We start from the raw sequence: 72,089 nt of genomic DNA, 5'->3' as shown, positions 1-72,089 counted from the left end.
TGGTTTCAATTTTCCAAGCGGTTGGTTTGATATAAAACCCACCACGATTTGTTCGTCTCTCTCTATCACCACGCCTAGACTGCCGGAGCGATCGCAGCTTACCCAGAAAATGAAGATGCGTGAAGTTTTCACGGTTGTGTTCGTGGGGTTAGTAATCCTTCTTTGTCCGTCGATATCTAGAGCCGACCATGCTTCGACGAGGGCGTCTGAAGCAACTCATGTAGTGGTGGACCAGTCGGGAATGGAGATTTTAGGAGGATACAGGATGCAATCGATGCCGTTCCTTCCAAAAATGATCGACAGGTCTTCATATCGATCAAGCCCGGGACATACAGGTAAGTTCAATGCTTGCCTTAAAGGTGATCCGTATTAGTATTTCAGGGACATCCGCACTTTCTCATGTTAATGTGATTCTCGTACTCATCCATTATCTGATAATACCTTTAGCATCCATTAATGGAAAAAATTATGATTTACCCATCATATGGACGAAAAAATAATAATTTTAGATTAGTTTAGTTAATCCTTTCCAGCTAATGAGATTTGTACTGTTATTATACAGTCACAACACAAATTAGAAATATCAAACAAAGCGGAATAATTTATCTCTAATCTTGCGCTCTTTTCGACGTAATGCACTGAGACACATTCATATGCAGTCGACATATCATGTGTACATGAGGAAAAATAGAAAAGTTAAAGCATCTTGAGTTTGAGGTTTAGGTAACAACGCACGTTCATCTCTACTGGCAAGATCACAGACAAATAATTCTAGTTTTTCAAAGAAAAAGAATAAAAATGAAAAGATTTCTATATCTTGCATGGCATCGAATGGAAAATTTGTTCCTAATGAGAGTTTGCTTGACACACTCATTTTTCCGGATTCTTAAAATTCATCTTCACGAGTACGATGTTGCAGAGAGAAGATAGTCGTGCCCAGTGAACAAGCGCTTCATTACATTAAGTGGCACGAAAGCTTCGAATACCATTATCACATGGAGCGACAGCGGAGATATATTCTACTCCCCCACGGTTTCGATCTTGGCTTCTAATTTCGTTGGAACAGATCTCACCATTCAGGTACATTGACATCTATACTTTTCCATTTAAGGCTTTAAAAGATGACATAGACATTGATTTGATATTATCTTCCTCGTTATATTATTTTGTAATTTTAATCAGTGCTGCAAATTATTACCATCATTCAATGTGATTTGAGAATTTCAGACGCGACAACAAAAAGTGAATGTCCGATTTCTTGTAATAAAGTGAACTATTCGTTCAAGCTGGGCTCATGAATTTGTCGACCCATACAGAACACATTCGGGAGGGTGAAAGAGCAGTTGCGCTGGTGGCCGGAGACCAGGCGGCGTTCTACAGGTGCAAGATCCTGTCTTACCAGGACACTCTCCTGGATGACGCCGGAGCGACACTACTACAAGAACTGCTACATTGAGGGCGGGACGGACTTCATCTGCGGAACGCGGCTTCACTATTTGAAGTGAGTGCAATTTAACTAAGCGCAGTTACTAATCACTAGCGTGCCATTGTGTGGATTTGAAATTGATGATGGATGATCATACGTGGTTGATCACATAGAAATGCCACGTGCACTCAATTTCAAGGAGAATGGGCCGATCACGGCACAGCACAGGCAATCAGGGACGGATAACACAGGCTACGTGTTCCTGGATTGCAAGATCACAGCAGCGAACGGTGCATTTCTGGGAAGGCCGTGGGGTGAATATTCAAGGTTGTGTTTGCCCTCTCTTACTTGTCCGCTACCATATTGCCCCAAGGCTGGGAGGATTGGGACGACCAGAAATCGCACAGGTTCCTACTTTACTTCTGCATATACATATCCCTTTACAGTGCATATTATGAAATTTCTGGGTTGTGATTTTTGATGTCATGCAACCCAAATCGATTAAATTAGTGGTCTCGGTAATAGGTGGAAAATTCGATGCCTGCCATGATTTCAACTTATGGTATGCTGAGGGATCGATGGCACGAGAGCAGTTTTATCGTTTTGACGTATGCAGATAATTCCGGCTGGGAGTGATGAACCTCGTTAGGTTTTTGTGAAAATTTGTCCTTGGAGCAAGGGCCTTTTCTCTTATATAAATGAACAGTGCCGGGCGACATAGATGAGTCTGTCTTTGGCTTGATGAAAAATCAAACAGAAATGTTTTAAATCTTACAATTTAGCACTTCTTTTCCAGCCCCAGACTCATTTTCGCATGTCTAATTACCTCCTTGCTGTTGTGTTGGGTGACCGTTACATTTCAGCACTGTACTATGGAGAATACAAGTGTTCTGGTCCGGGAGCTAATAGGTCGGAGAGAGTTGATTGGTCAAGAAGCTTAACAGACAGCGAAGCAGCTCCTTATTTGACGAAGGCCTTGATTGGAGGACAAGACTGGCTGGCAAGAAAACCTACTCCCCTCAGGAGACGCTCCCCCTAATTGAACCTCATTCATTTATGGCGTTCTCTTTATTGGTCAAATTACAAGTGCTGGATTTCAATGTCTTAATGCCCTCTAACTAGTATACTCATACTACATAGGTCTCCGATTTGGATCTTAGAATTCTTGAAGATGTATCATATACGAAAATAGATGTGTCACTATTTTGATCAGATGATGGCTATGTAACTTTGCTCTCTGATCATGCCCAATCGAAATCAATAGAATTGACGTGGATGATTGAAGAACCATATATTTTATAGGACGATGTTGGCTCTTAATCTATATTGCATTTGTTAATACTTCAAGTCAATTATTGGACGCTGAATGTTGGTTAGTATTGTCTTATAGCTTATCAAAATTGCCTTATTTTTTCTTCAATGAGTCAAAACACATACCATTTATTTGATATTTCTTAACGAATCAACACATATAACGAAAAATTAATTATATGAAATCTTAGTAAATCATACCGAATATTGCTAGGTTGATTAGATGACAATCTAATATTATTTTATCATATTTTTCTAGGAGAAGTAGCAGCCGGGCACATATTTTCCTTTTACAACATTTTTGAATCTCATTGGTAATCTTTCTTTATGATTTGCCGATACATTTTTACCGCATCATAATAATTATTTATTTGTTGAAGATGTGCTATGACGGATAACATTTTTATGATACTTTAGTATCATGTATGTGGATTATATTTTTATGACAATTTCTTTAAGACTTATGATTCGTGAAGTATACTTCATTTTGAGAATTTCTACAAGACTAGTCAAAATTAATATAGTATTGAAACTCCTTCAAAAAGTTCATTGAAAAAACTTACTGTGGTCCTTAATTCAAAGTTTATTCTCATAAATTATAAAAGGATAAGAACCATCTTTTTATAATTTATTTAGAGAATCACGCTTTTTTCACTTTTCTTTCTACACACATTTTTTTTTTTAACCATACTATCCCTTATGGGGCAGCTCACTAGTTAGTACAACTCTACAAAAGTTATCATTTTTTTAATTAATATTGGTCAATTCTTTTATTTTGTTTCATATGCTTTTTCCTTACGGGTCCCACTTCCTTATTTTATTTTTTTCTTGCATCTTATTTCTCCACTTTTGCAAATTGTCTCTCTATTTTCTCTCTTGCAAGCAATTCTTCTTTTTATGCCTCGTACTCCCGCTCCTTCTTCTTTTACTTCCACAAACCCCGTCGTCCTCCACATTTTCACCGGCACTAACATTGGGCTCTCCAGTAACCTCCCATTTGATAGTTAATCCCTCACCATCTTCCTCTCCATTTTCACTTTCCTTCTCTATTGGTTATGGTCCCTTCCACTTGTTTCTCATTTACTAGCCCTTTATATTGCTCGAAGTGTCCTCATCTTTGTCTTTCTCATGATCCTTCCCTTTTCCCTCTCTATAGCTTTGTTCTTTGTCATTCCAAGGACTCTCCTTTTTCTCTTCCATTTGTGTCACAACCCTCTCGAAGGTGTCGCGGGTTTAAAGGTTTTGTTGAATTGGATCAAGGGTCCTCAATTGACTCAGATTCTCCCAAACCCTTATTTTGAGGATTTGAGGTGTTTCTTTTTTCTAGAAGATTTTCCACAAGAACCATCACAGTCTTTCTTGGAGCATTTGATCTTTAGCCTCTAGCGAGAACAAGCTACGTCAAGTTCTCTATTGTTGTTGACATAAGTCTAGATCATTTGGCGTTTGATACACAATTTTCAAGGCACAAATGAATTTCTTGTTGGATTTCTCCCAATGGAACATCTGGATCATTCTCTATTTAGACGAAAGGTTCTCTCTCTTACTGTTTGAGATAATTATTTGGGGATGGTGGTTAGGAAAACATGCTTCAAATTTGCATCAGCTCAATTTGATAGAAGAGCTTAAGCATTTCACGATAATGCTTATTGAGATGTTTTTCTGAAGAGAGCAGCATATTCTTTCGAAAAATTCTCTTCTTTTGAGTTCTATGAGATCAAATGGTTTCCCCACAAAGAAATGATATAAAAGATTAATGGCATGGCCAAAGTTTGGTGAGAGTAAAAAGTGAAGCTGATCTTGTTACAGCGCAAATTGCCACCAAAGTTTGAGGCTACCTATGAATCTTGTGACAAAGTTGAAAGAATATCATACTTATCATGGTTGGTAATGGCTTGGGTATTTAGCCAAGTATGAAATTCTTCAAGTCATTCTGGCCATTTGTGATAAGGGATGTCATCAATAGTAAACAATTGTTTTGATGAAGTGGACACATTTTGAAAAGAATTGTTTGGCTGGACAACCTACGGTTCGAAGGGTTTGATTCCATGTTGTGGTACGGAGGATCGGCCATGAATATTGATGAAGTTATTGGTGCTATGGGAAAGGAATCAATAGTAGGGATTGAGAAAGATGATGAAGACGAAAGAGATACCGAATCTAATTCAGTATCAAAGATATTTGGAAAGGCTGATTCTATTGGAAATAGTACCTGATTTGTCGGAATGACGGGATCAATCTATAATGGAGGCTACGGAGTAGCGGGGATCGGTGTGGTTCCACGATTACCGAAGTCTCTTAGAAAAGATTCCAACGGGTTTGACAACATCATTTGGTTTGGCTCCCTTATAATAAGAGAGGATTCTTTGGGCATCTTCTCTTTTCCCTTTTCTTTCCTTAAGCGATCCGAGTTCTTTGGCGATTTCGCATCTCGGCCACATTTGTCTTGTCTTGTACGATAGGAACATATATAATAGCAACAAAAATAGATGTCGAGGTGGTGGATGAGGAGAGGCTACTTGTTCGCAAAGTAGTCGAAGTGGATTGAGTCTTCCTTCCTCAATGATCTGGATTTGCTTTTTAAGCTTTTCTATTTTCGCTCTAGGACTTTCAAGATGATGATACCCTATAAGTTGTCCAGATTCCAAGGCATGAAGCCTCTTTTGGAAATGCGAAAGCATCTTTTAGTGGTTTCATCATATCTTCATAAGTCTTGTTGCACATTCCAATCTTGGAATCAATTGCTTTAGAAAGCATTATTATGTGCTAAAAGAGTCTCGATTGCCAATTTAAGACAGCTTCGACAATAGGTTTTCTTTTTGTCTTCCATGCCCATCCACATCGGTGGGGGTAGATATCTTAGGGACATGCCTATATACGCCTTATGGATCAATAAACTCTTACGGAGCGGGAAATGAGAGTTTGGAATTTTCCCGAACAAGAGGAGGAAAGTCTGTTTCTTGGAACATGGCGATGGAAGAACTAAGTGGTGTTTATACTAGAACTTCAAGTGGTAGGAATGTTTCTTTGCCCACTTTACAATTTATAATAAAAACGGAGAAATGACTAGTTTCTTTTTAGGAGGAGATGGAGGAGGTCATGGTGGTGGATGCGGTGATACTAATGGAGAAGCGTAAACCCCGGTGGTGGAGTTGGTGCATATGAAACCATGAACTGAAATTTATTACACTCACCAAGAGTATCAACAAAGGAATCTCCGTTTAAGTACCTTTGGTACATAATATCTTTGGCTTCTTATGCTTCCTCCAAGATGGAGGTTTTGCAAATGGATCTACCTCATCGGGGAGAATTTGTACAATAAGAACATCGGCAAAAAGGATCCCGAAAACAATGACCATACTAGTCTTTGTAGTAATGAACAGGATGTCCATCACTTTTGAAATATTTGACAAGCTTTTTTGGATCTGGCTCAGAAATTGACTCAAGGACATATGGTTCAATCATAAAGAGAGTCTGGAAGATAGAAGTACTTTCTTCTTTTTCCTTGCCAAATTTGATGGAACGGTTCCATCCTTCTTTCTAACAAACTCGAGAATCTATTTGGAAAGGTTTATTGTTACGATGCAACTTTTCATAGTTGGTGATCCAAGTTTCTAAAGAAGCAGCCCTTTTCCTTCGGGATTTGTCTAGGAACATGAATGCAGGATGCTTGGTCATTATGCATGAAAATGAATAGAGTATCTTCATTTCCATTGTGGAAATTTAGGTCAAGAGCATGATTCTGTACTCAGTAAACCATTTGATAGTGCGGTGTTGCTACTCAAGTCGCGGTTTGAGGAGCTCCGGTGGTGAACTTGGACTTTTAGAAAAGAGAGTAACTAAGGGTCATAAAGAGTAATATTGAAGTTTGGATACGAGAGTCACAAAGGCATTCCGGCATTCAAAGTGGTTTGAGCGATGCCGATGCAAGCATCTGGTATTCTAAAAACCTGGTATCAATAGAGCAATTCTTGCCACAGTGGCAAGTCTTTACGACCATGAAAAGTAAGAGCAAGACAAACAGCTCCGTAATGCACATGAGAATATCCTTGTTGAATCCACTATCTAGGAAACTCTAGAGGGATGCGGAGGTAACAAAGTACTCATTTTCAGTGGCGGGAATAGGATGTTGATCAAACTTGGAGGACTGGACATATTCTTTTACTTCCTTCAGAGTCTAGGCGAATGAGTTATCGAGATAGAGCGAATGGGTGAAAATGACGAAGTGGGTTTAGCAAAAAGTAGAATATGGGTTCATGAGGGGAAGGCTTGGGTTTCGGAGATCTTAGTTTCGTCACTAAGAGACTTCATAAAGGTAGTCTATCTTAGAAGCATTTGAAACACGAAAATCGAAGGAGCAAAGAAGATGGAGTTGCAACAATGGAAATAGGTGCTTCTAATATTTCAATGATTTGCCATAATGTGAAAGATTCCTCTTACCTTGGATTCACCTACTAAGCGCATGAAACAGATATCATTATAAATGAAACCAGGCTCGATACCATTGAATGGACCTAGGCTTAGAACTAAGGAGGACAAAGTTAGTTTTATGCAGGTAGTGTTATTCACAATATCAGTATCGACATATATGATAATAAGAGAGGAAAGGAGCAATCTCGGAGACAGAGATAAAACATTATGATGTTGTGGAGACAATCAATCATAGTATAGAGTGTAGCAGGTTTGGTCTATGACCTAATTGATAGGATATTTAAATATTTTACCACACATTCATCTAATAATATAAGCTTTTAGAAAAATAATTTTTAAAATGTGAATTTTCCTCAAAATAAACAGATCGTGAAATAGTATTATGAGCCAAAGTTGAGTGCTATTCACAATATCAAAGTTGAGATAACCTTTAGAGTAAAAAGAGAGGCCTAAGATCACCCAACATGATATCAAAGGTCTTGAATTGGAATCTTTTAAAGCCCTTATTTGCCTCTCCAATGAAATAATTCCAAGCTTAGTATTAGACAAAAGACCTCACTAAGCATGAGGGGGATTAATATAATATTTAAATATTAAATCACATTTTTATTTAATAACTTAATTTTTAAAAATAGTTAGCAGTAACACTATAAAATCTCACACTAATCTCATTGCAGTGGAGTAGATCAGACACAAAGTTTTCTTCCTCATTCTCTTGCTACTAGTACTACCTGCTTTCCAACATTGCAGCCGCTAAAGAGTCCGACCAGTGCAAATGGTCCACTCTCAAGCCCTCGGCAATGTCTTCGACGTATACTATCTTCCCTTCCCTGATGTGTGGCAGCATAAAGTCCAGGAACTTGGGTATTGGTCGACGTAATCTGAAACCGAAAATCCCTCAATCCGGACCCTGCCATAAACGATCTGCATCAAGTTGGTGATGCCGTCGGGCGGGTCAAGGTTGTACTGCGATATCATACCGCACACAGCTATCCGGCCCCGAACTCTCATGTTGAGGAGCACCGCATCGAGTGTTTTCCCTCCAACATTCTCAAAATAGATATCAATACCTTGAGGAAAATATCTGCCAACAGGTTAAAATATACAAATTATTAGGGCAACTCTGCAATCTTATCTATGTTCTCTTTAAAATGCATCTACTTACAACAACCCTAGCGTCAGATCTTGCTATTAAGGACATGCTTCTACATAAAGTGTTTGGACATTTTTGGACATGTCTCGTGCCTACTAACCTCTTCAAAGCTGCATTGAGATCGCATTCCTCTTTGTAGTTGAATGCGTCATCGAAACCAAACTTGCTCTTCAACAAATCAACCTGTGTGTGGGACCAAAAATAGAGCAGTATGAGTGAGAAATACACAACTTGCTTATAGCGAGACTCACCTCTATAGCTTGGAAGTAAAGAATATAAAACAGCTATTAACAAATTTTTAGATTTAGCCCCGGCAAACTCATGAGGATCATTCACAGTTTGAAACACGATAAAATCAGCAAACCTTCTCTTTGCTCCCAGCGCTACCAACAACATAACATCCCATCAACTTTGCGAACTGTCCCACAAGCTGTCCAACTGCACCGGACGCCGCCGATACAAAGACGTACTCTCCTTTCTTAGGGAACACACCTCGTAGAAGCCAGCATAGGCGGTCAGTCCTGGCATACCTAATAAAGAGATGCACAACGAAATCAGCCGATTGATGCAAACTGATATGCATGATTCTTGCCAACAAACAAATAGAGACTCGAATTAATTAACGTATTACCAAGAATGCCCGTGTAGTAAGAGAGAGGCACATCTGTGTGCTGGATTTTGAAGAGGCCTTGAGGATTGGTGATGAGGCTGTACTCTTCCCATCCTGTCGTGCCATAAACTATGTCGCCCACTTTGAATTCTGGGTTGCCCGAGTCCACAATTTTGGCCACCCCGGACCCAGTTATAGGCTGCATTCAAACATCATCCCAAGACGAACTATGAATATGTTCGAGTGTTAGCTTTAATTTCTACATGAGCTGCAAACCCATTAATAGGTGCTCACTAGTTTTTACCGTTTTATGGACTCACTAATCTATTGTAGTTAAATGTGCTTAGCTCATGTTAATTAACACAAAAAGGTGGAGTTCTGAGTAAGATCAATGAGTCTTTTAGAGTATATCTCTCTTTGATTAGGTTTTTCTCTCTCAATGTTCTTTGAAACTTGTAAGCGATTTTCTTGGTTTGGCTCTGGAGCAGGGGCACCCACTTAAGAGTGAAAGCGAGTCCAGCTAGGTACTCATAAGCTATTCAAGTTTGACTCGCAGGATATTGAAACTCGGCTTGATTCGTTAGAGTTGAGTTCAAGAGCAGTTCTTAATCGGGACAAGCTTGAGTTTGGATATACTTGACTCAAGCAACTGGCAAGCCTAATCAAATATACTTTAATCAAGTATATGCGTATGTGTATAAATGTGACTAATAGATGAAAAGTTACTGAACTTTCCAAGTTTAATTTGAATTTCTTGTATAATTTGAGTCAAGGTTGAGCTCGACTGAATTGAGTCTTTGAAGAATATTTTGAGTCGAGGATATTGACGCAGTCCAACCAACTACACGTCACGTGGGAACCACGTGATCCGGCAGGTGTAATGAACATGGCTCATAGGACCAGATTCATCCGAGGGTAGCTCTTCCAGAAAAGATGGGCCAAGTTGAGTATTATAAGCCAGACATTCCTTAGCCAGAGAGTGTAAGATTGAGCTCGCTTACAGAGTCCGGAGTGTATGAAGGAGCAATCTGTTGAGGAGGTTTGGCGTCATCAGGAGGCGCATGTAAGGATCGCAGGACAAGTAGAGGTTCTTCACCACCACTGCGTTCGATCCTTGAGGAACTCCGAGCTTCATCTCCTTCCTTCTCACTTCCATGTTATCTTCTCTCGGAAACCCATTCACGTAGTCTCTCAGGACCACTTGCTTGTTGCTCACAGTCTCCCCCTCTCCTGCTTCAACGCTACGCTCCTCCATTCTCTCTCTGTCTCTCTCTCTCTGTCTCTCTGTCTCTCTCTGTCTCTCTCTCTCTCTCTCTCTCTGTGCTGGCTCTGTAGGAGTTTTTAATAACTGTGTGTTAGGATTGGGTTGCGAGATATGTGAGGACTAATGAATGTGTGGTCTCTGTTAGCGTTTTGCTCGAAACATCCTTCTGTGCGCAATGTGTGGCCAGCACAACATCCCATGTCACGGCACTAGCAAACTCTATTTGACAATTGATGAATTTGACTTTCCTAGTTTCTCTAATTGCATCTTTTGTTGGTAATCATGCATGAGCTGAAAAATACGATTGTCGATGCCTCAGGACAAGCATTGCCTGACGACAGTGCTCCATTTGGCAAGTTAAATTTCATTTGCTAGTAGAGAGATTTGGGATGTTTTTGTTGGGGTTTCTGAATCATGTATAAGAAATATTAACATAAAGTACGCAGCGGAAACAAATATATATTTTACACATGATTCTCCTAAGGCGTTGTTCGTGCGTTTTAATCAAAAATCTAAACATAAAAAGGGAGTTAAACGAATTACCTCTCGAAGCGCGCTTTGAAACGAGTCGGTTCGGATGTTTACGGTCGAGTCCACAAGCGTGGACCTCTAGTTCAGACACACCAACAACGAACGTCGAACGGAAAGAGAGAACCCGGATATTCTCCACTTCGATTGTGCTAGCAATCACGTGGAAATGATCCACCGTATCCTCGATGTATTATAGTCACGGCCCGAATGAGAAAACACTATACTTCTCGTCTCTCGAAGAATACAAGAACACACACGTTTCTCTTGATTTTAACAACCCATTTTCTCTAAAAACCAAACAGCGCACACCCACCTTTCTCTGTATTTCAACCCCTTGAAGTGTCGCCAAAAACAAGACGCACACCCACAGAAAATCTCTCTTAGTTGCAACCTTTTTGCAGCCTTTCTTTTAATATTTATACATGAATCAGCAACGATTGCCGATCGTGGGATCAGCAACCGTTGCTGATCCTCGTTCTCATGCACGATCGAGCACGATCGTGCATGAATGGAACGGTCAGCAACCGCTAACCGTTTATGCACGATTTCGTGCACGATGGTCAGCAACCGCTGACCATCATGCACGAAGTCGTGCGAAGTGTCAGCAAAAATTTGCTGACCATTTCCCACATTAATTAATCAATTAATCAATTAATCAATTAATAATTAATCAATTTCCTTAAAAAATAACAATAATAACATAATCCTTATATGTACAAATGGAATCCCTAGTATGTACATATTACATAGCAGCTTTAGGGCATATATCTAACAATCTCCCACTTGCACTAAAGCCAACTTGTTTGGTATGTTAACATATATCCACTTTGGGCATGCGTGTGCATCATATGCAAGTAGGCTCGTGACTATGATACAAATTAAATTAAATCTCATTTAATTTAATTTCAAATCGACTCAATTCGATTGTAGTAATTGCAAACACATTTGCAATAATATTTCTCTCTTGTTCCACGTCATCCTAGTTGTTTATGGTGTGTGACATCCCTAGGTTCATCACTAAGCTGGTAGTAAGACTTGTACTAACACATTAGTACTTCCAAAATAATTAATTGTCCCGATTAATCTTTTAGGTCCTACAAGCCACGATTGACATCTAGCAATATGTCATGGCTACCCAGATAGTGTGAATGCTTTAAGAACATAATGAACCTGTCGGCTTTAGCTACGGTGTAATTCAATCCCTCCGTCTTACTATGTCCCGATCAAACAAAGACCATGGAATATTTGTCAAGTCATTAATTCGATCATATGCACAAATCTAATTGACATGCATTTTATTCGAGACATAAACAATTTATTCTCGATTACAACCCCGGCCGAGGATTTCAATGCAGTGTCACAATTAGATTGTATAGGACATCATTATCATACCTTGCATATAACAAGGAGACAGATTCCATATTGCGCACACGTGTAACTTCGTATATGAACAAACTATGACCATCAAGTATAAAGACGGATCGACGACCCGGCATTATGTGCACCCGTGAACCATAGTTGTTCGATACACAAGTTAACACTGTGCCTCAGGTCTAAGGATTATTTACACAAGACCAAAGCATGAACAATTAGACATTGACCACGCTAAAAGCTTCCATGTCGCTAATCGTTCCATATGCGTCACGTTCAGTGAATTTGTCTAATACAAACACCTGTGTTCTAACTCAGGCATCATAATACCCAATGACATGTGACTCATCATTCCCTTAAATATCCAATACTTAATGGCGAAGTTAAGAACACACCAGTCTCAACGGGATTATTAATATTCACTCAATAATCCATCAACCATGAACGATTTTAAGATTCAGTCTAACTATGAACCCGTCACATATATATTCTTAATGTATCAAGAATAGGTCTAGTTGCAATTGATCTTATAGAATTATTCATAAATACAAAAATAATTGGACAAATGAATGAATACATCATTACTATTAATTAAATAATAATAATGAAAGTACAATTGAAATCCCTAATATGTAACTATTACATAGCAACTTTAAGGCATACATCTAACAATTTCTCACTTGCACTAAAGCCAACTTGTCTGGTACCTCAAACCCATTTTGTCAATATGTCTTTCAAAAGAAGATTGAGGTAAGGCCTTAGTGAAGGGATCTCGCCACGTTTTCTACCGAGGCAATTTTCTGCAAGGCGATATCACCTCTCCCAACAATTTCTCCGATGAGATGGAAGCGTCTCTCAATATGCTTGGACTTGGTGAGACCTTGGTTCCTTAGCTTGAGCTATCGCCCCATTGTTGTCACAAAACAATGTGATCGGTTGCTCAATTGAAGGAACGACTCCCAGTTCATAAATAAACTTTTTCATCCAAGCGGCTTCCTTTGCTACTTCAGAAGCAGCTACATACTCTGCCTCAGTGGTGGAATCAGCAGTTATACTTTGTTTGGAACTTTTCCAACTAACTGCACCACCATTGAATGTAAAGACAAACCCAGATGTAGACTTATAATCATTAGGATCCGATTGAAAATCGGAATCGATTATAAGCTACAACTTTAAATTCTCCTTCTCCATATATCAAGAATAAATCTTTAGTCCTTCGCAAGTACTTAAGAATATTCTTGATTGTTATCCAATGCTCTTCTCCTGGATCAGACTGATATCTCCTGGTAATACTTACAGCATGCGCAATATCAGGTCTAGTACATAGCATAGCATACATTATGCTTCCAATAGCGGATGCATATGGTATCTTTGCCATTCGCTCTCTTTCTTGAGTGTTGGGACACATCTCCTTAGAAAGATGGATCCCTTGCCTAAAAGGCAATAATCCTCTCTTGGAACATTGCATGTTAAACCGTGTTAACACTTTGTCTATGTATGTAGATTGTGAGAGGCCAATCAATCGTCTTGATCTATCTCTATAGATCTTGATACCTAAAATGTAGGTTGCCTCTCCTAAATCTTTCATGGAGAATTTCAGTGACAAGAATAGTTTTATGGATGATATCATTGGTACATCATTTCCAATCAAAAGTATATCATCGACATACAAAACTAGAAATGCAATTGCACTCTCCGATCTTCTTGTATACACAAGGTTCATCCGGATTTTTATGAAGCCAAACGATTTGACTACCTCATCAAAACAGATGTTCCAACTTCGGAGGCTTGTTTGAGTCCATAAATGGATCTCTTAAACTTACACACCTTCTGTTTTTACTATTGGATTCAAAACCCTGTGGCTATTCCATATAGATGTCCCCATCGAGAAAACCATTTAGAAAAGCCGTTTTGACATCCATTTGAAATATCTCATAATCAAGGTGTGCAGCTATAGCCAACATAATCCGAATGGATTTTAGCATGGCCATAGGTGAGAAAGTTTCGTCATAATCAATTCCTTCTTTTTGACGATATCCTTTCGCCACCAGCCGTGCTTTGTAAATTCCAATTTGACTTTCAACGTTCATCTTCCTCTTGAAGATCCATTTACAGCCAATTGGTACAATACCATCAGGCAGGTCAGTCAAGGTCCAAACCTCATTGGAATACATTGAATCCATTTCGGATTTCATGGCTTCTAGCCATTTTCCAGAATCGATGTCCAACATCGCCTCCTCATAGGTTTTAGGATCACCAGGTTGATCACTGTCATTCACAATGAATAATGGTTCAATATGATCAACTGAGTGTCTATAACGAGCAGGTGGGCGAGACGTTCTCACACTTCTCCTAAGAGGTTGTGTATCAGAAGCTCCCACTGAATCAGAGATTGGTATCTGAACTCGGTTGTTTGGCACTTCATTATTTTCTTCTTGTAAGACTATTTTCCGCCCACACCACTTTCTTGGATGAACTGATTCTCCAAAAAGAAGCGTGCTTGCATACCAAAATTCTTTGGTTTGAATGAAAATAGAAATAATATCCAAGAGTTTCCTTTGGATATCCAATGAAGCGACCTTGTTCAGATCTTGCCTCCAATTTTTCCATTTTTAGCTTTTTCACGAAAGCTTGGACAACCCCAAATCTTAATATAATTAAGACTGGGTTTCCTACTATGCCATATCTCATAGGGCGTAGTTGGAACAGATTTGGACGGCACTCTATTCAGTATATATACAGCTGTCTCAAGGGCATATCCCCAAAGGGATATTGACAATGTGTAACTCATCATAGACCGTACCATATCTAATAAAGTACGATTTCTTCGTTCAGATACACCATTATGTTCTGGAGTTCCAGGAGGTGTCCATTGTGATAAAATGCCATTCTCTTTAAGAAAATCCAGGAATTCAGTACTAAGGTATTCACCTCCTCGATCCGATCGAAGAGCCTTAATACATTTTCTGTTTGTTTCTCAACTTCAGCCTTGAATTCCTTGAACTTTTCAAAGGATTCAGATTTATACTTCATGAGGTATAAATAACCATACCGTGATCGATCATCGGTGAAGGTAATGAAGTAATTATAACCACCTCTAGCGGTTTCATTAATTGGTCCACATACATCTGTATGTATTAATTCTAATATGTCGCAGCTCGTGCACTTTGTCCCACAAAAGGCGCTTTGGTCATTTTCCTAGAAGACATGCCTCACAAGTCGAGTATGACTCAAAATTTGAATGATCAATGTATCCATCATTACTCAACTTGTTAATTCTGTCTTCTCCAATATGACCTAATCGGAGATGCCAAACATACTTTTTATTTGGACCGTCTCTAGGGCGTTTATTAGTTATGGCATTTATATCAATTCTATTTTGCTTATTGACATTGGTAATCGCATTACCGGACATTGCAATGGCATAAAGATTGTTGGTTAATAAGCTAGAACCAACACAAATTCTATTATGATAAATAGAACATACATCATCAGCAAAGAAAATTCATAATTCTCTTTACCCAAACGAGGTACAGAGATTATGTTCCTAACACATTCTTATAATGCAAACAGTTCTTTAAAACCATTACATGTCCAGAAGGAAACATAAACGAAAAGTCCCTATAGCTAATGCAGCAACTCTTGCTCCATTGGCAAACGTCATGACAATCTCATTTCGCCCTAGCATCCGCTTATTTCCAGATTCTGCAAAGACATACAAATATGTGAAGTTGCAGCAGAATCTAGAACCCATGAGCTGGATTCGGTACTAACCATAAGATTGGTTTCAATAAGCATAGACACCATACCTTCATAAGGTCGATTCTTGGGCTTGACCTTCAAGCTCGCGAGGTACCTTTTACGGTTCCTCCTCCAAAGTGCCCTTTGACACCACAAGAATGACATTTCCCTTTATCAATCATGGGTTTTGGTTGCACAATAGGTTTGGCAGGCCTCTTCCATTTATTCTTCTTTAAAACGATCTTACCCTTTGAAGAAGAAGCCTTAGCCATAGCCACTACATTTGGCCTCGTGTTATGCATTTCCTTCTCATAAACTACCAACATGCTATGTAACTCAGCAAGAGTTTTCTCCATCTTATGCATGTGGAAGTTTTGGACAAAACCAGAGAAGGAATCGGGTAAAGATTGGAGGATCAAATCCACAGCTAACTCATTGTCCATAACGAGATTCAGCCTAGCCAATTCTTCAATGTGCCGAGATCATTTTCAAAGCATGATCATTAACAGATGATCCTTCAGCCATCCTCATACGGTACAATGCCTTAGATATCTCATATCTAGAGGTTCGACCATTCTCATCAAAGTATTCCTTTAAGTGCAAAATGATCGACCCAAAGATCTTCCATAGATTCATACTTCTTCTGTAATTCATTGTTCATAGAAGCAAGCATATATGACCTAACTTTTAAGTCATCATCACGCCACTTATCATAAGTGACACGCTCCTCTTGGGTCCCACCCTCAGGAAAAGAGGCTGGCATCTTTTCATCAAGCACATACCCAATTTTTTCTGAATTGAGAACAATTCTCAAATTCCTCACATAGTCAATGAAATTGGGTCCAGTCAAACAATTCTTGTCAAGTATAGAAGCGAGTGGGTTTGTGGTCACCATTTTTCAGAGTAATAATATATCTGTTGCAGAAAATAAATTGTTAGCCATTGTATCTTTCAAAGTAACTATTTCATTTTGGCCTTTAAATGAAATAGATCCTCCCACTAAATTTATATTCGAATCCCATACTCTTTAAGATGGGAAGCGGTAATCTTTGTTGGGTAAAGATTACTAGTGGGGATTTGAGTCCCACTAGCCCAAAGTCCACCTCACCCTAACAGTTATTGGTGTCCTATGAACTTAGTGAGTGAACCAGCTTGTTCAACACATCATATGCGAGTCCCAATCATAACTTTGGCCTCTAGACCATGAAAGCCTCACCTAATAGTTATTGGCATCATGATCATAGTTAAGTCTAGCCCATCGTCTCATGCAAGTATTGAAAACACAAATAATTCCCTCACCTAACAGTTATTGGAAATCATTTGGCTCCAACCCCACAACATCATATGCATAATGGAGTGGTCCAATATTATAAATGGTAATTAACCCCTATGTATCCATAACCGGTTAATTAACCACTATAATATTGGATCAAACCACGACGATGGAAGGCCACGAGTCCAAACCCATTTCGACTTAATATTCTTTGTAAGGAGATTTGGGTCGTTATTAACGGTCTCATTTTGCACATTAACCGGTTTAACATGCACGATACCATAAACATAATAAATAAATAGATATCACATAATATCTATCCTATGTGGTGATCATGGAATTATGGTTCAATGGGTCTCAAGCCAAAGAGACCCATTTAGCCATTTTAATATTTTAATAATATGGACCTGCTCTTCACTTTTTCTTCAATCTTTGAACTCTTCAAAGACCGGGCCCGGAAGAGCTCACCGGTTTAATGGCTCCTCCAATGGCTCCTCCTCTCTTGTAGTATTTACATCAATAATTGAAATACTACACTATACTTAAATTACATTTCATAAAAATAAATATAAAAGAAGGACGCAGCCTCCATTTAATAATTACATCCCCAAAAAGAATACTGTAATCATCATACATTCATCCATACAATAATCACAACAATTAGGGATTTTTCCATGATCACCACCCTTCCTTACGAGCCATAAATTCAAAATTTAAAGCTCTGGAAGGCATGCATAAAATTCTGCATATCATTTGTAGAATATAAACACAAAGTATAACAAGTTACGGATTTTTGATTCAAAATTGATTTAGTTCTAATTTTTGCTTTGTTGATTAAATTTATCACATAAATCAATCAACTTCTATAGGCCACATAAGAGCAAGAGAACCAATTCTCTTAACAAAAGTAAATTGGCCATTAGAATGCAAAAATATATTTGAACTATAAATCAATTAAACGCACGAAAACGCCTAAGGTTGGCTCTGATACCACTGTTGGGGTTTCTGAATCATGTATAAGAAATATTAACATAAAGTACGCAGCGGAAACAAATATATATTTTACACATGATTCTCCTAAGGCGTTGTTCGTGCGTTTTAATCAAAAATCTAAATATAAAAAGGGAGTTAAACGAATTACCTCTCGAAACGCGCTTTGAAATGAGTCGGTTCGGATGTTCTACAATTCGAGTCCCACAAGCGTCGGACCTCTAGTTCAGACACACCAACAACGAACGTCGAACGGAAGAGAGAACCTTCGGATATTCTCCACTTCGATTGTGCTAGCAATCACGTGGAAATGATCCACCGTATCCTCGATGTATTATAGTCACGGCCCGAATGAGAAAACACTATACTTTCTCGTCTCTCGAAGAATACAAGAACACACACGTTTCTCTTGATTTTAACAACCCATTTTCTCTAAAAACCAAACAGCGCACACCCACCTTTCTCTGTATTTCAACCCTTGAAGTGTCGCCAAAAACAAGACGCACACCCACAGAAAATCTCTCTTAGTTGCAACCTTTTTGCAGCCTTTCTTTTTAATATTTATACATGAATCAGCAACGGTTGCCGATCGTGGGATCAGCAACCGTTGCTGATCCTCGTTCTCATGCACGATCGAGCACGATCGTGCATGAATGGAACGGTCAGCAACCGCTAACCGTTTATGCACGATTTCGCGCACGATGGTCAGCGGTTGCTAACCATCCATGCACGAACAAAATGCGTGCACGATGGTCAGCAACCGCTGACCATCATGCACGAGTCGTGCGAAGTGGTCAGCAAAAATTTGCTGACCATTTCCACATTAATTAATCAATTAATTAATTAATAATTAATCAATTTCCTTAAAAATAACAATAATAACATAATCCTTATATGTACAAATGGAATCTCTAGTATGTACATATTACATAGCAGCTTTAGGGCATATATCTAACAGATTTTGAGGTCAATTCGTCCTTTGGAAGACACAATTACAATTCAAGACCCTACTTTGTTAGATAATAACTAGTGCTTCCTCATGACAAAGCTAGTAGGCTTTTTTAGGACTACTAGTAAATTTCCATTATGACAGAAAGCAAAAAAAAAAAAAAAGCTTCCAAGCCTAGCAAAACCTTTTAACTCCTTCACACGTTTAGTTACTTACATTACCGTATATGCTTGTTTGACCTTAGGCCGGGGCAGCACCACCTACCTTTCTCTCAGGTGAGGATCCGTGACCCCGTTTTGACCACTAAATTAGGGCCAATAAATCCTTGCCTGAGGCCAATTAGGGTTATTGACCCTCAAGTAGGGTCATACTCAAGCTCATGAAATTGAATAGTGGCCTCAATGCAAGTGACCCTAAAAGATGAAAAATACAAGAACAAATATTAGTAAAAAAATTGGAGATAATGACACCACAAATGTTATAATTTTATCACGGCATTCACTTAAGTATTATATTTTTTTTTTTTGACAACATGAGTGTCATAACTTCAAAAACACAATTACTTAAGTGCCATAACTTTTAATTTATCACTTAAGTGCTAAAACCTTTTTAAAACTTTCACTCAAGCATCGCAAATCCGACGTGATTTAGCACTTGTAGTGATTGTTTTAAAAAAGTTATGAAAAATAATTTATTGATTGAAAAATTACATAGCACTTAAGTGATCGAAAAAAAAAAATTATGGCATTCAAATAAATGTTGCATGAAAGTTAGACACTACGTCCTTTTCCCAAACATATTGACTAAATAACAATTTTTTTTTTCAAAATATGGTGTCTGAGTAGTATTTTTGGATTTACAAGTTTTAGGACTTTTAATGCACTTATCCTTTTAATTTATAGCCTCGTATTTTTAATCGTAAAAGCTACATAGAAGATTAGAAATTTCTCTCTATTGTGGTTTATGAATATACAATTAATTACCTATTATTTTATCAAACAGTTTGAGGCTATATTTCAGAGTTGAAAATTAATATTTAATCTAATATCTAGTTGATCTTGATTTTTTTTAAAAAAAGGAAAATAAAAATTGATCAAAATATGGAAAAGGTTAATTTGTTAGAAGCATGATCTAATGTTAAACATAAACATATCTAAATATTAACAAAAGATAAGTACAAAAGGAAGAGAAAAAAAAAGGACCTCCTTGCTATATAATATGCTTAACTTTAGAAAGTAAATATCAATTGTAGATTCAATCTCATAGCAAGTGGATCAAAACTTTAGAATATGCTTAAAACTTTCCATAATTTGATATAAGTTTGAAAGAGAAGAATATGTAACAAGATTTTCAATCCCAGCTTGCAATTCAAATTAAAATGTGAAAAACTCCAAAGAAAGTACAAAATATGCTATGCTTAACTTTAAAAACCTAAAAACTTATTCTGTAAAACACCCACAAGATCAAGATCTGCTAGATAAATAGATTGAATTTTAATTTTCAAATTTGAAATAAAGTTTTGCTCAAACTATTTGATAAAACATAGATAGTTATTCGTGTGTTCATAACCCGTCATAAATAGAAATTTGTAAATATTTTACGTGGCTTTTATCATTAAAAATATGAAACCATAAATTAAGATTTAACAACTTTCTCCAAGCAAAGTGGTAACTAGGGGTGTCAATGGGTTGGGTCGAGTTGGGTGGGGTTTTCGTGATACCTTACCCAACCCATTGACAACCCTAGTTACCCCGACCCGACCCGACCGAAACCATACAAAGTGCACTTTAACCCAGCCCAATACCCAAATATCACATAACCTAAGAGAATGGGCCAGGTCGGGTCGGGCCGATGCTGGCGTTGGCATCGATCAGCTAGGTGTTTCATCCTCGTTGCACAAGCACAGAGAGAGAGAAAAACCCAACATTGGCTCAACCCTAATCCAAACAATACCAACACCTCAAAAAGCCTGACCCCAACATACCCTAATTTTAGGGTTGGGTTGGGCCGATGTGGGTTTTTTTTAACATAACAGCATGCAAGATAAGTTGATATTTTATTGAGTATAATAGAGCATTGTATTATGGAAGGATAGAAATAAATACAGTTTTATTAATTAAACCAAAAAAAAAAACAATAAATTGAAGAGAGAGAAGAGGGTATTTCAGTCATTTAACTAAAAAAAAAGAAGTATCTTAAATGTTGTCATTTTTATAAATTATATTTGTACAGAAAAAAAAAATCTCAGGCCAAGAAAAATAGAAATATCACAATAGAAGATCTTTGAGCAAAATTGTTGCCAATCTTTCCTACAAGTATATTGGAACCAGTCGACACCATAAGATAGTGGAGAAATTCTTGTCATTTACAACTTGGTGCATGATGATTCTTGCTCAGTAAAATAACATTAAGCAGACCATCAATTTACATTCCTTATGGCAAGATTTGAGATTTCACTCATAAAGTCCTTTTGGTATGATAACAAGTATAAATCAACCCTAAATTCTGCGGTTGAGAAAATAACTTATTCGGATACGTTACAATTTAGGAGAACACAACGAATACAAACATGTACATATTTTACAACAAGTTATGGTTTCGTACGCAGATGCCACAAATATTCACTTTGAGGATGAATGTTTCTCGTGCCTCATTCTACAATCTGAAGTTGGACTTGCGCATCATCTAAAAGTTCTGTACAATAATCCAGGCATGTTGCGCGATCCGGAGGCAAGGGTACCCCACTACATTGAGAAGTAATAGTCACGTTGTCGTCGTGCACAACTCTCCCAGAACTGATTCTAAGTTGAGATGGAAATCGTTCTCGTGGCACTTTTGTCCATTGCAAGTAATGTTCACAATTCTCACGTCAGGATCAGCTCGTGCAGTGCTACTAAAGTGAAATAAACTAGAAGTGAGTAATCAGGCTGATTCAATCCGAAATCAAAACCTTACTCGGCTTGCTCACAAGGAGACCGTCCGATTCTCAATATAAAAAACTAGGAATTGACCTTGACTAGTTTGGCTTCCGGTTCTCACCCTGAATCCCAGGACCTAACTGATTTTGAACCGGTTTATCTCTAAGTCTAAGTAGCTTATTTTACTCATTTTCTTAAGCAGAAACATTTGTTAAAATTGACTATGTTCGACTTATTATCCTCAAGCAAACAAATTTGTATTCATGTTTGACACTATACATATTGTATAAATAACAAAATGAAATACAAAAAGAAAAGGAAAAAAAGTCTCAACAACTAGTTATGAGATTGACCTTGAACCAACTGGTTCAGCTTTAGGTCGGTTCCAAGATCAACAGGATCAGTTCTTAGTTTTTATCGACCCTGGTGGAATACATTCCAAATTCCAAGTATGAAACTTACTCAAGAATCAATCATCCCCAAAACAAACTGATTGCAACAATGGATATTCTTAGGGAATCAACCATTGACAGCTTTTGCTGTCGCTATTTTTATCTATGGATGACTTGGGAATTGGTTCTTCAATCATTTATGGAAAAACCCTTTGATGGGCTAGCTAGTTTCAACTTGCACGAGCTACTTCACGAACTAGCGCAAAATGCATGTCTCAAAATTATCTAATACAACCTCTTATCGTCCTTTTTTCGGATTAATCAAGGCTTTGGCATCTTATACTAGACTTATGCCATTACGGTTCGGTCTGTTTTTTGTGTCAAAGGCTTTGAACTTTGATCATATAATATGTAGGACTATTATTATTTGTTTTTCTTGCCTTAGTTTCTATAATGAAGTTAAAAATATATTGAGAATGTCTGAGATCGTCTCCACATGACCAAATCTAACAACTAACAAAGATAACATGCCAAAATCTCTACCTCCAATGTAGTGGAAAGTCCTATCATATGTTTAGAAATTTCACTTGAAAATTTGTATTGCAATATAGACAATGACACTTTGGGATGCAACCGGATGGTACTTTTGATATATGATGGTACTACACGTCTGTCTTTAAAAATAAGCCACCCAGTATTGATAGCCAAATTGACTTGAATTATATTAACGATCTTCTTCTCCTTTTCGGTCGAAAAAAGATGGCATTCATGTATCAGATTAATACTCAAGAGGTATGTCGAAGGCTTTCGAAATTAGCAAATCCCAAATAACTATAGAACAAATCAAAAACCAGAAAACAAATAACAAAGCATAGTTTACAGTTAGGAGCACAATCTCATCCTTCAAGATCAAATCTGACACCATAAACAATCGACGGCCAATAACCAAATTTAGTGATGAGCACACGCCAACATCTCCTGCTCCATTTGCAACAACTTCCAGTACTTGTCTAGGTTCAATGTCCTCATTACCATCGCTGTGCAGAGACACCAATATCAAAATGTTGAAAGAACACAATCAAATATATGTAAGGAGATCCCAAATCTATATCTACATCTAGTTCAAGAGAGTAAAACTCCCAAAACTTGACCTAACTCTCAATTGAGAGGGGGGAGCAGCCCAATCTCGAATTGATGCAGAAGCATCCAACTTATCTTCATCAACAGACTCAGCACTATTGATGATGATTCAAGAAGCCAAGGTAGAACTTGGGTATAACGTGCTTCGATGGGTCAAGAAAATGGAGTTATCAAAAAGATGACTCTACCGAGAAGGCAGCTGTATCGAGTAAAGAGTTATCGAGGAATATAGAGTTATCGACAATTAAAGAGTTATCGATTCTTAGTATACTATATTAGTTGTTGATTATGAAGTTTACCAACAACGCATCTATGGGAGGCTATACTAGACAACTTCCTTGGGTATTTGATGATATCTTGAGATGGTTATTTTCTAGTCAAGCTTGGTCAACCAATTATGAAGATAAAGCACAAGGTTGAAGAGTCAAAAATACAAGTTCCCATGTTATTAATTGTATCTCTAGGTTCCCATGAGTCTTTAATGTTATGTGAGTTTCAAGAGTCAAAGTTTTAAGTCCCTATGTCTTTATTATCCTTTCTAGTTCCTGTGCCCATTAATGCACGAGTGGTTCCAATGTTTATTTAATTGTTATCTATTTCCTATGTTGTAGTCCTCCTATAACAAAGGAGAGTTCTCAATTGTAAGACTAGACGATTTTGATTAATGAAAATATATGAAATTTTCCTTTGATTGAGTGATTATTTTTCAAGAGTGGATAACTCCTATTTTGATCTCTTTATCTTTGGAAAGTGAATTACTCATTGGTAGTGAGCCAAGAAACGCTTTATCCTCGACTAGTGGTTTTTCTTTAAGCCTTGGTGTTAAGCTTCTCTATCCTAAAGTCTAGGTGGCTTCTCTTTTAAGCTTTGGTGGTGAACTTCATCTATCCCGATCTTATTTCTTGATTGGAGGTGCATCTTTTATACTTTGGTGGTGATCATTTTCTATCATTTTCTTATATTTACCCTTCTACAACCCTCTACTTATACCATTCCCATACACTTAACCCAAAAAGTTTCCTATCCTCGGAATCACTTGCCCATGCACGCATTTTGAAGAGGTTGCAGAGCCACGTTATGAACATCCTTCTCAGTGGCTACCGACTAGACAAATGGCCAAACTAGTCTTTATGTTCACTGAAAATCAGCTGCAAAAGTTTATTCACACACACAAACTTTGAGAACAAATCAAGAGAGGAAAAAAAGACGGAAAGCTTCAAAAAGAGGGATAAGGAAGGGAAAGAGAAAGAGAGAGACCTCTCTCTCCCTTAAAGATGGCATCGCAGAGAGGCAGCAGTTTCTATATGAACAATCTTGACTACTAAAGATTTTGGGAAAAATTATCCAAAAAAAGTCATAAACCTATTGTAATTGTATTAATTCAACCCTAAACCTTTTTTTCTTTTGTCAATTGAATCCTAAACATTTTGTATTTTGTACCAATTCAATTCATCATGCCAATCTTAACTAAAAATCTCTAATATGGACGCCAATCGTCCTACATGATATAATTAGCGCTGATATAGACAATTTTTAATAATATTTTTATTGAATTTTATTTATTTATATTTTTTTCCTTTTTCTGTTTCTTTTTTTCCCCCTTCCCTTCCTTCTTCCTCCACTCAATTGCCGGACTAGCAAAGCACATCCCACCGGCCTCTAGCAAGGGCGACTCTCGACCTTGCCAGGTCTGACTACAAAGTACTCATAGTTCTCCATCGAATTACAAGTGAGCGAATAGCTGGGTTGTGCAAAAATGGGTGCGAGTATGAGTAGGACATCGACGAGGCAGTGAAAGTGTTGGAATGGTAAGTGGCGTTCGTGCTGGTGGACTTGGTGGGTTTCCGCTGAGCTAGAGGAGGGTCAGCATTCGAGCTTTGTCTTCTTGTCCCTGTTTTCCCTCTGAATCTTCTCCTCGGCCTTCCTCTAGGAGAAATTCCACCACCACTCAAATTCATGAAATCCTCTCCACGCAATGATCACAATCACCACCGTCCTTCCTCAGATTCTCAAACCCCAACGCGATCCCCTTCCCTTTGTAACTCCCTTTTATTAGCGAAATGTTGCGGGGAACGTCTTTCCCGACAAAACCCAACTTGGAATTGTCGCACATGTAGCTGAAGGTCAGCTCTTGCTGCCAGCCCGAATTGCCGGTCCATGAGCTTCTTGATTGGAAACCATCAAGGCCCAACCATGGCTCCCTCGTAGTGGCTGGCGGGGTGAGCTTTGCACCAATCCGCACCTCTGGCCAATTAGAGGAAGAAAGGAAGGGGGAAAAGAGAAAGAAAAAAGGAAAACAAATAATAATTAAAATTTTCAAAAAAATGTCAAAATATTATCAGAAATCTTTTTACATTAGTGTCAACAACACCATGTAGAACAACCATCATTCATGTTAGCGATTCTAGCCAAAATTGACTAAATGGATTAAATCGACACAAAAACAAAAGATTTAAGACCCAATTACTAAAATAATATATATGTTTAGAACTGAATTATCACAATTACAATAGATTTAAGACTTTGAATATCAAATGTGAGTATATGGGACATTTCTAAGATTACATTCCCAAAAAAATGATTTATTTACGTGTTGCTCGATTTCTAGAAGTGTTAATAGGGCAAAAAACCATTAGTATAATCATCGGAGAAATTATCAAAAAAAGTCCTAAACTTGTTATAAACCTTTTAATTTTGTTAATTTTGTCATAAACTTTTAATTATCTATCAATGTAGTCCTTCCAACCAATTTTAGTCAGAAATCACTGATGTGGACACGGCCGTCCTACGCGGCATGACCAACACTAATATAGATAATTTTAAAATTTTAATTCTTTTAATGTTTTAATTTTTTTTTTCATTTCTTTTCTTCTCCTTTTTTCCAACTCTAGCCACATAGGTCATTAGTCGATCCTCGTAGCCGAGGCCCGGTGTCAAGCCCTCACCAAGATTCAAGTGAGGTCATGGCCCTTGCCCTTACTTGGATCTAAGTAAGGGCCCTAACACCCTTGCCCAGACCATGCCAGAGTTGACTAGCGATATTGCCGACTCAAAGTTGGAGAAAAAGAAGAAGGAAAGGAATAAATAGTAAAACAATCATGAAGTTCTAAAAAAGAAATTTGTAAAAATTGTCCATGAGTAGCATCAGTCATGCTAATAGAATGATCAAAGCATCCACATAAGCAACTTCCACCTAGGACTAAATTTTCTTTGTAAGGTTTTGAATTGAATTAACCTTCATACAATAAGTTTAAAACATTTTAATTTATAGTCCCTAAAATTACCTATTACCCAATTTTCAATTACTTGTTTGTATGTAAGCTATCGACACTTTTATGAAATTATTAGCCCTTTTCACGGTTTATGAATAATCAATTCTTCTTATTTTTTACAAAATTGGATGTCTTTTCTGCCAACCTTTTAAATTTATCAATTGCCACAAGAATTCAATAATATATGAGTGACTACCAACCCTTTTCCAATTAATATTATCAATTGGTTTCAAATTACCAACTCACTTATTGGAGTTACCTACCAACATCATTTTTTTTTTATTTACCAAATTTGCTATTGACTTATCAACTTTATTTTACTTACCAACTGTTAAATTTACCAACTCTTTTTGGATATTACCAACGTTAATTGGAGTGATACAACTTTATCTCATTAAGTAACATGCAAATTTGGGAATAAAAACAATACAAATGTATACAATGCTAACTCAAAAGTCACAACTTTTAAAAATTGTTTACTTGAAGGCCATCAACGATTTCCCTTGCTGGCAAATTTGGCATAGAATCAATTTATTATGAATCGGTCAGTATGACTTGCAGGAGAAATCTAATTAGCAAAAGAATGCGAGACGAGTAGTTAGCAATTTGTTCTCTCCCCCAAATTGATGAATTGGTGTTAATAGCTTTAATTGAAATCCTAACCCATTTACAGGAGTCAATCAGAGAACGGAAGTATTGTAGAAGCATTAATCAAAGAGGATTAAGGAGATGAGTGCTCAGGTAACTAATTCTCCTCTTCTTTTATTGAAGCGGCTCGTAAATTATGAACTAATCATGAGCTTAGGCTCAGAGAGTTTATGGTCAGGGCTTCCATTTTGAAGAGGAAGATTGTTTAAGCATGCGTAACTAATTGGATTCTCCACTCGAAGCACCCGCGTTCGATTATGTGGGCTTTGAATTCCTCTCTGCCGCGAACAATTTGTGCACCCGATTCGCCGTCATCAGCGTGGCGGCATGTGTTTCTCTCTATCTACCTCCAAAAATTATTCAGTTTGTGATGAAATTGATAGGCAAGTTCATCGCCTCTTTGAACGCTTCTACCGTCATCGATTCAGTAAATGTGGTGATTGCGGAGCTCGTCCCTTTCATCATGAAGCCGTCCGTTCGTCGGTGGCCAAATCCGTCTGTGGATTGTGGGTGTTGGTAGTTTTAGAAGTATCAATGACAACGAAAACAAGAGGTAAAAGAGCAGAGAAAGAATGGGTTTCTTAAAGCATTGTTATTTTGGACTCTTAATTGCCCTCTATTTCATTGAACTTAAAACTTTTATTCAGAAAAGTCACATGAACTAGTCACTGACATACGTCGTTAGAGGCACTCGAATGAGCAATACTCAAGCGATCGAAAGAAAAATTATGACCATCAAACAAACGTTATAGGTTTTATTTCTAAATTTTGCATGAACAACTATTATTTAAGTTTCTTACCAATATTAATTTGGTTTTTAAAAACTTGGTGACACCTATATACGGCCATTCTCCCTTTCCCCAGCCGAAATGGCCAGCATTCATGCCATATTCGGGACCTACTTCAGCAAAGCAAGAATCAAGACACGTGGAAAGAAAAAAGACAGAAATCGCTTTTTTTTGCATCAAACTGAAAGGAAGAAACAGATACATTCATGTCAATATTTGTCGGTTTTAGGGACCAAAATGAATTGTAAAGGTAATGCTAATTAATATGAAGAATAATTTTCCTTTCACGTTCAGTTTCCAAAGCGGTTCCTGAATAGCAATGAAGTATGTGTCTTAAATGGCAATAAGAAGATTTTTACATAGTAATAATCGCTTATCTACTCTAAATAAACTTTCTCTAAACCAACTCTCACTTCACAAGCTATATTAAACCGGATTCCTTTCCAATTCAAAGCCATGATTCTCTCGCCTTCTCATTACATCTCCCTTACCTACGCAGGTCGGGTCACACACACACACACACACACCTCTCTTCATTTCCGGATCTGGTCGGGTGTCAGTTTCGGCCCAAACGTAATCGGCCCGTTGCTCCTTAGCAATCTAAACTCATAGATTTCATTTGGTAACATCAAATGCTTTTACATCTCCCTCTTTCTATTCATATTTTCATGGTGTTTGATCTTTTAAATATCTTGTAGAATGTTGAGAAGCCCTTGGAGGATTTCAATTTTAGCCGTAAACAAGGAGAACTTTGGGAAGAAATTAGGGAAGTAATCATCACTTTCATCAAATTACATTCAAACGGTGTTATTTGCATTCACAGCATAATACACTATCCATAATATTTGTGTGGATTTGTGAACTCTATATATTGATGCTTTCTCACAGAACGGGAAAAAAAGTGTTTGATTCATGTATTATACTCCTAATCATCCGATCCACAACTCACCCATCTTTTTTTTATTATTATGTCATTTTGTTTATTTTCTTTAAGATCTTTGTATAGCCTTTTCCCCACTTTTCCGCGGATGCTGAATTTTCCAGTTACTGAGAGAGAAGAGAATTTTTTATTCTGTGATAACTCTATGATCATTGATCGTAACACTTCGATAAGGGTGCTCGTAACTATCATACTTGGTGCTTCGAATACATGCCTAGTTATACAACATGAGGGGTACGAAACTTTTTAGATTGAACTTTGATTTCTAGTAAACTTGTCAAAAGGGTGGATCGCATCGGGATTGGATCAAGTCGAAAATGGTCCAATTCAAATGGACTTATTTAACCCATTTTGACTCATTTCCATGCAATATAAACCTAATAACTCATACCATACTGACCGACCCATATGATTAAAGCAATTTTAAATATAACCAAATTTAGGAAAACTCATACTTAAACTAACATAAGAATGCTAGATTAAGTGAGGGCAATAGAGAGTCATAAATGTGGACTAAATATAAGTAAATTGTAAACCCATTAACTTTACCATTCTAAATTCATTCATGGCTCATTTGCTGAATATAACTAACCCATTAAATATATTGGTAAAAAAATAAGTCTATGAACTATTTTAACAAGTCTAGTTTCTACTAAATGGATTCCTAATCGTAGTATAATTACAATATCCAAAGGAGAGTCCATAGCACGTAACTATTCATGGAGAATCGCTCGACATTCATATTCCTACTAGGATAGGTGTGTTGTCAATTCTCGGTCTATCTTTATATTCAACTTATTACATAAAGGGGATATAGCTACTACTACATCTATTGAATGGGTGAGACTAGACGGGTTTGGCCGGGAACAAGTCTCTGATTGGCAGTTGGACTGCGCCGAAGCCAACCGAGGGCTAAAGCCTAATGAGCATCGGTTGGGCCCAAAAGAAAGAGCCAACGCGTCCAACCGTCCTAATTGCAATTTAAACCCCCCGCACCTTCTAAAGGGGCCGGTTGGCTTTGACAATAGCCCTGTCCGGGTTTGGAGGGGTACGAGGTGACGAAGGTTTGTCTGAGCAAACAGGATTCTTGATTCTCAGCAGTGGACAGCCACTGTAGATTATACATAAAGTGTAGAGCGAGGGTGCTACACCCGCCCACGAGCGAAGACGTGAATCTTGGTGGTGTTTGCCCAGGAATCTGAAATGGAGAAGCAGAAAAGCAGAGTCTTGATCGTCGGAGCGACCGGGAAATTGGGCCACGAGCTGGCCAAAGCCAGCCTCAACTTCTCCCACCCGACCTTTGCGCTCGTGAGAGACTCTGCTTTCGCCGACCCCACCAAGCTGGCCAAGCTCCAGTCTCTCTCTGAAGCCGGTGTTACCCTCCTCAAGGTGTTCGCTTTTTTTAATCTCTGTTGTACTTGCTTTGCTTGGTCTATTCTTGATTTTTTTTCCCTTACTGGGTGTTTCAGGGTTCGTTGCAAGATGAGGAGAGCCTTATTGAAGCAATCAAGAAAGTGGATGTTGTGATTTGTGCTGTGAACTCCACTCAGATCCTGGATCAGAAACTGCTGATTCAGGCCATCAAGAAAGCTGGCTCTATCAATGTAACATCTTTTCTTTTATTCCCTTTGATCTTTCTTTTTGTTTTTCTTTAGGTGGGTTTGACTTTTAAGTAACTAGAAAAATCTTATGTGGTGACATCCTCTATTAAACAAATGTCATAAGCTAGCCCGAGGAAACCTGATAACATGAACTGATTCTGACTAATGTGTGAAAAGACGGTGTAGTATATCTCAAAGTCAGCCTTTAGATTGATTTCTTGTTTTGATCCCAAAATTTGGAGATATTATTGAATAGAGACAATTGCAGATTATGATGCAAACATGGAAATGCAATGTAGTTTCTGACTTTTGACCCACATAAATTTTTGTTTCTGACTAACTAGTAGCAGTAGGTACTGGATGAAATATGAATGGCTCTACTGGGAAGTAAAACGTGTCTCTGCATCCTTCTTAAGGCAGTAATGTTTAATACCAAAGAATGCATTGTTGTACATTGTTGGGTGAAGTTGAATGCAAAATGCTGAATCTTTTCTTAATGTGAAATGAAGAAAGCTTAATTCTCTTGTTGCAGAGGTTTATTCCTTCGGAATTTGGTTTGGACCCAGACAAGGTTCAGATATCTGGCATGGACTACAACTTCTACTCAAGGAAAGCCGAAATAAGGCGTCTCGTGGAGGCTGAAGGCATTCCTTATACCTATCTATCGTGCAACTTTTACATGAGCTGTTTACTTCCATCCCTGGTTCAACCAGAGCTCAAGGCACCTCCAAGGGACAAGATCAAAATTTATGGAGACGGAAATATAAAAGGTTCATTCTTTAGTAGCTTTCAATTAGCTTATTTTGGCAACTTGTGCCGTTTATTGGAGCTTGAAATTGAAGAGCACACACTGCTTTGCAGGTGTCTTCGTGAAGGAATGTGATGTCGCAGCATTCACCATAAATACAATGGATGATCCGCTTACACTGAATAAGGTTTTGTACTTGAGGCCCCCAGGTAATGTCTACTCTATGAATGAGCTAGCTGATATTTGGGAGACCAAAATCAAAAAGAAGCTCCAGAAGACATACGTATCAGAAGAAGAGCTTCTACGTATAATCAGAGGTACCTCTCATATTATCTACAGTGGAACTTATGTATGAATTTGTTACAAGTTAAGCATGGCTACTAGTAGTGCAGAAAACATTTCATCAGAGTCCGGAATACTAGTGCTGCTGGAGAATGAGAAAGTACAAATGAAGAGGCATACAAGGAAGAAACTATAGTTCTTTTTGGCAGAAACTTATAAACACACTATAAATATGTGCTGCGATTTCAGTGCCATCAATTCTGTATCCTTACTCTGTGATAGTTATATCTTAGGAAACTCAATGGGATTGTTGCTCTTGAAAAGCGAGTACTATACTATTTCTTAGAAAACAGAATCCAAATCAACTAAGTCAAGCCTAATCACTCTTGAAAAGCAAGTACTAGCCCGGTTGTAAAGAGATTACCGGATAGCAGTAGTCTCTGTGTGAGTCTCTTCCCGACCGGGCTAGGCCAAATCAGGCCACCACTTGGGATGGGAATGGCTCAGCCAACATGCATCATTTGATGAAAGCACTCACATAGTCTGGGCTAAGCACTTGCTTCACGCCAAAAGTTCTGAGACAAGGTTGCTCAATCATAGCAAAGGCTTGGGATTAAATGCTCCCAAGTAAAATAGGCTCCTGGTCATATGGCATTGGAACAGCTTCGGATGAGTAAGATTTTAGGAATCACATATTATATGGTATAGAAGATGCTTTGGGCACAGGACAGTACGCCCAAAATAAGCTGATTATCTTTAGGATCAAGTCCAATCCAATCCATGAAAACAGGCATATGATGAGGCGGCAAGAATTAGTGGAGTTAAACAGGAGCAGTCTTAAGGTAAATGCCATTCTTGAGAAAATTTCGCCCGACTTAAAGCTGTAAAACAAGAAAAAAGAATTAAAGACAAAGGACTAACATTAATGAGGTAATGATACATTTGTTACCAAGGAAATCATTTTTGTTTCTGGACTGCTAAATCTAAGAATGGTTGCTTTTCTTTCCAGAGGTTTTTGGGCCATTTAACTATTACTAGAGCTACTTCTTCCTGAATAATTTTAGATGTGATGTGGCTTTGCTGTGATGCAGAGACGCCTTATCCGGACAATATGCTGTTTGTTTTTATATATTCGGTCTTCATAAAGGGTGATCAGACATACTTCGACATAGAGTCGTCTGGGGGTTTGGAGGGGACTCAACTGTATCCACACGTGAAGTATACCACCATCAGTGAGTATTTGGACACCCTTGTGTAGTGTCTATGTTCAGGTTTCTCTGAAGTGGCTAACTCTGCATTTTTCTTCTCATATGTGCTCCATTGTGAAGCATTGAACATGATATTTTCAACTGTAGTGAAGACAGCAGCTTCAGTAAATTCATGAGAGTGGTGTGAGGTTCTTGTCATTTCGCACCTGAAGAGAATTATTTTATAACTTTTGAAGGCATTTATTTTATCTTGGACAAGCGTGCAATTCAATCCTCTCTTTTGCTTTTGAATCACTCGAAAATTGGGATAAAGGCATTGGAAATCCTAAAATTTGTCGTAAAAATGCAATTGAGCCCTATAACTTTCAAAAAGTTCAATATAATCATAAAACTTTAAAAAAATGTAATTAAGTCCTAAAACTTGTCATGAAAGTGTAATCGAGTTCTAAAACTTTCAAAAAATACAATCAACATAATGGCGTAGATCAATTTAATAAGTTTTAGGACTTGATTGTACTTTTTAAAAGTTTTAGGACTCAATTACATTCTTATGATAAGTTTTAGGACTTTCAATGCATTTATCCTTCAAAAATATTATAGATACATTCAAAGCATAATAAGTCAAGTTTATCTACGAAATAATGAATGGAAAACAGAACTCCCATATCAGAAGGCCGTAAAATGTTTTGGGGCCTGGAAGAATTTGCTAGTAATGGATCGCACAACGGAAGCAACAATGTTCCCCAAGATGCATGTCGGGTCATGAACGGATTGTGAGATCTTGGAAATTGCCTTGTCGTCTTGTCCTTATTTTCCTGCATATCGCCTCAAGCATGGCTTCAAATGCTTCGGGCATGTTTGACGGTTCACGTCGACGAAGAACATCATAACCATTCGTAAGCGAAGAGGGTTACTTAAATATATGTTTACTTTCATTTGTGTTCATTCAAAAGCCAAATTTATATGTAGAAGCTAGAAGAAGCAACTTTCATTGCTGACTCTACCTTTTTGTATGTACTGGGACTAGCTTTTGATGCCATAGCGCGAGTTAATCGAAAAGATAAACATGCTCGATCCATTCCTTTTGGCCACCTGCTAATTTAAAGCCAAACATGCTCTCGCCATTCCCTTTTCACCGACCGACGTATGGAATAGCTGGATACCTAATTTGATGATGAGTCACGTTTTCCTGTCTCAATCAATCTTTTGACTTATAAAAAACGAAAACAGCGGCAATTACTTTTAGGTAATTTTGCATGCTGTGATGTTTATCATTCGTAACCCACCAAAAGCATGGTCGTAAGGACCAAGAAAAACATAGCCCTAATTTGACATACATGGTCAGTGAAGTATGACTTAAGGTGTCACCATCTTGGCAGATCAGCATGGAGAAACTGTAGTCTTATGTCTATACCCAAGACTTTGAGATTCAAAAGTGCAGCCGCTATACCAGTACAGTAATTTCACTTGGATCGGAATTCTCATTGGTTGTGGCACAATTCTGAACCCAATTCTTGTCAATAGGTGCATGGAAGTTGAATTGACGCAGTGTGAAGTGCCAACATTATGGCATGACCTGCTTTAGCCCCAAAAAGTATATGGGAAAAAAAGGCATTAAGTAGATAATGAACACTGAAAAAAATTTCCAGTATCATTGATAGTCAAATTTCCTTACTACATAATAGTAGGGTTACAAGGACAGTGTCGGCATCAACGCAGACAAAACTATCATGTACCAGGAAGGAGACTCCTCAGGACGGTGAAAGTCCATTGACAGATGAGCACCTCTTTCCGCCAACATTGGAAACGTGATGGTACAATTGATCTATCCGTTCCAAACTACATATCCAAATTTATATAACATCAATCGAGATCCTTGAAGTGAAAATGAAAAAGGAACAGATATCATGAATATCCAAATAGCAACCATTCTACCATCTTCCATCCAAAATTCCCCAACTGTAATACTATGCTGCCACATTTTAATCCCCGCGCGAGCCACTGGAACTAGCAGAAAATTTCTTACCACCGTATTTCTGCAAAATAAAATAGGGTCGTAGCCATTACTTGAAAGGCGATTATACTAGTAGTAAAAGTTGCAGAAACCAGAACAAACTAGTGGGCAAATTGATTTGCATAGCAATATGAAGGATTGATATTTAAACAAATGGACCATATCAAAGCATCCAAATGAGTTTTCGCCACAAACCTCTGTAAACCATTTGTAAACTATCTCTATTGCATAGTTCATAAGAATAATACATATACCAGCACCACAAAGAGATCTCACCTGCTTCCCAATGCTGAATGGTATATACTTGTACTTGATCATGTGTGCAATTTGACGTCTCATCGTCATGATGAAAAGCACGAGCCAGTAAAAGAGCAATATGGGCCAAAAGACGGGAACATCGAACATGGAGAAGAAGGTCATGAGGAATGCTATTAAAAATGCAGTTGTTATGGAGTGCCTGAAAAACATAAAGAAACCAGTCAAGTAGTAACTCAACTCAGTGCACACATAATGACCAGGAAAGCACTTTCCAATTGCAGAAAAGCTTAATAGCTGGAGAAAAGGTTCATATCTGCGAATTAACCAGGCAACTCTCTCTTTGACGTTAAACAGTCTTAAAACACCATACTTCCGGAAGCAGCAGCTCAGACAAACTTATGATCATCAAGAGCTACTTAAACTATTATGACTATTGAGTCTACTTATATCATAACTCTACTTTAGTCCAGCATCTTTGTTTAACAATTCTAATAATGTAACCACAAATATTTTGCAAGAAATAAATGAATTGGTTCTTAAAATCACGTCTTTTCCAGAGCTAACAACACTTCCATGTTAAACTTTAAGCATCAAGACAAAGATTTGTCAGTAGCACACAATATTAATATATTCATAGGGAATGAAATAGAAATTAACACCATTTTTCATGTAAATCAGCTCCCATGCCTGGCATCACACATATTAGCTCAAGCAACCATCATCTAACATACTGTTGTGTTCCTTGGACTAAATTCTAGGTACCACTGATAATGAGACAAGTAAAGGGAGACGGCATCTTCATATTAATATATTAAAAAGCAAGAAGAGATAACCATAAATCAAACCAATGCAAGAGGATACATACTACCAATTTGGTGAATCACTTCCAAGAGCCTCGTCTAACACAGTAATTTTGGTGCAAGCCATACATTATAACCAAACTAAATTGTGGAAAATGACAAAAAACTAACTAGGATCTCACAATACTAATTCTTTTAAAGGTCATTAAAGGATTGTGTAGATTTTGCTTTCCTTTTCAACTTCCTGGTCCACTCTCCAACACCTCAAAGAGATCGATGCAGCTAGCCTCTATTTGGAGGATGAACACTTTCAGGACCTACCACTAAGCCACTCAATCTTCCATAAACTACTACCCCACAAGACTATTACAAGCCACATGACAAGTAAGAGTTACAAGCTACCAAACAAAGCAGAATAGCACTTGCAAACGCCTCCAACCTATAGAGAAACCTCAAACTACCGCAAGCATCAAATGAGTTATTATTTCTATGGATGCAGTAACTGAGCCTAAAAGAACAGGAGAACATTCAATTACCAGAACTTGAACTCCGGGAGCCGCCGGATGAACGGCTTGAACTCGTCCGACCCTTTCGTCGGCAGCATTGGCCCCTCCGAGGGATCCAACTCAGGATCGACCAACGGGGACAGAAACCCGATCATGAGGTTCAGTATATAGATCCCCAAACCGTAGGAGACAATGTAAAACCCCTGAACGTACACGACGCGCATGACGTAGACGATGAGCAGGACGAGGGTCCCGATCCACCGGTAGGTGGAGTGCGGGGTGGACTTATCCAGATAATGCTGGTACAGCCTCCAGACGTCGTGCCTCCACTGATCTATCGGCGCCGCCGCCGCGGCAGCATCGCTTCCGACCCCCTCCATCGAATCCGACCCAAAACCTGCAGCCACCCAAATCAATCAACCCGCACACGGAAAAGCCTACATTCCACAAAACCGCAGCTACCCACGACGCTAAATGCGCGATACCCTCGACCCAAATCGAGCCCATGTAGAAATCCCAACGCGAATTAGGGCGTTCCCGCACCGACCCATCATCGGGCGAGGAATCGACCGATCCGAGGAGGCGGGAGGGCGAACCCAGGAAGCCGAACGTCCCTCCCGAGATCTACGGCGAACGACCCGCGAATCGGCGGGGGGAAATCGCCGGAAATTTCCGAGGGATCGGGTCGGAATCGGGGGAGACGAGATCGGAACGCGGGCGCGGATCGATGGGGAGAGGGGAAAAGAGAGAGCACCCAGAAGAAGAAATTGAGAGAGGAGCTGACCTGGAGCGAGACTGTCGGTTGAAGGGGAGACGGAAGGGATTCCGGAGGTGGAGGTGGAGGTGGAAGACGAAGGCGAGATGAGGGCCGAAGCAGATCTACAAGCGAAGCAGACGGAGTAAGAGAGAGAGAGAGAGGGAGAGATTGGGAGAGATTTTCACGCCTTTTTCGCATGACTTCCTTCTTTTTTTTTTTTTTTTTTTTTGTCTTTTTTGACATCTTGGGAGCGTGTGAGCGGATATTCCTCGTATGCGGAATTTTTTTTTTTAAAATTATGCATGTTATCTGAGGGTGGACCGCATGGAAATCGAGGTGGAGATAGGGTAAAATCTATCGTATCTTGGATTTAGTTTCTGATTTAAGGTAGAATGAGATTGGATGTTAAGAGGATTTTGGAACGCGATGACATGCATTTGAGCTGGACCGGATGGAAATCGAGGTGGAGATGGGGTGAAATCCATCATATCTTGGATTTAGTTCCTGCTTAAGGTAAAATGAGATCGGATGTTAAGAGGGTTATGGAACGCAATGAGAATATCTTACGGGAGATATAAGATAAAGAAAGATAAGATTTATTATATTCATGTATAAAAATTATATTTCTTGAATAATAAAATTATTAAATTAATAAAAAAAAATTGTAAAAAAAAAATAACATTTGAATTCCAATATAAGGAGAAAATTCAAAATAATTGAAATTTTCGTTTTTATTTATTTTATTTTAGTTTCATATTTGGATTTCTTGCTACTCTATAATATATATCGTACATATTTAGTATTAAAATGTATGATATATTTTAGGCATATGAGTATCATTTATTATTTAATAAAAAATTTATTAAGGAATGATGGAAGGGACTAAAAAAGAAATAAAAAGGAAAATAAATAAATAGAAAAGAGGGGAAATAATTTTCAAAAATTAAGTAAAAAAATGAAGGAAAAAAAAACCATAAAAAAAGTTAGACTCGAAAATGAATTTTCTAATTCTCGAAAATAAGGGGTGATTAAATTGTTGGGGAAAAGAAACCTACCCTCTTAGTTTCCTTCTCATCCTCTAGTTTATGGGGAAGCTTCACGACTCCTAATTTTTTTGTTCATGCTAAACCTCCGCAAAAATAATGAGAGCATTGAAACTCTTTCTCCTCCGTAGCTATGTGATTCACGTTGCGAGAGTGGCAAGAGAGTATAACACTATACCTTTTAAAATCGTGAATGTGAATCATCATGTTTTCTCTCTTACTAAATTTGGCATTTACTAGTTGATTTGCCTCGTCAACACCGCTAGAGCTCGTTTACTTTTCTTGCTATAGCCAAACATGTGACTCTTAAGTGCTACAATGAGTTGGTTTAGTATTTAATATTTAGATTGTACAATAAGTATGAAGTGATTTATGGATATTATATCTTTATTTGTGCATTTATGGTTTCTTTAGCAGTGAATGGTAAGAGATTTTTATCATATTTGTTTGTGAATTTTAATTTTATTTACATCGATATGTTGTTCATTTTATACATAGACATGATATGATATAAATGTATTCGACTTTATTACTGTGATTCGCCTAGCAATTGATAATATATAGCAAAATCTCTAGATTTCATAACATATCTTATATAATCATATCCTGGTTAAAATTCAAACGACAAAATGTAACTTAAAGGATTTTGTTAAACACTCCTTCAAGGAAAAATTAGAATTTTCAATATACGATCTCTCATGATATATATAAATAATGCAATGAAAACTACGATAAATCCAGTCATATCTTGATTGAGAATTCAAACAACCAAACGTAACCTAAAAGATTATGTTAAACACTCATTCAAGGAAAAATTGGGATTTTCTATCTTTCATGTTATATAAAAATTAATGCAATGAAAACTGTAACAAATCATTATTAAGTATACTTGACAAGTGTTTTGAGGCTACTCATTATCAGTAATCTCATGCAAGTAATTAATGCCTACTACACAATACACTCCATCATCCACTAGCGTTCGATTGGAATATTTATTTCCCTTAGTAAATTAAGTTAGCTTTGGGCAAAAAACAAATCCAAAGAAATAAAAGCAAAAGTGGCGAGGGTCTAGCTGGTGGAGACTTATGGTTGCGTGCGAAAAATAAAGACACGAATGCATTCGGGCATTCGATTCGAAAGAGACGGGATTAACCTCGATAAAGTTCGAGTAAGAAAGTACAATTCTTATATATTGTAACATCCTATAGTAGCTTTAATCTAATATCTTGCGGTTGCCACTTTTGAAGAAAAGGACTGTTCTTATTTATGAATCATCGTTCGTCATGCTAAGCAAGTTGACACAATTAAGGTGTGTTTGTTAACTGGCCAAATGGTATTTAATTTTATTCCTTTGTTCCCCAAAATAAAAAAAAGAAGATAAATCAGTTTAGTAACTTTTTTGTTTCTAGAAATAGATTTGAAACAAAATCAAAAAGTAAAAAAAAAAAAAATTGATTCTTTGTTTCTAAGAACAACTCCAAAATCAAGTCCATTTTCCTTTTTCTTTTCTTTTCTTTTTGCTTTTTCTTCTTTCCCTTCTTCCTCTTGGCTGGTCGCCAGATTGGCCATCACCGATGACCTCATCAAAGTAGCGTCAGCCCTCGACGAGGCCGGGCTGGTCAATGAGCCTCCTTGGCAGCTGGGCAAGGCTTGACCAAGCCTCAACTCAACAAGTTCAACCTCACCACCCCATCAAGGCAAGGCCGAGCCTCATCAGCCGAGTCTCCTCAGTGGTTGGGCGAGCTTAGCCTTGCTAGATCTAGGCAAGCCTCACCCAGCCAAGGTGAGGCTCAATAGGGAGGCTCGGCCAATGATGCTCCAATAAGGCCGCGAACCCTCATTTGGACAATGGCCAGCTATAGCCAAGCCAACAACTGACCAAAGAGGAAAAAGGAGAAGAAGAAAATGAGAAAAATATAATAATTTTTTTAATTAAAAGAAATTCTAAATCATAAAAGAATTTGAGATCTTACCAAACACATTTCTATTCCAAGAATAAAAATTTTGGACAGTTAGCAAATTTCTTCAAATGCTTAGAAATTTGTTCGGAGAACCAAAAAAAAAACCATTTCTAAGTAAAAATTATTACCAAGAACAAAATGATTATCAAATAAGCCCTTAATATAAAACTCGATTTTTCTTATTTCACTAGTTTTCATACATGTCCGTTGCATGGGTTTATATTTAGATTTTTTTAATCATTCCATAAAAATAAAATATTGTCAATAAATCTAAAAGCAACTAAAATAAAGAAAACAATAAGGATCTCCATGGAAGTTCTAAAACATATACCAAAAATACAATTGAATTATAGCACTTTCAAAAAGTGTAATAAAGTCTTAAAACTTGCTACAAAAGTGTAATTGAATCATAAAATTTTCAAAAACTGTAATTAAGTTTTAGAATTTGTCAAGTTGGTGCAATCAAATCCTAACACTTATTAACATTATATGTTTCTCAAGTTGGTTGGAGTTAATAGAAAGATTTGATTGCACCAACTTGACAAATTCTAAAACTTTAATTGCAATTTTTGAAAATTTTACAATTCAATTGCACTTTTATGACAAGTTTTAAAACTTGATTACTATTTTTCATAGTATTATAATTTAATTATACTTTCATGATAAGTTTTAGAGCTTAATTGTACTTTTTGAAAGTATTGGAATTCAATTGCACTTTTGTACGAATAATATTTCATTTAATTATCATGCCTTTTTTTTGCCTCACGTGGATGATAAATCCTGAAACAACTTGTACATTTTTCATCAGGTTTCTAGATCCCCACTGGGTAATCCATAATAAAAGATCCGTGAAGTAAAATTGATTGATCTTACTTTTGTAGCTCAATTAATTCAACAAAATTCTTTAATCTTTAGTGTAACAAAATAATTTATATTAGGCTAAAATCATTTAAAATTTTACCCTAAGAAAATTACATCCACGATGAATGAGATTTTTATTCCATAAAGACAGCCATGACCCAACTCATCATGTAAGAATCCATCGTGAATGGACAGAGAAGACCCTTTTTATAGTCTAAAGCACAAACAAAGACCGACAATGAACTGATTGGAGAGAGGACATGCGCATTTTAATTAAAAATGATATTTCATGATTTGCTATTATTAAGATACTAGGATAGTTATTTAAAAAAAAAATTACTATGTGTTATTGTGGTAAGTGATGTTTTATGGGTTCCTTCTGTTGTCACCTCGTATAGCCTCTGCAGGATTAAAAAAACAAATGGAATTTAGTGTGTCCTTAAATATGGTTAATCATTCATCATGGATAGAGACTGAAATGGGGAAACACGAAGAGGCTCTAATGCATGACATGATGCATATAGAGAATGCTATTCTTTAAAAAGAGGGGAAAAAACGTTTTTAAGCACTTGCTTCAAGCAAATTAGATTGCTCTCACAGATTGGTTTCTAGAATAGAATTTACTAATTTAAAGTGATAATGATTAATCCTCATATATATATAAGCACATTTTTATATATATATATATATATATATATATATATATTAGGTTTAATTAACTAAGAAACCCAATTTAAATGTGCTCATCATTAATGCTCAAAACCCTCTATATATAAGAGATATTACAGATACAATATATTAATTGACTAATTGTACAATCACAATAGATAATAGATGTACGGAAATACTTAAGTGACAAAAACTAACTGTGAAATCTCCCTCGTATTAATTTACAAAAACTGTTTCAAATGCATCAAATATCAACACACTTATATGACTAACATATATAACTCTAAATTCACTGATTTTGTATTACAATCACATGTTTTCGTGCCATATGACATTGCGCATGATGGCCAACAATATTTGACACAACATGAAAGAAGACTGATAATGTTTTACAAAACCTGTTTCTATCTCTTTTTTGGCTTGAATTTCAAATATGCACAAAGAGAAAGTAAACTTAACTATATTCTTAAATAGTGGGTTTATTTTGAGCACTATTTCTTTAATATATTGTTGAAAATGATATATTTCATGTTTATTAATCCTTTAACTTGACCAAATCCATTTAACTAGGAAATTACTCAAATGATGTTAGTGTTGAACTTGTTAGGTGGCTATCGATAAAAAGATAGAAAGAATGTTGAAGATCGGCTAACCTAGCCTCCTCCGTCCCTCGGGACCAACAAGGGGTAGTATGGGAATATTCACCTATTATCCATCGACTATGCCTTTCGGCCTAATCTTAGGCCCTAACTCACCCTTCGTGGACGAATCTTGCGGAGGAACCCTTAGGTTTTCGAGGCATTGGATTCTCACCAATGTTTGCATTACTAATGTCTGCGTTACTCAAGCCAACATTCTCGCTTCCGCTTCGTCCACCCCTGCTCTCGCGAGTGCTTCCCTCTAAGGCGAAACGCTCCCCTACCGATGTATTTTTACATTCCACAGCTTCGGCAGATTGCTTAGCCCTGTTTAAATTCGGCACAAGAGCGCTCGATCAATTAGGGTTACCTAATCGTTCTAGTACTTTGAGTGATAATAGGAACATGGAACACTACTCAGTCCGAACTATGGTAATAGGGGCAGGCTGCTTTGTAAAGATTTATTGGAATGGAATTTGTTGATTGCGAAAGAAAGAGACATTTTTGAAATCCAAATATAAATAATGCAAAATTTCTGATAAATAACGATGAGGATGTTAATTAGATAATAAAAAATTATTTTTTCCTATTTAGTTAACATATAGGTTATGTTATGTACTTATGTCTAAACACATAATTTTCTTATTGGGTTACTAAATATTACGCATTAGGCCTAGCCCTTAGTGATTTTAATAGCCCATAATCTGTCAAAAATATAGTGTCCAAGTTTGGGCCCACAGCTTCGAGGTAAATCAGATAAGAATTCGTCGGCGATGTGACGTTTGCTCGCGACCTTGGGACCATTCTCAATTTATTTTTTTATTTTTTATTGTCAGAAACCACTCTCAATTTCCAACAAAACATAATTTATAATAATGAACATCCATTTATAAATTAGGAGTTTAGCTACTAAGATAAAATCAAATGAATTCATTTATAGTCCCCATCCTATTCAACTGTACTGATTTTTTTTAAAGTACAGTGAATAAAGAAATCAACTAAAAAGAATGATAAATTACAATTTTCACTTAAAGTACGCTATGTTGTATTTTCCTGCTTTTTATTTAGAAAGAAATTACGCAAAGTAAAAAAAATTCCGTTCCTTAGATAAATCTTTTAATTTAATTGTTTTTACTTTTTGAATGCTTTTTTAACTCCTTCACAATCCAATAAAGCCACTTGACTTGGTATCAGAATATTTAAAAAATATCAATAAGATAAATTCAGTTTTATTCCGTTGAACTACAGCTTTCATATCTTTATCCCATAATTCAAATGAATTGCAAATAATCAATAGATGATATAGCCTTTAGCTTTAAGTGTCTTCAAATAAATTCCAAAACGATAGTGTTTATTTTGGAAAATAGTTTCTAAATTTTTATTCAAAAAAAGTTATTCGTTGCTCATCTCAAATTACAGTCTATCAATTTAGAAAGGAGGTGGACTCCAAATGAGAAGTTCTATGAGAGCACCATTTTTGCACCCTTCAGGCCTCGTCTTATCCTTTGTTGGGTTGAGTCATTGATGGTCTCTAGTGTAATCAATTTCTTTATCTAGAGGCCATAATCTTGTTTACTTTATTTTGAATTAAAAAAATAAAGTACTATTCAAAAATACAAACACTTGTAAAAATATATCCTTTTTCTTTGTGAAATTAATTGATTTTGTCATGCACTCCTACAAAAATATCATGAATTATGGAGGCCATTTACTACCTGGACAATTTATATCAAAGAGTGCAAGTGGGGAATCCAATACAAGCCAGGAATGAATCCAAAGTGCGCTAGTGAGAAGGCGACATCTCTTTCCATGGGTGTTGGATGTCCTCTGTCTCTCTCTTGTGAGGATGTCGCCGGGACCAGGAGTGGCCATTAGTGAGAAGTTGGGCCCTTCATTTTGTCCGCGATGTCCCTTCATGTCTAGCCCCGAACGGCCTCCTTTGGGCGCCTCCCTTTTCATTTGCAATCAAAGATGGATGAATATTACAAAAAACCTAAAAATTAGTATGTTCATAAAATTATTTTTTTTTATTACGAAACTAACTGGTATGTTTATGATAAAATTGCTCAAACTAATTTTTTGACCATAAAAAATCCCGAACTGATATATTTACGATAAATTTACCGTCTATTAGTCTCTGTTAAATTATATTAATATTACAGAAAACCGTAAATTCGATATAGTTATGATGAACAGAAGATAAAACTCTAAATTAATACACTCATCAACTGACATATGTCATTGAACTTAACAATTTGACGGAAAAATTAAACAGAAACTAATATAGGGTAAATTTGTCATGGGTATATTAGTTTAAGAATTTTTGGTAGTCAAAAATTAGTTTGAAGTAAATTCATCAAAGATGTATTCGTTTTAGGTTTTTTTTAGCAATATTAACCCAATAAACATTTTTGGGAAGTTTGGTGAAGGCCAAGTGAGGTGAAGAAGGATACATACCTAGCAGATTATTAATCTAGATTAATGCCCAAGATAAACACTAATTTTGGGGATTAAAAATGTTCCTAAAGTAATCACTCAAACCTAGCCTTCGTCAAGGTTCCTCTTATTGATCTATTGTCCAAATCAAGAAGCATAATTGATAGTGGAAACTTGGATGTTTGTCTGATTTTAAATCTAATACCCTAAAAAAAATCAAAATTTAATTCTTATTCCAATTCTACCTTCTATCTCCAAAAAAACCTTCAACCTTCTAATTTCAATTCTATCCTAAACTTTTCTTTGTCCCATCCTCGACTTTAGATAATGTCCAAATTTTACCCTAAACCTTTTCTTTTGTCCTATGAAAATTCTCCAACTTTAAGTTTTGTCCAAATTTTACTATCCAGTCCTAGTTTTATCCTAAAATTTTTATGAGACTATAAAAAATCAAAAATATTTACTTGATTCACAAATATACCCTTATTAGCCCTTCGTTCAAAATTTCTTATTTACACCAAGCATGAGCTATTCGAGCATCCCAAGCGCAAGCTCTCCAACCACGAAAGGTGGAACATTCCCAAGTATGAGATATGGAATAGCGAGCACAAAATCACTAAGGGTGATTTAGACATAGGGCTAACAAAGACAAATTTAGGATTGGATCTACAGTTGGGGGTACTTTTTGGACAAAAAAAGTTTAGGGTAGAATTGGACCGAAAATTGAAGATTTTTCATAAGACAAAAGATAGAATTGGAACAAGGGCTAAAGCTGAAGGCTTTCTCAGGTAAGAGGCCGTATATTTTGTGAATGCATGTTTGACAACTGGGAATACGTGCATTGGTGAGGCAACTCTTTATCCTAAGACCCAAAAGTCACGATTCCACTAACTACTACTCCAAAAAATAAGCTTTGCTAGCTTAGATTAAATTGCATTTGTTTTGAGGAAAAAAAATTTCGAAAGTTTATTTTTTCCTTATTTTCCAGTATCTAGATTGCTTAGGAAAATAAGTTAATGGAAAAAAAATTTCTAATCAATAAAAAATTTATACTTAAATTCAGGAATATTTAACAAATTGAAAATTATTTTCCAAAATATGACTAGAAATTGGTGTTTGAACTTAAAAATCTACGCTTGAGCATGAGAATCCCAACATTGGTCCTTCGTGATCGGGTCTCTAGCGCTTGCGCCAAGATCCATCAAGTCTGAGCTTGAGGCCTTGGCACCAGGGCCCAAGTCCACAAAGGCCGAGGGCGGGATCTTCGTACTCATGCATGGATCCTTAGAACTCAAGCCTAGGTCCACAAATGCCATGCCTGGGTCCTCAATGCTCAAGCTTGGGTCCCTAGTGCCAGAGTTAGTGTCTATCGAGTCTAAGACTCAAGACCACGGTGCACAAGCCCATGTCTATCGAGATTGGGACCTCAGCGCTTACGCCTCGGTCCATCAAAGTTCAACCTAGGACCTTGACGCCGTACCCATGTCCCCGGCACCCACGCTCGGCCTTTATAGACCCAAGCCTAGTCTCAATAGACTCGAACTCGGTTGCTAGGACCCAAGCATGGGCATCGGGTCTTGAGGCTAGGCCTTATGGACTAGAGCTAGGGCATTAGAGAGCCAAACATAGGCACTGAGTTCTTGGATCTTGTTTTTGTGGACCTAGGATCAATGCCCATGCTCTTGCGCCAAACCCAGATGCCTGTACCTAGATCCTTGATGCCCAGGTTAAGGTCCATCAGGGCTAGAGTTGGAACCCTAGTGTTTGTACCCAATTACTCAACTATCAACACGCAAGTCATGAACACTCAAATAATGTATTCTATTTAAGATTAGATTCATTATCAAATGATAGAAAATATTTTCTAATTCATTTTCAAGATTTAGCCAAACTTTGTAAAATATTATCATTTTTTTTATATAAAAAGGGAAATTTCTAAATAAGGGCCCAAAGTGCACTTATTTTCTCAAAAAATGGCTAGAAGTGAACATTGTTTCAAATGAAAACTTGAAGTGGTCATATTAGTATCAAAGAAGGACCTATAGTTATTATGGTTGTTTCAAATAAGGGTCTATCCTCTTTAGTCGGCAAAATGTTCTAGCCAATTAAAGATATTTGTCAAAAAATTTAAATTTAAATTAAATTAGATTAAAATTAAAATAAAATAAAACTTAAAATAAAAGGAAAAACACAGGTGGGAGGGGCCCTCTTGTGGCGAGGATGGCTAATGACCCTTGTTGACCAGATGCAAAAGAGGGCGACGACCCTCTCCAAGAACTAGGCAAGGGTCGCCGGTCCTCACTTAGGCTTGGCAACCCTTGCCCAATGCCTCCAAACGTTTGTTGATGCTGGCCAGATGTAGGAGAAGGCGGTGACCCTCTCCCAAAATTGGGCGAGGGTCCCCGGCCCTCACTTAGGCTTACCAACCCTTGCCTAGTGTCTCTAGACGTTTGTCGGTGCCTAGGCAAGGTTCGGAGGCACTAGGCGAGAGTTGGTGACCATCGCCTAAGCTAGGGCAAGGGCAGGTGACCCTCACCCAAATTTAGGGGAGGGTCGGCCTCTCCAACTTGCCTCTGGCCAATGACGGTCACCAACCATTGTTGCCATCCCACCAGTGATGGGGGCAGCAACCACTCCTTCCCACTTGTGTTTCTCTTTTTTTTATTATTTTTAAAAGAAAAAATAAAGGAAAAAAAAATTGAAAGACAAAATTGCCCATTATATTTGGTGAGTTCATGCCATCCTTTGAAATTGATATGGATATTTCAGGCTCTTATTTGAAATAGTGTTAATTTTAAGTTCTTATTTGATAAAATTATGGCACTTCAAGTTTTTATTTGAAACAATATCTACTTCGAGCCCTTATTTGATAAAAAAGATAGCACTTTGAGTCATTATTTGAAATTTTTCCTATAAAAATGACTTTGTAAAATTTTTTTTTTTAAAATATCACATTATTTGCAAAATAAAAGAGAGAAAAGGGATGGATGAAAATTGGGATGGCAAATAGGAAAAGTTTGAAATTCCTATGGGAGAAAAATGGAGGAAAATTTTAGATTTGGTGTTCAGTTTCTCTCCAAATTCCATTCCCTTGGTGCTCCCAAACATGGTGTCCACTGTCCAGCTTATCACCCACAATTCAAACTCAACAATGGCAATTAAGTACAAAAGTTGCGATGATTGCGGGACTTAACAGGTTTATGACACGAGTTGACTACAATTATGCATCACTTGTGTCGGTGTTTTCAAAGGAGCCACACTTTTCAAGAGGATTTGCGGCATGTCAGTTGTAAATGTGGAAGGATGAACGCCACGTGTATGGGGTCCAACCCTTCGTAGGATTTGAGGTTGGGAACATAGGAATTAGGAAGGGTCTACTCATGAATGCAAGCAGTTCCGCTTCGTCCGCTTCACGTGGAGACTAGTCTTTATCTTTGCACTTCCAACTTCAACCATTAGTTGCATATCATCTTTTGCAACTATTAACATCAGCTCATGCATTTTCTTTTGTTTTTCAGTGAGTAATACACCCCAAATGATAGGCTTTTCTAAGATTTCATGGATTTTGATCGTCCAAGATCAACAACTTCACAACCTGTGATTGGAATATGATAGATCGGCGTTGTAATTTACACATTATTAACTTTGATAATTTCTAATTCCGTAACCTAGAGATACTTTGAATATTTTGCTTTTTTTTTTTTGAGAATTTTAAGATGAGCAAACTCACCCGAAAAACGTTGAAAATACCTTGATGAAAAATACACAAAAGAGGAGAAAGAGTGACCTCATTTCTTAGGTGGCCATATTTTCGTTGAATGAGTTGTCACATCATGAAAGATATGAGTACGGATGAAAATTCATGGCCAAAAAAATGTTAAGTAGTTTTCTCTATCTAAGGGGTCTTTCGGAGTTTTTGGCCCCCAACAAAAAAATAAAATAAAATTTGCGCCCCGCTATTTTAACTTTATTACAAAATTGGTGAAACATTTCAGGGCATAGAAATATCAAAATACGACCTACATAGATGGAGATAAGCTAATGAGCCTAAATGGGAATGGAACTTTATAGGAGATTCATCTATTTGATCATTATATCTACGATCTATTACTGATAAGTGAAACTATAAATGGTAGAGGTGAGTATTGGACCAATTCACCTCGTTCACCTCGAAACTAGATCAATTGGCTTGGATTGACGAATTCAAGGCCATTTTAGGGAAAATCGATTGAGTTCCTGATGAACTAGTTTCAGAAACCAAGAATCAGCATAGGACCAGTTTGGTCCCAATTTTAAAGATTAGGGCTTTTCACATGCATTTTAGAAATAAGTAAAAAAAATTTGGACCCAACGAGAATCGAACCATGGTCTTCTATATGAAGAAATAACAACATAACCAACATATGCTTTTGTAGTAAAATAGTGCAACCTTTATTTTCATCATATGAACTTGATTTTTAACGCCATGCCTAAAAAGGACCAATTCCTAGATAGAATCGGAAATTAGGTCCATTTGGTGCCTAGTTGAGATCGGAACGCCGCACAGATTAAGGAGCAAAAAAAAAAAAAACTACAGAAGAAGTTGAGAGAAGCTGACCTGGAGTGAGACTGTCGGTGGAAGGGAGATTGAGGGATTCCGGAGGGAGGTCGAGGTGGAAGACGAAGGTGAGATGAGCCCTGAAGGGAGCCAGCAAGCAGATCTACAACCGAAGCAGACGAGAGAGAGAGAGAGAGAGAGAGAATTTTCACGCCTTTTTCGTATGACTTCTTTTTTTCTTTGTTTATTTTTTTTTTTTGTCTTTTTCAAATTTTGGTAGCCTGGCGAATAAGCAGATATTCCTCATATTCGGAAAATTTTAAAAAATATGCATGTTCTCTAGGCTGGACCGGATAGGAATTGAGATGGGATAAAATCTATCTTATCTTGTATTTTGGTTCTTGCTCAAGGTAGGATGAGATTGACTATTAGGAGAGTCATGAATTGGATAAGAATATTTTTATGGGAGATGTAAATAAAAGATAAAGGTGGATAAAGTTTCTTAATTATCATTACATGGAAAAATTATATTTTCAATAACGAACTTGTTAAATTAATAAAATTAATATAATAATTGTATATAAAAAAGTATTTGAATTCCAATATAAGGAGAAAATTCAAAATAACCATAATTTTTTGTTTTTATTTATTCATATTTTAATTTATATATCTGAATTTCTTTATACTCTACCAATAATATATTATACCTATTTGTATTTATAAGCATTACATATTTTACATATATTAGTATAATTTATTATTTATTTTATTAAGGAATGATGGAATGGAATTAAAAAAGAAAGAAAAAAAAGGAAAATAAATAAATAAGAGGGGCAATAATTAAAAATGAAGTAAAAGAACCCAAATTTTACATGAACAAATTTAAACTTCGTCTAAATCTCCAAGAATGAGGGTATTCGGTATTAGATTTCTAAAAAAAAAAAAAAATCCTCCTAATTTCCTTCTCATCCTTTAATTTATATGGAAGCTTTACAACTCCTAAATTTTTTGTTCACATTAAAGCTTTATGAAAACAGTAAGAGCATCAAAACTCTTTATCCTCCATAACTCTGTGATTCACGTTTTATTTTTTCTTTTCTTTTTTTGGGGTCTTACATGGACCATAAAGCCTCAAATGAATCGTACATTTTTCATCAAGTGTCCTAATTCCCACAAGGTAATCCACAATAAAAGATCCGTGAGTAAAATTAATTGAACTTGCTTTTTTAGCAAGTGGGTACAATTGGAGCAGGCTTCTTAGAAAGATCTAGTGGAATGGAATTTGTTCATTCGGAACTAAAAAATATTTTGGAAATCCAAATATAAATAACGCAAAATTTCTGATAAATATCGACGAGGATGTTAATTAGATAATAAAAAATTCCTTTTTCTTATTTAGTTAACACATAGGTCATTTTTTATTTTTTTTGTGGGTCTGAAAACGTAGCATTTCATTCAAGTAGGTAAAATAGGACAACCCTTAGTCAGGGCTTCAGAACATAGAAGATCCAAAAGAAGTTGGGGAGGTGAAAAAGCCCAGTTCGGGTGAAGGGTTCCAAGGCCATGGTCCTTAGCAGCCCAATCAGCAATAGAGTTGGCCTCTCTTCTGCAATGCTGTATGCGGAGGTTGGAGAAATAGGGGATCAGCGTCGCGCTATCCGCAAACAACGCCCAACACTCCCATGGCGGCAAGCTGAGATGGTTCACAGTCTCCACAAGGACCAGATAGTCTGATTCCACCGGTAGATGATCTTCCGTTTTTTCTTTTTGCAGCAAATATTTGAGGATGAGTATTAGGGCTTAAATCTCTGTTTGTAGCGCGGAGGATGCTTGGACGCTGTTGGTAAAACCATCAATCAGAGTTCCGAAGTGATCTCGACATATACACACCATGTCACCCTTGTTGCTCTCTGTTGGAAAAGCCCCATCAATATTGATTTTGACAATGCCAGGCTCCAAAGGATTCCACAACAGATTAGGGTTCAGCAAGGGTGTCCCGGATTCCGACGCCGGCTGCAGAGCGCAAGGAGCAATCTCACATAGGTCACGTTACGTACTTATTTCTAAACACATAGTTTTCTTATTGGGTTATTAAATATTAGGCAGTAGACCTAGCCCTTAGTGATTTTAATAGCCCATAATTTGTGTACGATATAGTGTCTAAGTTTGGGCCCACAGCTTATAGGTAAACCAGATAAGAATTCGTCGGTGGTGTGACGTTTGCTCGTGACTTTGAGACCACTCTCAATTTTCCAGGTATATATTAAATAGTTTATTTTAGTCCAACAAAACATAATTTATAATTAACAAACATCCATTTATAAATTAGGTGTATAGCCACTAAAAAAAAATCAAATGAATTCATTTATCGTCCCCATCCTATTCAACTGTACTGATTTTTTTTTAACAAATACTCTGAATAAAGAAACCAACTAAAAAGAATAATAAATTATAATTTTCACTTAAAGTACAATGCGCTGTGTTTTCCGGCTTTTTACTTAGAAAGAAATTATGAAAGAGTATTCTTACCTTTACCAAAAAAAAAAAAAGAAATTATGCAGAGTAAAAAGATCCCATTCCTTTAAATAAATATCATCTATATTTCATTTCGTTGTTTTTACTTTTTGAATGCCTTTTCAAATCCTTCATGATCCAATAAAGCCTCTTATTTGACATTAAAATATTTAAAGAGTTTAACATAAAATCAGTTTCTAGTTCGTTGAACTACAGCTTTCATATCTTTATCCCACAATTCAAAAGAATTGCAAATAATTGATAAAAGATATGGCCTTGAGCTTTAAGTATCTTCAAATAAATTCCAAAACAATAGTGTTTATTTAGAAAAATAGTTTCTAAATTTTTGTTCAAAAAAGCTATAAATTGCTCCTCTCAAATTAAAGTCTATCAATTCAAATAAGGCATGGTCTCTGAACAAGAAGTTTTGTGAGAGTAGCATTTCTGCACTCTCCGAGCCTCATCTTATCACTTATCAGGTTGGGTCATTGATAGTCTCTATTATAGTCGTATTTCTTTATCTAGGGACTGTAATCTTGTATACTTTGTTTGGAATTAAAAATACTATTAAAAAATGCAAGCACTTTTAAAGATCATCCTTTTTCTTTGTGAAATTAATTCATTTTGTCAAGCACTCCTACAAAAACATCATGAATTATGGAGGCCATATACTACCTGGACAATTTATTTGGAAGAGTGCAAGTGGGGGAATCGAATAAAACCGGGAATGAATCCAAACTGCGCCAGTGATGAGTCGACATCTTCTGCACTCGCATCCTATTTTTTCCATGTGTGTTGGATGTCCTCTCTCTCTCTCTCTCTCTCTCTTCTAAGGATGTCGCTTGGACCAGGAGTGGCCAATAATGAAAAATTGGGCCCTTGATTTTGTCCACGATGTCCCTTCATGTCTAGCCCCGAATGGCCTCCTTTGGGCGCCTCCCTTTTCATTTGCAAATAATGAAGGATGAGTATTACGAAAAATCTAAAATTAATATATTCGTGATAAATTTGTTTTAAATTAATTTTTTGATCACAAAAAAATTTAGACTAGTATGTTTATGATAAAATTACTCAAAACTAATTTTTTGACTACAAAAAACTATAAATCGGTATATTTATGATAAATTTACCATTCGTTAGTCTTCGTTAAATTGGATTAACAATACGAAAAACCACAAATCAGTATACTTATGACATACATAAGATAAAACTCTAAATTAATACATCCATTAATTACTATGTATTATCTAACTCAATAATTTAATAGTAAAATTTAACGTAAATTAACATTGGGTAAATTTGTCATAAGTGTATCAATTTGAAGATTTTTGTATGGTTAAAAATTAGTTTGAAGTAAATTTATTACAAATATATCTGTTTTGGGATTTTTCGTAATATTAACTCGATAAATTTTTTTTGGGAAGTTTGGTGAATGCCAAGTAAGTTGAAGAAGGATACATACCTAGCAGTTTATTAATTTGGATTAATGCCCAAGATAAACACTAATTTTGTGGATTAAAAATGTTCCTAAAGTAATCACTCAAACCTAGCCTTCGTCAAGGTTCCTCTTATTGATCTATAGTCCAAATCAAGAGGCATAATTGATAGTGGAAACTTGGATGTTGATTTTTAATCTAATACCCTAAAAAACTTTAAACTTTAACTCTTATTCCAATTCTATCTTTGTCTCAGGAAAAACCTTCAACCGTCTAGTCTAAAATCTATCATAAACTTTTTTTTGCTCCATCGTAATCTTTAGGTTATGTCCAAATTTTACACCAAATCTTTTTTTTTTGTCCTATAAAAATTCCCCAACTTTAAGTTTTGTCCAAATTTTACTGTCCAATCCTAGTTTTGCCCTAAGATTTTACTGTCTAGTCCTAATTCCCCAGCTCTGTTTGAAATTTCTTGTTAACATCAAGCAAGAGCTATTCAAGCATCCAAAGCGTGAGCTCTCCAACTACAAGAGGTAGAACATTCCCAAGCACGAGATATCAAAGACTGAGCACAAAATCACAAAGAGCGATTAATAGAGACAAATTTAGGACTGGATATAAAGTTGATGATATTTTCTAAGCCAGAAAAAAAGTTTAGGATATAATTGATATTGGACCAAATATTGAATGTTTTCATGAGAGAAGATAGAGAATTGGAACAAGGGCTAAAGTTGGAGGTTTTTTTAAGGTAAGAGAGGCTGTCAATTTTGTGACTGCATGTTTGACAATTGGGAATACATGCATTGGTGAAGCAGCTCTTTATCCTAGGACCCAAAAGTCATGCTTCCACTAACTACTACTCCGAAAAATAAGCTTTGCTAACTCAGCTTAAATTTCATTTGTTTTGAGAAAAATTATTTTCCTCAAAATCTTTTTCCTTATTTTCTAGTATTTAGACTACTTAGGAAAATGAGTTAATGGAAAATGTTTTCCTAAGCAATTTGAACTAAAAATTTATGCTTAAATTCAGGAATTTTTAACAAAATGGAAATCATTTTCCAAAATATAACTAGAAATTGGCGTTTGAACTAAAACTCTATGCTTGAGCATGAGAATCTCAATGCTGGTCCTTGGTGTTCATGATCAAGTTTAGCGCTTGCGCCAAGATCCATCAAGTTTGAGCTCAAGGCCTTGGCACCTAGGCTTGAGTCCACAAAGGCTAAGGGCGGGATTCCCGTACTCATGCATGGATCCCCAGCCTTCAAGCTCGGGTCCACAAATGCCATGCCCGGTTCTTCAATGCTCAGGCTTGGGTCCAATGCTTGTGTCAATGTCTATCGAGTTTGAGGCTCAGGACTTAGTGCATAGGACCATATTTATTGAGATTGGGACCTCGACGCTTGTTTCCTAGTCCATTAAAGTCGACCTAGGAGCTCAATGCCATACCCATGTCCCTGACACCCTTGCACTCGGCCTTTGTGGACTCGAGCCTAGTCTCAATAGACTCGGGCTCGATTGCTAGGACCCAAGCAAAGGCATTGGGTCTTGAGGCTAGGCCTATGTGGACTAGAGCTAGGGCACTTAAGAGCTGGACATAGGCAAATTGATTTTTCCGATCCCACTTTTATGGATCCAAGATCAATGCCTATGCTCTTGCACAAGCCCCAGATGCTTGTAATCGGATCCTTGATGCCTAGGTCAAGGTCCATGAAGACTATAGCTACAACTCTAGTGTTTGTACCTGGTTCCTCGACCGTGGATGTGCAAGTCATGAACGCTCAAATAATGTATGTCTATTTAAGATTAGATTTTCTCATCAAATGACGGAAAATATTTTCTAATTTATTTTCAAGTTTTACCCAAACTTCTTAAAATATTAGCATTTTTTATATAAAAAATGACTTCTTAGAAATATTTTTAAAAAATATCACATTTTTCTACAAAAGAGAATGAGAGAAAAGGGATGGATGAAAATTAAGATAGAAAATAGGAAAAGTTTGAAATTCCTGCGAGAGAAAAATGGAGGGAAATTCTAGATTTGGTGTTCAGTTCTCTCTCCAAATTTCATTCCCTTAGTGCTCCCAAACATGGTGTCGACAATCCGGCTTATCACCCCCAGCACATTCAGGTTCCAAACTCATCAGTGGCAATTAAGTACGAGAGCTATGATGATTGCGGGACTTAACTCGACATGTTTATGACACGAGTTGACGACAGTCATGCATCACTTGTGTCGGTGTTCTCAAAAGGAGCCACTCATGTCGATTGTTAATGTGGAAGGATGAACGCCACGTGTACGGGGTCCAACCCTTCGTAGGATTTGAGGTTGGGAACACAGGAAGGGTCCCACTCACGAATGCAAGTACTTCACGCGGAGACTAGTCTTTTCCTCTGCACTTCCAACTTCAATCATTATTTGCACATTATCTTTGGCAACTATTAACATCCGCTCATGCATTTTGTTATGTTTTTCAGTGAGTAATACGCGCCAAATGATAGGCTTTTCTAAGATTCCGCGGATTTTGATCGACGAAGATCAACAACTTCGTGACCTGGGGTCGTATTATGACAGATTAGGGTTCTAATTTGCGCATTATTAAATTTGACAATCCCAAATTCCCTCATCTAGAGATGCTTTTGATTTTTGTTTTCTTTTTGGGAATTTTAAGATGATTAAACCCAACCAATCAACGTTGAGAATACCTTGATGAAAAATACATAAAAGAGGAGAAATAGTGACCTCATATGTTAGGTGGCCATATTTCGTTGAAAGAGTTGCCTCATCATGAAAAATAAGGATACCAATGAAAATTCATGGCCAAAAAAAGTAACTAGTTTTCTCTATCTTAAGGGTCCTTTGGAATTTTTGCCTTTGTTCCCCCTTATCTTCGTGGCCCGCTTTTTTTACTTGTTACAAAATCCGTAAAACATTTTAGGGTGCTCAAATATCAAAATCTGACCTATATAGATGGAGATACGCTAATGAGCCTAAATGGGAGTGAAACTTTATGGAAGATTTATCTGTGTGATTATTATCCCTACCGATCTATTGACAATAAGTGAATCTACAACCAGTAGGGGTGAGTATTAGAATTGATTCACCTCGGAACGGATCAATCTCGCTTTGACCAAATAATTCAAGGCTATTCTAGGGAAAATCGATTGAGTTCCCAATGAACCGGTTTCGCAAATCAAAAATCTGCCTAGAACCGCTTCAGTTCCTAGTTTCTAGATCAAGACCAGCATTTTCTGCCCTAGAATCGATTCAAACTGCTTTTAAGATCTCTTTTGGGAATAAATAAAAGTTTTTTGGACCCAACGAGAATCAAATAAAAAAAAAATCATGGTATTCAATATGAAGAAATAACAACATAACCAACATATGTTTTTTGTAGTAAAACGGTGCAACTTTTAATTTCATTTTTGATGCCATGCCTAAGAAGGACTAATTCCAAAGTAAAATTGGACATTTGGTTGGTTTGGTTCCTAGTAGGTTGGTTCCTAATTCTAGGCCGGGATCTAGGGGTTACGGGTTTGGTTCTCAATTCCAGGCCAAAAACTAACGCACTCAGAAACTAAAATTGAAAATCAGCTCACTCAAGAATTGATTAGCCCTAGTAATTGGAGAACTGATAACGCGTTAAGAGAAATTTTCAAAATACCATATATTTCGATAATATCTCGAGTTTTAATGAGAAAATCAACAAGCCATTTATGGTGAAAAGGGACCAAAACAAAGGTGGCATTGAGAACGATTGTTAGAATAAATATTTATTACAATAAATATCTTCAACAGAAAAATCACTTTCTTTGTCGACGTGAGCCTAACCGGTCACCTTTACGTTGCTTTCGTGTCCCAATCATTTTTGTGCTTCTTAGTCTGGCTTTTAGCTAGCCGAATATATTTGAATTTCGAAATTCGTCAAAAATAAAATTAATTTCTCTGTCAATAAAAATTGCCGAAAAAAATTAGAGTGACTTAAAATGTCACCATATAATTAAATTTTTAAGTAAAAAATTAGAGGTGGTTAGCGTTCTATAAAGTGAGGAACCGAAGGAAAATCGCAGGTCAAACAACTATTTAATTCGAATAATTGCAGGAAACGCTTGAGATTACTCCATCCCGTTTAAGGATGACGTGGACGAAAGATGGCCAAGAACGAGGATGTGCGTTGGGCGAGGGCACACGGTCCTCGCAGCAGGACCTCAACCACGAACTCGAAGCAAGAAGTTTTGCAAGCTCTATTAATAAATTCTCGCTTCTTTTTTAAGTTAATATTATAAAAAAAACCTCAAATTGATATATTCGTGATAAATTTATCAAAAATTAATTAAAATCCAAAAATTGGTATGATTATGACAAAATTACCTTTCATTAATATTATGAAAAACTACAAATTGATGCATGTGTACTAAATGAAGAGTAAATCTAAATTGGTATATTCATCAATTATTACGTATCTCCAACTTAATAATTTGATAATATAATTTAAGGAAATTAATGAAGGATAAACTTATTATAAATGTATTAGTAAGTGTATCGATTTGAAGTTTTTCATAGTAAAAATCCCATTTTTTTAACAAAATAAAATAAAATTAGAGCTTTACAAGAAATGGTCGAAGTTTTGATTTTCAAGTTAGAAGCAGGATTGAAATCTGAGCACTTTGTTGTATGATTATTTCAAATGGATGATTCTTTTTAGTTAGGACTTATCTCTTAGTTCATTTCATTTTGACATTTTGATTTATTTTGGGATATTTTCATATCAATGAACTATTGTTATAATTGGGAGGAAAATACCATTTTAACCTAGATTAATGCATCTAGTAATGGAATAATTGATTTTAAAAAAATTGAGATATAAAATGATGCAACAGATTGATAGTGATAATGAAACATATTACCTGATTATAAGTAATTGATAAAAACATAGATACCACCTTATAAATTGATTTAGATATCTCAAGCATTATAATTTTTATTTAGTCCACTAAAGAAAAGGGATATCCCGTTCTTCCTTGTTCCTTAATCCTTATATAAGTGTCTTGTACACAGGCAGTTTTACGATTTTTACAAAACGAATCCCAAACCGTAACTCCTTTCATTTTTATAAGCTTATATACGAAATATTACAATACACAGAAATGAAATGAGAAGGAATATAATAAAGTTAAATTAAATTGGCGAAGATATTTTGTTGCTTATAAAGTGGAGTAGATATTTTTGAAAGTCGAGAAGGCGAAAAGTCAAATGATGAAAAAATAATAAAAAAGTCCCAAGTAGGAGGGTATTTATATCGGATCGACCCCGTATACCTTCTTCCCAAGAAGGATATTCCAATTCACACGAAAAAGTATTTATATTTCATATCCTAAGCAACAAGTTTCTGATTGGTGGGTCCCAGTACTAAATCCTTTGTTCATTCCATAAAGTGGACAAGCACGACACCATCATCTTAGTTAAGGTACTCCACATAAACATGTAAATATCCACATATATATTGTTAGGAGATTACCCCACTTATAGTATACTTTCTCGACATCATCAAAGTTTGTAAATTGTTCGAGATTTCAACTCATTTATTTTCACTAGTAGGATTGCTAATTTTTGACATCAAAAGTTTATTTTTGAAAAAATTTAAGAGAAGGTGAGATGTATTCTAACAATTAGAAATTGACTAATCATGATGGTCACCGAGGAAAAACACAAAAATGCACAAAAAAAAATGCTAATTTTCAACTACTTTTTTTTTTGTCTTCTATAGATGAAATCTCATCAAAGTTTGATGGACTTTTGATTCTCTGGTTTTAAACCAAATTTTGCATGTGCTCTCTGCACTATCACATGAATTATTTAATTAATTTAGGTAGACAATTCAAACACTAAAATAAGACAATTTCTAAATGCTCGTTCCGCTTGTAAGGCTATCTATAAATTTCCTCTTCCAATTCTAAGAAATATGCATAATCAAATCTTGGTTATGATGACATTTGATGATGCTAAGTAAGCGTATATAGTGAGACAATTGATGATTCATTTGATAAATAACGATTCCCTAATTTTATTAGATGGTAAATAAATCATTTTACCTTTTTTTTCTCCGACCTTAATCTGGGATGGAAACAGCTAAAATCGCGGACATAATGAGACATCTATTGAAAATACTAAAAAGGGTGAAGCCCTTTCGGATGACATGAAGATTTTTCTTCATAGCGCTGGGAAAATAAAAATAAAACGAAGATCTTTTGGTTTGACCCAAGTGATTATAATAATAATAGAGTAATTAAAAAGACAGGAGAAAATGGCCCAACCAATCAGAAAAAGCGCGCGGTGGGCCCCGGGGGCAAAATAAAAATATAATTTAAAAAAATTAGGATGTGGCTGAGATGAACCAAAAAAATAAAGAAAAAGAGAGCAGTTCTTTCTCTTTCTCCTGCAGCTGCTTTCGTATATAAAATCAGCGACAATTTCCAAAATTCCATCATCATCATCATCAATTCATCATCATCATCGTCTTCTGGAATCGAAAATCACCGTCTCCGAACAGTGCCGGAGCTTCCCCTGACCACGGGAGCGACGTACGGAGGCGACCCGTGTCGCGGTCGATGGGCTGCTGCCGTTCCCGCCTCCGCAGCCGCCGGATCTGCTTGCGCGAGCTCTAGCGGTGAGTTCGCGCCGTCTCGAACCGCGAATTCTTTTATGGTCGGGTTTCGTTGGAGTTGGATGATTGTTTTCGAGCAAGTTGTCGGCGCATGTTTCGTAGAAATGGAGCTTGCTTGCTTGCTTGCCGTTTTGTTTGTTGTTTTTCTTGCTCCTAGGATTCATGGGTCGTGATTTGGTTCTTCGTTTCGCGCGTCGAAGCGACCTGAGCTCGTCTTGCTGGTTCTGGCCGGGAGGTGACTAGATTTTCGGGTTCTCGTGTTTGATAACGAACGGAAGTTCCGCAAAAGGGTATCTCTTTGTTGCGACTGTGCTCTTGCTTTGCGGTAACCTGGATTTTGTCGGGATTTTTCGGTTTATTAAGGAGGGGTCGGTTGAAATTCACGAGAAATGATGAATTTGTTCTCCTTTGGAGATGGGTTTGTTTTCTTGGAGCATCTGTGCTTTTCTTTTTGCTATTTGAATTGTGGCGTGAGGCCTGGGATGGGATGGCTTGGTTCAAAAGCCCTCTTGGCTGATTCTCGCATATGTTTAGTTTCTGATGGCCTTTGCTTGAATTTGAATTTGAGTTCTTTGGAGGAGGTATAATAAATTCGAGCCTGATACATCAATATAGGGACCTTGCTTATTTGTCGAACAGAGAACAGAATTTATTTGGCATTAGCATCCTGAATTTTCTCCATATTGATGAGATGAGACGACGTGTTCCTTTGGAGCTATGTTGGCTTGGTTGCACAGAGTATTTTGTTTTGTTTTGTTTTTTTTTTTTTTTTTTGGGGGGACATGCAACGGTGGACTACCATTATAAGTGCCGTGCCATCAGACTCCTGTTCATTGACAATAACATTCCTTGATATTTCTTGGCTTTCCATTAGGTTTCAGTAGTCTATTTGAGAAGTTTGGTTCGATCTTTTGTTACTTGAGTGCCTGGGCTGATCAGCCTTTCTCTATGCTAATTACGTTCACTTGGCTTTATTAATAAGGAGCTTGTATGTGTGACAGGTTTTTGCTTCCCCCAGGTTCTCCTGGAAGAGGCATAGTCTGACCTGGAAGGTTTCGTCAACTTTCTTTATCATGTCGAAGCATGCTGAGCAGTCTTTGCCTTCACAATCTGTATGGATGGCTCACTGGGCACGAACAAAGTGTAAACCTGCATCCCTTACTCAGAATCAGTTATCGATTAATCATGAGCCCGTGGAAAACGATTCTGAGGTTAAGCGGAACTGGCTTGTTAGCAGACCAGATAGTCTGTGTAAATTAGCTGGCAAACAATTTTGTGAAGTAGCAGCATCGGGATCTGTTGAAATGCAAAATGAGGATTTAGAGATGATTTCAGAAAATTTCATGAAAGAAAGATTAGCACCCCAACCCTTTGTATTGTCTGGCCTTACCCCAAACAAAGATGGTTCTTTGACTCTTAAGAATGACCAAGCTACTAACTTCTTTGCTGAATCATCGAGGCCACATGTTGATACGAATACTTCTCTGTGTCTAGATAGAAAAGAGAAAACATCTTTTTGGGTTCCTCCTGAGGCAGAAACTCAATCAAGGGAATGCCATTCTGAATTTAGAGGTTCAACCTATAATTCTGGAATGCCAATGAAATCACATAGTTTTCTTGAAAAGAAGAAACTAGTTGTTTCTAGCTCTTTTCATGATAATCATGTATCGTCTAGCTCTCAAGGTATTCCAGATGGACTAGAAGCTGGGGGAACTCCCATTGTTACCTCCCTGGAAAAGCAAAAAGATATTACTAGATCCAGCACTTCTTTGATGGCCAAAGAACACTTCAGAAACATTCAATTTTCTCAGCTGCAGCATGACCATTGTGACTATCACCCTTGCTCAGCTCTTTATATTGGTCAGAAGACAGATGAGAGTATGCTGCATTCCCACATATCTGAGAGTGCAATACGTGATGGTGCTTCACTACTAAATGATCCTATGACAAGCAAAAACCCGATAACAGTCTTAGTAGGCAAAAAATACCAGAAAATTCAAGATCATCCCACTAATAAGTTCTTTCCATGCCAGAGCAGTCCACCACAGGGGTCTAAGCCGGAAAAATTACACCAGGAATATTCTTCTCGACCAGGATGTTCTTTTCTTGATGTAGAAACAAAGAAAATATGCACCAGTGAAGACTCTGCTGAAGGATTTTTGAGTTTCCAGCCCAAATTTCCTCAAACAACACGGCACTTATTCTTTAGTGAAAAGTTTGGTGTTAACTTGTCCAAAGGAGGTCAAATCATCAAGGAGTCAACAGTATCTGCCAAATATAATGCACTTCCATTTGGTGAAGTTCTTAGCTTGTCTCCAAATAATTTCCGTAGTCAGCATGGAGTGAAGCTTCAACCTTTATGGAGTTCTACAGACAGTGAAGAAAAGGAAGAAGCTGCAGATGGCAGAACTCCTGTGATGGCAATAAGGAATGAATCATCTGCAGAAACTGATACAATGGACATGGATGCTTTTCGAGAGAACCATCTTTCTGGTACGTGTACCTGCACCTGCTGTCATTCCCGAACCATGGTCATCCTTTTACTCCGGCGGTGCTGCAATCCTTTAGCTTAACTTCTTTAGGATAAATTTCCAAATATTACTGCTATTATTTAGATCTCATGGTCCTTTTCATTTTCACGATTGTTTTGCATGTTGCTAAATTTTGTTTCTTCTCTTTTGATTGCAGGAGATGCTTCATCACCGGTGAACAAGGTAATGGTTGTCAAATGTGCTCTCTTTGATGATAAGTTTAACCTTTCATAGATTATTCTTTATTGACGATGCTTGCTTGTTTCTTGATTGGTTGAGGATACAGACTTTCTATAGTCTTCTGTATTGAGGTGCTAGCTATGTCAACTAATACTTAGTCTGCAGAATTACATATATGGTGTTTAACTAAGCTAAGTCATAAACCCTTTGGGGATTTTTTCTCTTTTTTCTTTTTAATGTATTACCTCCTTAGTGCTGATGGAGGTCTAATCTGATGACAGGCATCTCTCTTGATGTAGAAGTGTTTTGTCGTTTACGAGACAACTGTTGTTAAAGTCTTTCTTGCAAATATCCTTGTGCATTTTCAGCCATTATTCATCTCTTGTGGCTAAAGTAAGATTATGCCTTTGCTGCATGGTGCAATGAAGATGTTCTTCAAGTTGTCAGAAAGAGCTAATTAGGATATCATGCTGTCAGCTACTTACATAAAATAATGCTGATATACTGGAAGACATGTACAAATAAGTTAAGACAATTTACTTAATTGAATGCTTGGAGTTTGAGGCATGATAGATCAATGGATTTGAAGTTGAAGAAAAGCTTGGAATTGCATTTGCTTATAGTATTGTATTTCCTAATGTATGCTGGAAGCAATGCTTTTAAAGCATTAGATTGTTGCAACCTAGTTTACAGGGTTTCTGCTACCACTCAGTTATGGCCACCTTTTGACATTGCAGGACATTGCTATGCCCCAAAAACTATCACTTTCTCTCGCTGCAGCCACTTCAGTTGCTGAAGTTGGAGGTAAAGCAGTAAATGGGGATTCGCCTAAGACAAAAGTCCCAAAACGGAAGTATCTTGAACTTACATCTTTGTCAAGCTCTACTGATGAGAGGGAGCCAAGTACATCGAAAACCCAGAGTTTGGATGCGGAGCATCTCTTTTCTCATGCTGATCAGGGGACAGATTCAAAATCCCAAACTTACTTCAGCAATCATGGGGGACCAGAGCAAAGAACTGGATGGCTGAAACGATTGAAGATGAGCACTTCTGAAACTTTACCTCATGGCAGTGAAAGCTTAAAAGTTGGGGATGCTTGTTCCTCTGGAAAGGACAATAATTTAGTTGGCAAAGTTATGAAGCAGAGGATGACTAGTCGGAGCAGATCATTGGTAATTGTCATGACAAAGAACAGATGGCTTTAGGTCAATTTGCTTTGTTAGCAAAAGATGGTGCATCATCTTCCAGTGGTTCTATTGGGAAGAGTCGAGATGCATTGCTTTCACACCCATGGATTCAGCGGTGGTGTCGCAACCGAGCTGCTTCCTTACAAAAGAAGCCTGAAGCTTTTGTGCTCTGCGAGCCACATGGTACAAAGGCATCAGTCGATGAGTTTCAAAAGAAGCAATTTCCAAGCATAGCTGCTATGGCTTTGATGGGTAAGGCCATGAATGGCTTTCACCCTTGTGAGTTCAGAAACAGAGGAACTTATGTTGTCTGGAATACTAAAGGATCGTGAAATGACTGACTGGCGCAACTAATGGGTGGATGAAACGAATCAGGAAAGGCTTCTTGTGCAATAATGACTGTGAAACTGGTAAGAAATATTTTGGCCTCTTTGTTCTTACAAATAAAGTGAACATGGGGATTCTGTATCCTGAATGTATTTATGGTGTTTGTTTAATTTGGAGCAGGTTTTAAATTTTTGTTCAGGGAGTGTGTGCATGATTAGAAACAGAAATGTTCCTGGAGTTAGTGGTGGAGACTGCCGAATGAAGTTCATCACATCTCATGTACGGTTCTTAGATTACATGGCAGCAAGCTTACTTAATGCTGTTATATTTCGTCATGCTACCGGACATGGAATTGTTTTGCTAAGGCAGAGAAAGTCACACAAGGATTCATACGGTGCCATGTTGTCCAATCTGTGGGTTGGGCAGATCTGAAGGATCATATCAGAATTCTCTAAACCCTTCTTTTGAAGGTCATTTTACATTTTTTTTTTCCAAAGCCCTTCTATATCAGCAGTTATGGAGTTGAACGCCTGTCCTCTCCGCCATATGATCTGTGGCTAGAATTCTTGCTGATTTAATCGAGAGTTATCTCTTGTGCTGCTTGATTGGCCTCGGCAGACTTCACCTCTAGGTTCTCTCTCCCAGACTGACAGTGTGGACCCGATAATTATGCATTTGAAATTGTGCAAGCAAGAACTTATATTCTGGGAATGAGACACAAAATTTGGCAATCCCTTAGCTTGTAGCTCCAATGGCCAGGTTTATGAATTTTGCATGATGCTTCTTATATTAGTATACATTCATTAGAGCTCACATCAAGCGCCAAGCTCCTGGGGAGGTGGTGGCTAACTCTTATCATATTCCAGCATGAATGCGAGAGATCCAATTTTGACATGAATCTGTGAGTGGGAAGTTTTGTGAATGGGCTGAAATGACCTCACCGATCGCTACCTCACTAGTTATTTTGAGACGTTTCACATGAACACTAGCAATGCATCTCTCCCATCGTAAATTGGCATGGAAACGAAAAGCTGTTATCTCTACCATTTGGTCGTGTTCACGGATGAGCCTGCATGTAAATGTCGACTAGCAAAATCTATCATGTGTTCAATTAGGGCTGGACTTGCAATGAAGAATTCTGTTGACAATAATGCTTATGCGATAGCGGGGGCTAGATAATCGATCCTCGGCTTTTATAGACTAGCTATCCCAGTACGTTGTTAGTTCGAGTCACGTTATTCAGCTCTGTTTTGAACCCCTTCTAGAAGCAGTCACTAGTTTAGTTTGATCTATTTCTAGTTACCAGTCCTAGAGATCTTTCGATGTAATCCACATTACACAAGATTTGATAAAAGATGTCCGCAGATTCGCATTCCGGATCTACTCATTCCAAGCCATCACAAATTGCATTGGCCACTGCAGTGAACAGAATCTTAAGCTTGCTTCTGCAATCTGCTTGGGCTTTTTAGTGGGAAAGTCATTAAAGGGTGACATCACAAGAGGGAGAAATCGGACTGATAATTGCTGAAGAACAAAGTGAATGACACCGATATTGGCTTTCCATAGTTCGAATATCTCCCTGCTCAAAATCTCACTCATGGGACTCGGCCCAACGAAACAAGAAATATGCACAGAAACATTCGACTTACACGAGCTTTTACAACACCCAGACAGTGGGCTGTGCTTAAAACTTTACGAACTCTTCACGCATAAACTTATTTAGCTTACATAATTCTGCAATATTTCTCATATTTGAACGCCATTAACTGAGTAACCTTGTAGATGAAAGAGCTCCTACGAATTCATACGTATTGGTCAAATTATTTTTTGTGATAACAATAGCTCTTGTTACATTCATAGAGGAATTTATATCTTGTAGATTAATTCGGTTTGCTGTTTGTGCCTTGCTCTAAACTCATATTATTCAAGCATACTACTAGACCTCAGTTATCTTATACACACTTCAAAATCTGCATGCATGTGAATACATCTACATAATGAAAGGTCATAATTTGTTTTGTCACTATAAAAAAGGAGATTGTTAAGAAAGTCTCCTATAATATTTTGAAAATGACAATAATCCAAATTTACTATCTTGGGTGTTTACTTCTACATACCCAAGCCATATGCTAATAGTGCTGACAACAAGATACCTAAAGCATGGAAAGGCTATGGCTCTACAGAAGGAGAACAAGCTATTGGACGAGAAATGTTTTCAATTTTGGAAGGACATTTGTAGTGGGAGAGCAAGGTGTCGAACGAGGGTTTGTTAAAGTTTGGATGAACTAATATAATGTAAACAACTTAAAGAACATGAAGATGACAATTTGCTCGGAAGAACCTATTTGCAAAAGGTGAACAGACCATATAACAAAGACTCGTGAAAAGCTTGGAAGGACCATTTTGCCAAAGTAGCACATGTGGTTCTACATGTACCACAATACTGGTGCGAAGACTCAGCTCTTTATCAATTTACAGCTGTCTTCAAGCGTTGGAATCCGCCAAAAGCCGCTTGGAGTGAATCAAACCTGTTTTGCCATTATTGTGAAAGCAGAAAAGATGTCGAACAAACTGTAGAAGTATAGTATTCTACTTTGGAAAATAGCCTTAATGCTCTGGAGAAAGACATTTTGATGGTCTGAAGATCAGACTAATGGCTGTTTGACTAGATAAAGACCCTAACGGATATTTTGAAGTGAAAATAACGTAAATGGTTTATGAACTAATGGCTGTTTAACTCAGTGTACAATTGATTCATGAATTTTTAATTTATTCAATGTGGCCTCTTAACTATCAATAAATATTCAATGTATGTTGAGTTGAATTTTTAAAATGACAGTCAACTGACTATCCTTTTGTCTGGTGTTAATAGGGAAAAGTGCCAAAAAGTCCTAAACCTTTTGGCTTTGTGCCGATTTAGTCCTAAACCTTTTTTGGTCTTGATTTAGTCCTAAACCTTTTAACGTTGTGCTGATTTAGTTCTTTCCGGCCAATTTTGGACGGATTTTGGCTGGACGCGGCCGGTGATGTGGCCGATCGGCGCCGATGTATACAATTTTTAATAATATTTTAATATTTTTGAATATTTTTATTTTATTTTTCTCTTTTTATTTTTATTTTTATTCTTTTATTTTTTTTTTTTCTTTTTCTTCTCATCTTCTTCCTCCAGTCGGTCGCCGGAGCTCGGCGACCGGCCGAGGCGACGGCCGGCGAGGTTGACCTCGCCGGCCACCTCGCCAAATGGCGCGAGGGCGGCCTCGCGGCCCGGGTGGCGAGGCTTGCCCTTGTCGGATCTCGGCGAGGGTCGAGCCTCGCCCATGGCCGGTGAGGGTGAGGCCACCGCCTCGGAGAACCCCAGAATCACAAAAGCCCCACCCCGACGGATCGCCGCCGCGGGAGAAACAGTGAAAATCTAGGGCCGGAGCCGCACGACCGAAGAAACCCCGAGCTCCCGTAAACCCTAGAGACGACGACGACGACGAGCGGAGGAGGGAGGAAATTTCTAGGGTGAGATTGGGATCGGAGAACGGAGCCGGGAGGAGTCCGGTGGCCTCGCGCCGAGCTGGCGGGGGCTCGACCCTCGCCGGCCATGAGCGAGGCTCGACCCCGCCAAATCCGGCGAGGGCGAGCCTCGCCACCCGCCGCGAGGGCGGCCTCACATCGGGCGGGCCAGGCTCGACCTCGCCATCCGGCGAGGGTGAGCCTCGCCCGCCGGCGTGAGGCCGCCCTTGCCGGCCGAGGTTGTCGGCGAGGTCGACCTGCCGGGCTGTCGCCTCGGCCGGTCGCCGAGCTCCGGCGACCGGCTGGAGGAAGAAGATGAGAAGAAAAAGAAAAAGAAAAAAGAAAAATAAAAGAATAAAAATAAAATTAAAAATTTAAAAATATTTAAAAATATTAAAATATTATTAAAAATTGTACACATCGGCGCCGATTAGGCCACGCGTCCCGGCCGGGGCGTCCAAAAGTAAAATCCGGCCAAAATTGGCCGGAAAGGATTGAATTGGCACAACGTAAAAAGGTTTAGGACTAAATCGGCACCAAAAAAAGGTTTAGAACTAAATCGGCACAAAGCCAAAAGGTTTAGGACTTTTTGGCACTTTTCCGGTGTTAATATGTCCATCGTTCTTTGATGTTGTGGATTACTATATCTTGAATTGAGATGAATATCTTATTGTGGATAATCCATGTTTAGTTTTTTTTTTTTTTTTTGGTCCACCAATTCAAACGTGATTGATATGAAGCTACATCATTAGATTCCATTAACTTAAATTAACAGAAGAACGACATTGAGCATTTTCATATAGTTTAAGGGCCAGATTAAATATTTACAAATACTGTAAGGATTATATTGAATAAATTAAAAGTCTAAAAATAAAATTGTGCATTGGTCCAAAGTTTATGGACTATTTGTGTCATTTTCCTTATTTTCAAGCTTGGAGGTCTTTAAAAACAATTCAAAGTAGTCAGGGAAGCTTTGCAAAGTTTATGAACAACTTTCTCTGTGTTGCATTGAATTCTCTTGTTTTCTATTGGTGCAAAATAGAGTGATCTCTGATTATAAATCTTTGCAAATGTTTTCTTAACAATCTCCTAAAGTAGGGAAAGGCATTGGACGAGAAATATGTTCAATTTTGGAAGGATATTTGTAGAAGGAGAACAAGTTATGGAAAGATGGTGTTAAAGTTTGGATGGACCAATAGAATGTGAAAAACTCATTGAAGATGAGGATGTCAATTTGCTTCGAAGAACCTATTTGCAGAAGGGGAACATGCCATGTAACAAAGACTCGTGAAAAGGTTGGAAGGACCACTTTGCAAAAGTAGTACATGTGGTTCTACATACAAGCCTCTACAATACTGTTGGGAAGACTTAGCCCGTCATCAATTTGAATTGGATTCATGTTGGTGTTTTCCAGCCGTCTTCAAATGTTGTATCCACCGAAAGCATCTTGGAGTGAATAAAACCCGTTTTACCATAATTAGGAATGCAGAATAGATGTCGAACACACTGCAGAGTGTTCTACTTTGGGAAATAACTTCATTGCTTTGGAGAAAGACATTCTGATGGTCAAAGAAGATCAAACCAATGGCCGTTTGACTAGAAAAAGACCCCAACAGATATTTGAGGGGGAAAATAAAGCAAATGGTTCATGGACTTTGGCTTAATATATAGTGCGGTCTTTGAGCTTTTAATTTATTCAATGAAGTCCTTAAACTATCAGTAAATATTCAATGTAGTCTTTCTATTTGCTTAAACAACAAGTCAGATATTGATTGATGTCACAAATTATTGTATGTTAAGTTGAATTTTTTAAAATGATGAGTTAACATGTTTATTTATATATCCATCTAATTTGGGAAAGGAAGAAAAATATGGCATAAATAATATTTCCATTGTTATTTGATGATGTGCATTATTACATCCTAAATTGAGAAGAATATTTTATGTGGATAATGTTGACACATGATTTTTAGTCGACGCATCATTAAAAGGTAAAAAATCGAGATTTAGGTTTTTAATCGCGACAGAGCCCTATCTCTTGACAAAAAGTATCGTTTTTCATTTCTTTCTTTTGCATTGTCGTTTTTAAGCAGTTTCTAGCTCATTTTCAAGAAAAACCCAAAAAATCAAATGGTTGACTTTTAGGTTGACTTTTTGGTTAACTCTTTGACCAAAAGTCAACTTTGGGTCAAAAATTGACTTTTTACCCAAAAAAATCCACTTAGTTTTAATTTCACTTTTGTCAAATCAATTTCTTGAAAATTCAAAAATTTGACAAAAAAATCAACCTTTTAGAAAAAGTCAACTAAATGGTTGACTTTTAGTCAAACATTTGATCCAAAAAAAAAATTCACAAATACATTTTTTTAATGCAAATTTGACTTTTGTGTCGAAAATTTCATAAAATTTGATTAAGAACATTGATTTATGAATTTATCAGTTTTAGGTTCTAAATTGATCAAAAATAAAATTACTTTTATTCTAGTCATAATTAGGCGTAGTTTCTTTTCGATATTTGGTTTAGGATTGTTTGAAATTTACCTGCGTATCCAATCTCGTGATTTACCGAGTCAAAATGCGAATTGCCGTTTTGAGCTCTAATTAGGGGACCAAAATCAATTCTTCATGACTTACAAACGGACTATTGCATTTCACTCTTTTTCTTGAGATCTGAAATGTAAAGGGAGTCTCTCTCTCTCTCTTTTTTTTTCTCTCTCCCCATCGACTTTCTCCCTCTCATCTTTGCACGCTTTTTTTTTTTTCCTTTGGCCGCACCACCTCTCGCCGGCGTTCAACCTCTCACCAACGAGCTCTTCGGCGCTGCCAATCATCACAACGTTCTTCTGCCCTTCCTCGAGTTCCAGGTGGCTGGGATTAATCAAAGAAGTCACTGGTGGTCTTTCGGTGCCCAATCTGGTAGCTGTTCTGTCCAGCAGCAAATCGAGCAAATCCGGCGTCATCTTCAGCATCTCCGGCGATCTCAGTCCCTCTAGGACAGTCCTTGATGTTCCTAGGTGCCGCGGTGGCTCGGTGATAGTTCGCAAGAGTTCGTTTCATGTGAAAACATTAAGAGGTAAGCTCTTTCGCCTCAAGCTCAATGAAGCGAGGTCTCAATAGGAGATCAGGGTTAGAGCTCATCTTAGGGATTGATTTGCGAGGTCTATGATGACTTGATGATGTTTAGGATGTATTAGGAAGGAAGTAGATAGGCTGTGATGATGATAATATGTTTGATTGCTTGGATGATCATTGTTTAGCAATTTCGGATCCATGACGGATCTCTCTGTGCATATGCTTGGAAATGAGCTACTATATGTGTTTTTTTTTTGTGCTCGATGCCTTCGTGAGAGTCAAAGATGACTTGATTAGCTTTCCAATGAGCTATCACACGTTCCGATCCGATGTTGTTTGCTATTTGAAATCTGCTTCGAAAGTCAGGAAATGATTCTGGAAAACCGACATGTTTTAGTTCACTGTTATGTATTGATCGATCTTGGCTGCTTGTCGATTTTCTATGGATTTTTGTGATTTGAATCTTAAATCAATGCCTTATGAAAATTGTTCAAAATATGTTTCTCTACAACATCCATTTTTTTTGCTAGAATTTGTGAAAATCATTTGGATAGGTCGATCCTAAAAAAATTGTTCTTATTTCTGCACATTTTTTTTATACCGGAAGTAACTTTATGTTTTGACCAAAACGAGATCTGAAACGACCTGTTTTTGATTGACGGAACCTGTTTTTTGACCAAAAATGTCATTTTTCATTTCATTATTTTGTTTTGTCATTTTTGGTTAACTCTTTGATTAAAAGTTAACATCGGGTTTAAAGTCGGCTTTTTGCACAAAAATATTTTAAATGATCTTAATTTTACTTTAGCCAAGCTAATTTTCAAAAATTTCAAAATTTTGACCCAAAAATCAACCTTTTAGGAAAAGTTAACTAAATTGTTGACTTTTAGTAAAACTTTTGACTAGAAAAGTTTGAAAATTCAAAAATCCACAAAATCCTTCATTTTAGTTTTAATTTGACTTGAGTGTAAAATTTTTTGTGAAAATCAATTAAGAATCTTATTCTTTGAATTTTTCGGTTTTATATTCAAAATGAGCCAAAAATAAGATTATTGTTGTTCTAGTTATAGTTAGACTGTCACGCCCCGAACCCCGAGCGCGCGCACATCCCACTACGGTCGATCAAATATGCGACATCCCAGGATACGTCGCCGACCCATTCATTTTATTACGCATGCGAAAGCGAAACAAATCCCCTGACAAAATTTAACT

At 37.3% G+C, this 72,089-nt stretch overlaps 4 protein-coding genes and 1 pseudogene across 7 annotated transcripts; 3 read left to right on the top strand and 2 right to left on the bottom strand.

The window, feature by feature from the left end:
* Positions 1–42: 42 nt before the first annotated feature.
* On the top strand, positions 43–1,900 carry LOC120296093 (annotated as a pseudogene).
* A 5,910-nt stretch (positions 1,901–7,810) lies between these two features.
* LOC104453341 (2-alkenal reductase (NADP(+)-dependent)) lies at positions 7,811–10,244 on the bottom strand. The gene is given in 9 exon segments (XM_010067868.3): positions 7,811–7,958; positions 7,961–8,032; positions 8,035–8,252; positions 8,422–8,504; positions 8,686–8,807; positions 8,810–8,851; positions 8,953–9,130; positions 9,933–9,977; positions 9,980–10,244. Coding segments are annotated over 9 exon segments (1,050 nt in total). The 5' UTR covers positions 10,187–10,244; the 3' UTR covers positions 7,811–7,875.
* Positions 10,245–30,176: 19,932 nt separating this feature from the next.
* On the top strand, positions 30,177–33,242 carry LOC104453342 (probable pinoresinol-lariciresinol reductase 3). Of its 2 annotated transcripts, XM_010067869.2 has the most exons (6): positions 30,177–30,537; positions 30,618–30,752; positions 31,282–31,519; positions 31,611–31,814; positions 32,871–33,011; positions 33,108–33,242. In XM_010067869.2, exons 1-6 carry the CDS (start codon positions 30,352–30,354, stop codon positions 33,161–33,163), a joined length of 960 nt encoding a protein of 319 aa, XP_010066171.2. In that variant the 5' UTR covers positions 30,177–30,351; the 3' UTR covers positions 33,164–33,242. The 2 variants fall into 2 exon arrangements, with proteins under 2 accessions (XP_010066171.2, XP_010066172.2); XM_010067870.3 differs by having other exon boundaries at positions 32,871–33,222.
* Positions 33,243–34,601: 1,359 nt separating this feature from the next.
* LOC104453344 (protein RER1A) lies at positions 34,602–37,513 on the bottom strand. Of its 2 annotated transcripts, XM_039318052.1 has the most exons (5): positions 37,350–37,513; positions 36,596–36,962; positions 35,278–35,458; positions 34,923–35,023; positions 34,602–34,826 (listed from the first exon to the last, which is right to left on the bottom strand). In XM_039318052.1, exons 2-4 carry the CDS (start codon positions 36,943–36,945, stop codon positions 34,970–34,972), a joined length of 585 nt encoding a protein of 194 aa, XP_039173986.1. In that variant the 5' UTR covers positions 36,946–36,962; positions 37,350–37,513; the 3' UTR covers positions 34,602–34,826; positions 34,923–34,969. The 2 variants fall into 2 exon arrangements, with proteins under 2 accessions (XP_039173986.1, XP_010066173.1); XM_010067871.3 differs by having other exon boundaries at positions 34,607–35,023.
* Positions 37,514–59,861: 22,348 nt separating this feature from the next.
* LOC104453345 lies at positions 59,862–65,035 on the top strand. 2 transcript variants are annotated; one of them, XM_010067873.3, is made up of 4 exons: positions 59,862–60,082; positions 61,098–62,572; positions 62,768–62,793; positions 63,528–65,035. In XM_010067873.3, the coding sequence occupies exons 2-4, from the start codon at positions 61,153–61,155 to the stop codon at positions 63,993–63,995; spliced, it is 1,914 nt and encodes a 637-aa protein (XP_010066175.2). In that variant the 5' UTR covers positions 59,862–60,082; positions 61,098–61,152; the 3' UTR covers positions 63,996–65,035. The 2 variants fall into 2 exon arrangements, with proteins under 2 accessions (XP_010066175.2, XP_010066174.2); XM_010067872.3 differs by having other exon boundaries at positions 61,081–62,572.
* The last annotated feature ends 7,054 nt before the right edge of the window (positions 65,036–72,089 follow it).

Source organism: Eucalyptus grandis, chromosome 7, assembly GCF_016545825.1.
Source record: "Eucalyptus grandis isolate ANBG69807.140 chromosome 7, ASM1654582v1, whole genome shotgun sequence".
NCBI lineage: Eukaryota > Viridiplantae > Streptophyta > Magnoliopsida > Myrtales > Myrtaceae > Eucalyptus > Eucalyptus grandis.
The sequence above is the reverse complement of the archived record's forward strand: the minus strand, read 5'-3'. Positions and strand labels throughout refer to the sequence as shown.

Excerpts from the sequence above, each read along its gene's own strand:
- LOC104453344 (XM_039318052.1), bottom strand. The coding sequence starts at position 36,945 with ATGGAGGGGGTCGGAAGCGATGCTGCCGCGGCGGCGGCGCCGATAGAT. Across the intron at positions 35,459-36,595 it reads CTCCCGGAGTTCAAGTTCTG|GCACTCCATAACAACTGCAT; the intron begins GTAATTGAATGT and ends TATGTTTTTCAG. Across the intron at positions 35,024-35,277 it reads CATTCAGCATTGGGAAGCAG|AAATACGGTGGTAAGAAATT; the intron begins GTGAGATCTCTT and ends TTTATTTTGCAG.
- LOC104453342 (XM_010067869.2), top strand. The coding sequence starts at position 30,352 with ATGGAGAAGCAGAAAAGCAGAGTCTTGATCGTCGGAGCGACCGGGAAA. Across the intron at positions 30,538-30,617 it reads CCGGTGTTACCCTCCTCAAG|GGTTCGTTGCAAGATGAGGA; the intron begins GTGTTCGCTTTT and ends TGGGTGTTTCAG. Across the intron at positions 31,520-31,610 it reads TGGAGACGGAAATATAAAAG|GTGTCTTCGTGAAGGAATGT; the intron begins GTTCATTCTTTA and ends ACTGCTTTGCAG.
- LOC104453345 (XM_010067873.3), top strand. The coding sequence starts at position 61,153 with ATGTCGAAGCATGCTGAGCAGTCTTTGCCTTCACAATCTGTATGGATG. Across the intron at positions 62,573-62,767 it reads TCGAGAGAACCATCTTTCTG|GAGATGCTTCATCACCGGTG; the intron begins GTACGTGTACCT and ends TTTTGATTGCAG. Across the intron at positions 62,794-63,527 it reads CTTCATCACCGGTGAACAAG|GACATTGCTATGCCCCAAAA; the intron begins GTAATGGTTGTC and ends TTGACATTGCAG.